The sequence below is a fragment of the Chaetodon trifascialis genome, chromosome 3 (genome assembly GCF_039877785.1).
Source record: "Chaetodon trifascialis isolate fChaTrf1 chromosome 3, fChaTrf1.hap1, whole genome shotgun sequence".
Taxonomy (NCBI): domain Eukaryota; kingdom Metazoa; phylum Chordata; class Actinopteri; order Chaetodontiformes; family Chaetodontidae; genus Chaetodon; species Chaetodon trifascialis.
Genome location: NC_092058.1, coordinates 13830158 through 13891105, shown reverse-complemented (window position 1 = coordinate 13891105; position 60948 = coordinate 13830158). Strand labels below are relative to the sequence as shown.

At 41.6% G+C, this 60948-nt stretch overlaps 2 protein-coding genes across 6 annotated transcripts; one reads left to right on the top strand and one right to left on the bottom strand.

Annotated features, from left to right (window-relative positions):
• Positions 1–533: 533 nt before the first annotated feature.
• On the bottom strand, positions 534–9775 carry ptgis (prostaglandin I2 (prostacyclin) synthase). Of its 3 annotated transcripts, none has more exons than XM_070958720.1 (10): positions 8863–9772; positions 7063–7186; positions 6537–6712; positions 6288–6434; positions 6066–6178; positions 4677–4858; positions 2513–2675; positions 2016–2197; positions 1457–1608; positions 534–894 (listed from the first exon to the last, which is right to left on the bottom strand). In XM_070958720.1, the coding sequence occupies exons 1-10, from the start codon at positions 8871–8873 to the stop codon at positions 735–737; spliced, it is 1410 nt and encodes a 469-aa protein (XP_070814821.1). In that variant the 5' UTR covers positions 8874–9772; the 3' UTR covers positions 534–734. The 3 variants fall into 3 exon arrangements, with proteins under 3 accessions (XP_070814821.1, XP_070814820.1, XP_070814819.1); XM_070958719.1 differs by having other exon boundaries at positions 569–894; positions 9559–9775; XM_070958718.1 differs by having other exon boundaries at positions 595–894; positions 7921–9348.
• Positions 9776–13048: 3273 nt separating this feature from the next.
• LOC139329299 (SLIT-ROBO Rho GTPase-activating protein 3-like) lies at positions 13049–45905 on the top strand. Of its 3 annotated transcripts, none has more exons than XM_070959512.1 (22): positions 13049–13504; positions 20199–20394; positions 24039–24201; positions 25869–25931; positions 29872–30063; positions 30367–30495; positions 30626–30847; positions 30957–31058; positions 32593–32790; positions 32905–32989; positions 34389–34416; positions 36694–36724; positions 37062–37122; positions 38598–38675; positions 39016–39150; positions 39227–39332; positions 39403–39630; positions 40396–40469; positions 40585–40765; positions 41553–41699; positions 41891–42206; positions 43086–45905. In XM_070959512.1, exons 1-22 carry the CDS (start codon positions 13438–13440, stop codon positions 43551–43553), a joined length of 3270 nt encoding a protein of 1089 aa, XP_070815613.1. In that variant the 5' UTR covers positions 13049–13437; the 3' UTR covers positions 43554–45905. The 3 variants fall into 3 exon arrangements, 2 of the variants coding, with proteins under 2 accessions (XP_070815613.1, XP_070815614.1); XM_070959513.1 differs by lacking the exon at positions 36694–36724 and adding an exon at positions 35523–35625 and having other exon boundaries at positions 43086–44596; XR_011602059.1 differs by lacking the exons at positions 39227–39332; positions 39403–39630; positions 40396–40469; ... (2 more) ...; positions 41891–42206; positions 43086–45905 and adding an exon at positions 35523–35625 and having other exon boundaries at positions 39016–39075.
• The last annotated feature ends 15043 nt before the right edge of the window (positions 45906–60948 follow it).

The following is a 60948-nucleotide window of genomic DNA, read 5'->3' as shown; positions in this document are numbered from 1 at the left end:
TAAAAAGTAAAATAGTTCCATCTGGAGTGTAGTGGATAAGTACAAAGTAGCAAAGCAGAGTGGGAATACTCCAGTAACATACAAGTACTTCAATCCATCCAATATCCAATGTCACATTGCACTCTGTTGCACATTTTGTTAAAGGCCCACTCCAGACCGGTTTTATGACATATAAAAATATTCTGCTTAGAATAAATTGTGCATTTTTTCCCCCCAAAAAAATAAATAAATAAAAATTCTTAAAATGACTTCTTATCCTTTTGCCTCATTGAGAAATCTATTCATCATTTAAAAGTTTAACCACACGAGATTTCTCCCCCTCTGGAGCTGCAGGTTTCAAGTTTCCACATCGCGTTTCTGTGGGTTGCAAACTCACAGAGACGACGACACATTTAAGGTGAGCGCAAAGAAACTTCCCTCCCTCCTGCGGATAAAAAGCTGAAAACATCCTTCTGGTGTCAAACTCTGCACATACATCATTCTGCACAGTGAAGGTCAAACATCCAAGAGAAGCAAGAACAGGAAACATTTCTGAGTGGAGAAGGACTGTACAACCTACAAATGGTCAAACGTGCTTTGTTTTTCTTTTTTATTGAAAATATTAGTAACAAATAATACATTTAAATATGATACACAGGCACACTGAGTAAATATTACTTAGAATAAATAGTGCTACAGTACATGTGAACAAAAGGTTTATCAATCAACCTTTTTTTTCCAGTTAAATTCTCAAGTCACATTTCATGCCGCATCCTCTTCAGTCTGTATCTGACCTGCAGATCTCCGACTGGCTGGAGCATCCCGAAGCCGTAACGACTGGGATTAACTGGCGGCAATTTAGACTCTGCGTCGCACATCTCCAGATCAAGATGGGTCAAGAGCAGGAACACAAATCTACAGACAAAGACGGGCAGAGCAGTTTAGAAGAGGCGACAAAACCACTCAGTGATAAACAGGATTTATTACACAAGATTAATATGAGGAAATGCAGGTTCCACGCAATCCGGTGAAAGGCAGACAATCAAATCAATAAATCGACCAAATGGAAATAAAAAGAAAAATTCTCCAAAGTAACTGCTTGTAAAGCCCCCCGAGTATTCACATCAACATCAACTAACCTGCTCCCCCTTTTGTGTGTTGAGGATTACAAGGATTGACCTTTAACCTCTGACCGGATATGACGTCTGACAAACACACACTGGCTGTCCTCTGTGGCTCTCAGGTTCATTACAGAGTATAAGCAATTACTACATTAGAGCTTGTTGCTAATGATGATAGAGGATGTGAGAGCAGGACTGAAATCATAACAGGGGGAATATTCTGTGGAGATGGATTGTGCTGGACTGGTCTAGTAATTGGGATGAAATTGCACGAAATGCTTTGATCATGAATGCATCATTTTAAAACTTAATATCCGTCATGGAAAGAAAAAAAGGCTGTGGACTTTAACACTCACTGTTTAATGGTAGTAACAGCAAACTCTTTCCCGACGCAAATGTTTCTCCCTGCACCCCAGGGCATGGTGTGGTACTTCAGCCTTTTGCCATCCTTGTAGAATTCATCCTTCACCGTCAGATCATCATTTAAGAAACGATCATACTTGAAAGTCTGTTTAGAGGAGACAAGGAAAAAAAGCACGTTATAAAATCGTGCAAATGTGTTCGATCATATGTCTCACCTCCAACCACTGACGACAAACAAACAGCATGAACATTGGGAATTCATCTTGCTCTCATGCTATTCAACTAGTTGTTTCAGTTGCTGTCATTTAGCGGCTTATCCCACAGGATGCATTCTGTCGGCGTTTCAAATCACACTGCTTAATCCTGCCTCCTCAAGACTGCTTTATGCGCTATAACATGGCTTAAAAATATCATAATGGATGTAAACAACTATACGTATCATGACGGTGGAGGCTCCCACAAAATGTGACAGCATATCCCGCACAAAAACTGCTGCATTTTCATGTTGGTGCTGTCTGCGCTAGCACACGCTGCGTCTGCAGACAATAGTACCTGTGGTTCTTGATGTATCTCTGGGTCCATCTGAGGGCTGAGGAAGGGGAACAGACACACTCTGTCCCCCTGTCTGAGGTGGTACTCCTGTCCACTGGCCATGCGCAGGATCTTGTCCCGCACCACCTCCCTGCCGATCATTACGGCAGCAGTGAGCCGCAGGGTCTCACTCAGAATGCTATCTGCAGAATGAAAAGGACAGCAGAGCGGATGATGTCAGAGGGGTGTCGGCGTGAGTTAAATCAGCGGTGACCTCGGGCGTAATTTGGAGTGCCACAAATATTAGCACGATATGATTATATGAAAGGTAATCAGTATTTAATTGAATCAAAGGCCAAACTTTTATTGTAACTGTCACTGTCTTAATGCGCTGCATGTATCTTGTTATTTCCAACAAGTCACAAGAGCCTTTGTTTCCATCTCACTGGAGAGGCTAAACCCCAAGGTGGTAGAGCTCAAGTGAATAAATGAAAAGGCTGCTAGCAGCTGTTACGTACCAAACACAGGTGTGCTGTGTGCTTCCAGCGGGTTAATGGGGGGATGCTGTAAGGAAGTGTCCTGCAGAGTAAGGTCTCTGATCTCTGACTGAAGAGCCTCCATGGCCTCAGGGTGAGTGAGCAGGAAGCCAAGCAGCCAAAAGGCAGCAGGTCCAGCATTACACTGAAAGGAAAAACACAAAAGCACAAAATATAAGCTTCTAGTATGAACTAGCATTACTGACTAACAGCACAAAAGTCAGTGAATATTTTCTATATGTGGACATACAATCCATATAAAAAAGAGAGAGTACTGCTCCTTATTTCACCTAATATTTCCATTCTGTAAGGATGCTGTCTCAATATGACTGACATGAAGAGAAGCCGGTAAATCCGTCCACACTTTGTAGAGACTGCTGTCAGCCTCTCTGGGAGAGACACATGAGCCTGTCAGACAGTAATTGCTGTGGGTTAAGGGAGCTGTTCTTTTTACCTCCACACATCTCAGGTCAGCTCTCCATTGACAGCAAGGGCAAATATCCAAAAAGCAACTAAAGGTGCATTCCGACATCTTTACTGCCCTCTTAGATTGTCAGATCACCAGATGTTTGTGAAGGAGTTGTTTGGCATTTCGGGAAACATGCTTAAAGAGTTATATTAGATAACATTTGCATGCCTGTCGGCAGATACAGTTGTGTTGCATTTACACTTCAGCTTTTGGTCAGATTAAACAAATAAGATATAGCATGTTGATCACTGAGCTTAAGAGGTGTTGGTAGGCAGATTTGTTACCTTTGGACAAGCCAAGATAACCGGCTGCATATTTGGTGTATAACAATGAGAGAGGAAGTTTCAATCTTCTCATCTAAGAACTCTCATATGAGCATATTTCCCAAAATGCTGAGCTATTTAGGGAATGATTCAACTCACTGGCAGCTGTGCACTAGGAAAAGCTGGGAAGGCAAGACTCACAAAACACTCGGTCTATATACACTTCAGTCAATAACTTTGATTTGTTTGTAAATGGAACGAGAACAGCAACCCCCAGCTTGTGCGGGACCCTTGATGAAGTGGTAGGTGGCTTCAGTGAAAGCCTAGCTAAAATACCTCAGCCTGCCTGTAGCACGCACACATTCACTGTGGCACGTCTCACTACTCTCACATCTAATCCCTGTATTCTCTGCAGTGGTGCTCCAGTTTCCCTCCCAGACTGAGACTGTGTGCTCCAATATCCCCAGCAGACGCGATAAAGCACAAACAAACATGCTGGAGGAAGAGAGGTCCTTCTCAGACCAGCAGAGCATCTGAAAAAGAGGTCGCACTGGGTGGCCTGGCAAAGGTTTCTCCTCTCTTAAATACCATACACTGGTGTTACTGGGTGAACAATTGCTGTTCCAGTGTGGCTGGCAGGTTAAAAGAGGGCTGAAGCTTTTACAGCTAAAATGCAGCATATGAGGGCAGACAATCAAACAGCTTGCTATCTCCCCCACCTGGCAGCAGAGAGCAATGACACCTTGTTGGTCTGAACTTGACTGGACTGGTGAGGTCGAGGAACAATTCTGTATTCACACCTATGTCAATATCATTCATATTGCCAACTTTGTACACTGAATAAGTAATATTTGACAAGGCAATTTATTTATGGGTGAGGTTAAGGAGAAGTCTTGCACAAGACAAAGCAAAGCTTTATACATTGTATTTAAACAATGGCTGTATTCATGCTCACAGGTTAGACACCATTTTTAGTGGAACTGCACTGTAGTCAGCTGTGGAAAACCTGATAGATGGCACAAGTTCGTCATAAGAGTGCCTGAAACTGTGTTTACAAGGAAAAAGAGTAAACAGCTGACTAACACGGTTGTCTTACACACTGTATTGATGTGCGATTACTTAACCTCAAACAAGAAAAAGATGTCATGGAAGTTGACTCACATGATCAAACCTGGCAAAACTCTGCTCCGAGTTACAAGTTGAGGCAGGTAGCTTTGAGTGAACTGGCAGCGAAGAATCCATTGCCTCTCACTTGTGTGTTGCTGGCAGGCTGAGCACCTTGGCGAGGTATTCAAGCATGCACTGTGTGGGTGTGGAGAGTTTGCATGCTTTGTTGCCACTGTGTGGCCCTGTGTCTGTCTGAGGTTTATGTGTTTGTGTGTGGAAGAGAGGCAGACAATAAACCAGCTCTCACCTGTGTGGTCCACAGCTGCAAGAGTAAAGCTCTCTTCTGCATTTCCGCATCTACTCCCTCCTCCTGCAGGAAGTGATGGTAGCTCTGCTGCCAGGAATTCGACTCTGACCCTCCACTCAACCAGTTTGGAGACAGCATGTCCCACAGTCGCTCCCTAGATAAGTTGGCTGTCTTGCTTTCCCCTGTTAAAAGATCCGACATCAGTTCATACATGCCCTGTTGCAGAATTACAACAATTTTTGTTATCCCCAAAAAAAGACTTTTTTTTGGGTTCAACCACATTAACATATTCATTTGGTCCTATTGTTCAGTCTCAGAATGGTATTGGGTTATACATTTGTATATAGGGCCTGGCCTCAGGTCAAGAAGTCACACAACCTCCAGATTTTTTGAGAAAGCATAATCCTCTCAATTTACTGGATTTGATTTATCTGATTTAAGTAAGTAAAATGCTTTAAAAAATTTTTGTGTTTATTACAGTGTCTAGAACGTGTCCATATGTAGTCATTGTGGAAAATGTGACTTACATTTTATTTAGAGCTTGTTTTGTAATTGTTGCAATATTACAGCGTTGGGTGAATGTGGTAGTCAGAACAACCCTGTTTTGAGAGGAATGCCTTGAGAGGAATAATATAAATTTTCCCAATGTAACTTAAACTTCACATGATTTACACATTCTAGCCTCATATTAGATTATATGTTATTGTATTAGAAACTAATGTGCAAAGATATATTGCCATATCTAATCATTTTCATTTATTTATAATGATTTCTAACCACCTTCAACACTCAGTATTTTCCCCTCATCACAGAAAGCAGGACTTTCTTGTCTGCCCTTTGTCTTGGCTATTGATAAGAAAATGTTCCTATCAATTCATAGTCAAAGCAGTTGTGGGGGATGCTTGGGGGAAGGCATTTTTTCCATTGTTCTGAAATACGTGTTGATGTTCAGGAATGTAAGGTGTTGTTGGAGGCTACCTGCATACCTATTAGTATGATAATCATAGTTTACAATTGGTCAGCCATACACTATTGTGTGACCAGTTAAATGTGTGAATAGGTTACTTCAGTGCAATGTGTAAACACTTCATATTGAAATAGGATTTTATCAGTCCCAATACTGATTTTTCAGGTCCAGCTGTCAGAGATGATGCAACTTTCCTCCACACACCGCTGCAATACTTCGAAAAGCTCTGTCAACCAATATCATAACATTTCTGTAAAAACATCCAAAAACATATTTTTAAAAAAAAACACACATCTCATTTTCAGCCTCAAATGCATCCTACAACAACATCTTAATGGTTGAATTTTTATTTTATTTTATTTTTTTTTAGTGTTTTTCTATATTTGGGTTTTACAGGGTTAATTTGCTTTCGTGCAGCTTACCTCGTTTGAGTGAGCAGCGGGCCAGTTTGGTGAGAAGCTCGTCAAACTTGCGGAACTCCTTATAGACTGCAGTGGCATTGTCCCTCCTCTCAAACAATGTAAGATATCCAGCCCTGGGCATAGCAATAAAGTTTAAAATATTCATGTCTGCCACTCCTGGTAGTATAGTCACTGACATCATTTGAATAGTATCTTGCTTAAGTTTAAGGTGCCGTGTGATACCTGAAGAGCAGGCTGTAACAAAGGCTGAAGAGCCCATCCTGTCTCCACTCTGAGGAGCTGCAGCCTTTCTGGTCACTCAGCAGCAGGCTCCGAAGGTGAGACCTCATACATCTGCTGAGCTTGGACAGACTGAGACCTTGAAAATGCCTGAGGAAACAATCAATCGATATTGAGATCTGCAGCACTCATTTGTCACATTTCTCTTATCATTTTGTGAACCAGAGTCTGTTTAAAAGATTGATTTATTACTGTTCCATCCACTTCCTCTCTGCTGTAGGTTTGATGCTTGGCAGCTGCAGACTGAAGATCCTTTTCAGGAGCTGGTTCCTGTTGCGGGTGAAGTCCAGGAGGACTGTGTCATTCAGCACAGCATCGAAAGAGTTTGCATCCAACAGCACAGTCACGTAACGTCCAGCGACACGGACCTGGAAGGACACTATTTTAGATCTAATACAGCTCATCTTTTAATTTGAAGCTACATGGAATGGCCCTTTCCTGTCTTTTCAATTGGTAGAAGCCTTATTCAGGGAAACATTTTGCTCCACATCAGAAGAAATAATGGTTTGCAGCGACTAATTAACTTGCTGCCACCAAACATGCATGCTGTAGTTCAAATTTCAGATAATAAATTTCGTCATATCAGCTGACAGACTTCTTGCTCCTGCATGCAGAAAGAATCTTTGGCCATCAAATTTTCATCAGTTTCATAACAGCTTAAACATTTCCATTTTTGGAGATGAAAATACGACGTCATGCAGTCTTTATGAGAACTCACTGTGAAGATGTCCCCATGCTTTTCTTTCATCCGAGCCAAAAACTTTGTGGCATCTTTTCCAAACTCAAGCGCGTGCCCCAACCATGGAATCCAACCTTTGTCCAGAGGTGGCTCATTTTTTTTCCTGTTCGGGTAAAAGGAAACTCATTAAAATCACAGCAGTGTGACAGAGTATCTTTATGTACCTTTCATTCATTCATTCATTCATGAATCTTGACCAACCGGTTTGGAGTCAACATGGAGTTATGTCAAAAGAGCTTTCAGTGGTGTGGTTGAAAGGCCATGCAGCACGCAGGCTGCGGCATAAGCCATGAGAATTATTGTGAGCTTTATTCTCTATGTTGTTTAGAGATAAAAATAATAATACTCATAGTTAGTAGTCAGCGTGGTTCAGACATTCAAATTTTTTTTCAGTCAACATTTGAATAAAGAGGTATTCTAATATAATTACAGCTATTTATTCACATCTTTGATTCATATCAAATGTGCTTAAAATAATAGAAAAGCTTTTCTAAATGGTGGTACAAAAACACACTTTTGGAATGTTTTACAGACCTTCAGACTCAGTCTATTATAAACTATGAAATTTTGCTTTGCTAATCATTTGATTATCTGCAAATTAAATTAATTCCAGTTCAATTGAAAATACTTTATGCATCCTTCAACGGGCAATTCAAGGCAAGTGTTCCTGCAAACAGGAGTATGTTTGCCATTCATTTACACACATAACGCAAAACAACCCCAAAATACAAATATGACAATGTCAGTGTTTAAATGTTAGTAGTGATCTATAGGAGTGGCCAGTCCAGAGCTGACCAACTATCAAGTAAACATCAGCATATTAATGAATGGCTTTACCTTATGCGAGTGGAATAAAGGAGAAGTAGTATAAGCAGTCCATTAAGTAGCAAGAATATTGTCCATAACATGTTTCCGTAAAGTCCGATACTTGTCCTGTCCTGCAGATGATTTACTCCATAGCTGCTGGCAACTCACTTATATCTTTGAGCTCGGCTCAGAGGTGACTACTATTTGTTAGGAGGTTTGGAAAGGTGTGGCTTGCTCAACCAAGTGTTACACAATACTCTCCAGTAGACGGAGTCAGAGACCACAAAACCCCCACATCCAGAGCAAGTAACACAAACTGAAATTATTCCAAACACCACGTAACTATTTAGAGCTTAGTTCACATTAAGTAACACGTTTCAGGCGGCTGTTAACCAGCCTGCACAGTATCTTTCCTTTCTGCTTCGTGGATAAACCACCTGCCATAGCATTTCCGAGCAGTGACATCATCCAGGTAAAGGAACTCATGTGTCACTCAGAGAGGGGTGATGTCAAGGCAGACATATTTCATGACGGGCGTCATACGGTCCACTTCTCAGACACGAATATTTCTCCGTCAACACTCTGCTTCCCATGAACATTGTGAAATGTCTATTTTTACCTCCCGCAAAATGACATGAAGACAGTCAGAGGCACAAGTATCTACTGATGATGCTGTCTGCCACACTGAAACCAATGATTAATCTAACCTACCTCTGACTCTGAATTCTAGATGTGAGTTTTGTTTATGCCCATATACAGTATGATACTGTGGTTGTGAATGAAAACCTTGCTAGAGTAAGTTATACAACCAATTATATGTTTGCAAATCAGAATTATAACAGTGAGCATGAAAGTGGTAATGGTATTAAATATACAATTCTTATTTTATAATTTTATTTTTATTTTATTTGTTTCTTAGAAAAGAAAAAGTTACTTGGTGTGTGCACCAGCAGAGGGTAGTCATGCACTTACAGTAGCCTCATATTTCAGCAGCTGGACTGAAGCTCAGAAGTGGACGCTGACGTGAAACTCGTACAGCTGAACGGCCCAAAAGAAACTCATCTTTCCACCTGAAATTGACTAATAACTTGGTCAATACGGCTGAGCAGCTGGATCGGTAACTTACATGGCAGATGTAGTCACATTGTTTTTATAAGCAATTCACATGAATTGAGGGTTCGAACGAAGAAAAGACATATTGAAGGAATGTAAAAGAAGGACGCAAAGCCATAGTAACTTAGGTCAACATTTAAGTTAGCTAAACTAATAAATCCATATGGGCTATTTAAGTTGTCTTCAGGTTTTGATGGTAAATGAGAGCGTCAGAGAACACGGACAAGTAATAAATGAAAATGGAGACTTTGCGATATTACTTCGCATTAAATTAGTAATTACAGGGTTTCAGTGCAGTCGTTAGCTTGAAGCTAGTTAACGCTACCGTTCTGTGTGCTCCTCGCTAATTGACTGGACTAGCTACAACAGCCTGAAACTTCAGTTCCTACATTAAACATTTACACTGCAATGTAAATGAATGAAAACAATGAAAATTATTGGTTATCAGGTTTTTTTAATTAACATTATTTATTTGTTTTTATCATGCGGCTAATGTACGGTTTACACTAGGTATGCGGACAATGAATAGAAAACACAAACATACCTGTGACCTACCATTGCACAAGACATGATTCCGGGCGCAACATTCAGCATCTTATTATCATTCTGATCCCAAGCCGAATGACGTATTTTACACTATTGAACCTTCAACCTAATATTGATTGAACGATATAATCTATAAAAGACAAACAAATATGTGATAATGACAGCGATGCAGATGAGAGGTGCCTTCAGCGTGTAAAAGATGACGCCCATGTTATTTACAGATGCCGTGGTAACATAGGAGTAAAAGCTTAAAGCTGTCTCTACTCATTTTGCATATAGGCAGTTAATTTCATTGTGTTATAGGAGTTTTGACAGAGCTGTTATGACCAGTATTAAAAATTACCATATTATCAGACATCCAAATATCACAGATCACCACAGTTGCTTTTCATGTAAACAGAAAGTAGAAACACATGTGTTTGCATGGCTTTGCAGACAGAAGAGATCTCATCAGTTCATCTCAGCATTTTGCCATAAATTTGGAACTTGTCAACTGGCAGTGTGGTTACACTGAAAACAGTAACAGCAAAACCATTTTAAGAGCTCTCTAAATTACACATAATAAGGTGGATCTAATGTCAAAATTGTATGAGAATTACTGACAGTATAAAGCCAAAAAAAATGACCTCACAAAGAAAGTGTTTCAAGACAATTCTGGAGCTTTGAGTGAATGTTATAACACGGTTTATCTTTTTCCAGTAGCAGAATGAATTGCAAACCACATTCAAACTTACTGAATTAGTTAAAGAATAATTTAAATGACAAAGCAATTAATTCCTGGACAGTTAAAGGCAAACTGTACACCCAATTACAGTATGAATGGGTTCTCCATGTTCTGCTGACTTTGCTATATGATAATTTTGGTTCCATTTGAATGAACTGTTACACCTGAAAAACCAGGATATATTCACTGGCTTTTGTTTTCTCTTCAAGTCTGAATGGGGTTCATATCTCCCAAAGGAAGGGAAGGAACCAGCAGCACTGCCAGCCAATAGGTGCAGCGTCTCAGGAATAATGGTGTTATTATGTTAATGACCCTAAACTGCCTGTTTCATAAAAGGTGGGTGTGGTGCACTGGAAACCAAATGACTTTAAACAAACAGCCCCTGGAATAAACAAACATCACATTCAATGTCTCAACAGCATAACTCTCAAATTCACTGTCGGATTGTTTAAAATATATATATATTTTACTTCAAAGTCAGTGTGAAACTACAAATTATGTCATCAATCATGTCCAGGGGGTCAGATATAGATATTTACATACATCTACCATCTAACATTAAGCTCCATCAGCACTTTTAAAATGCATATGAAGAATGAGCAATGTCAAATCTAATACTGTATTTATAATATTTGCTTGTTAAACTCTTAGATGCACAGTTCATGAAGGACAGATGCATCATCTGATCCAGTGCAATAACCCTGCAGTGTGAATGAGGTTATATAAAACATTAGCTTTAATTAAACGTAAATAATAATTTGGTAAATGGCACAGTGAACATTAGATATAATCCTGAATAACTCCACCATAAAGAGTGCTGTATACTTCTTACGTTCACACAGTGAGTGATCTTTATTAGCCTCCTGAAGGAACCTAATGTTTTGTACGTGGACCATGTGATGATCATTCCTCCTGTAAAGGCCTTTAAGTGGATGGTGTTAAAGTTTCCGTGGCCTAGTTCGACACAGCTTTTTCACATTATTTTCAAACCCACCCCGACTTTTATCAGGCTCACTCTGCGGCCAAAGGATTGGTGAGTTACATTTGCTCAGGAAATTAGAAGCTGAAGTGGAGATTGTGTGGTGAGAAGCGAACGGCTCCCCCTGCAGATTTCTCCTGGGCTCTGTCCCAGCTTGACAGTAGCCCGCAGATTTCCTGAGAACTGGGTGCAAAGGCCGAGCGAGCGGGCTCTCCTGGCACAGCTCAAAATGCAATCTTCGCACAGATAGGCTCAACAAGAGAAAGGCGCTCCGTTATCTCTGTCACCTACATCCGTCTAAATTGCTCTGACACAAAAACACAATTTGGGTAGCTGTCAAAAGCGTAGCTTGCAGTTGCACTTGAGAAAGTTATTTGACAGTATTTTTCAGAAAGCTGTGCCAAAGTGAAGAGCGCTGAGGGGGAGAGAGCAGGACAGAGTGACTCACTGAGCCATTCTGACTTTCTCTGGGGAGATTCTCCATCTTTGTCAAAATGTTGCAACTATGGAGTGGGGGACGGGTTCAGCGGTAACACAGGTCATTTGTGACACCCCAGTCGCTTCCACTCAGAAATAAGTTTCTGTCACTGGCAATTGGTTGTCTGGCTCAGACCTGAGACAAAAGCCACAACAGCAGGCAACATTTCTTTGCCTACTTTAGAAACCAAATTGATGCTTTAGGTTATGTTTAGGAAACATTTTAATTTCCCGTATAATCTAGATAATTTGGTGAATTTGTGAAAGTGATGACAAACTGATCTATAGCCTATCTGATGTGGCTGCACGCTAACATCAGACACACTGAGCTTAGAGCTCAACGTTGGCCCTGCATGGGCCGGCAGAACGGCACATCTTTACTGGGTCTCTTGGTTTGTTTTATCCACAAATGCAATAAATTAATCGATCATCACAAGATTAATCCACATCTATTTTGATTTCTTTTTTTTCCTGTGAGGATTTAAGGCTTTCCTTTGTCATACATGTAACTAAGATGAGTATCTTTAGTTTAGCTTAGTTGAATATCTTTAAACTGCTTTGGGAATTTACCACAACATTTTTCACTATTGTCTCACACGTTAGAGACAAAACTGATAATGGATGAATTCAAAAAAATTGGTGTCAGATCAATAGCTTTATCGGCTTGATACTGAGCTCATCTGGAAGGTCAGGTGACAACTTACTTACTTACTTACTTAAACGTCTCATAATTACAAGACTAGATGTTGTGTTTTTCGTATTTATACAATAACCTAAATTTGAGATGTAAGAACATACATAGTTCAGATAATGAGTTATCCAGCCACAATGAGGAAAGATTTCTCACTATAATGCATGCATTTTTATTTGAATTTGCAGTATGATGACACCTGTATTTCATCCATGTTCAAACCGTTTTATGTTTTGTCTCACAGATCTGTCTGACTGGGCGCATGCTGTCAAAATGTAACACAAGCCAAACACTGGAATTTGAATTGTACATAAAAAAAAAAAAAAAAAAAGCCAGAGATTGCTGGATAATTGCCCCGGTATTCTGCAGTCAGCCTCAGCCTCATGTCACTGCCGCTGTCCTAGAGACAGAGCCGTCAAATCCTGGTCACCAACGAAGCATCCCTGAACTCCGTCAGCTGCGGATCACCGCATGCACGCTATCGGCGAAGATTTGCGTATCAGTTCACTCAGACAAATCTTAAATCATCCATGAGGAGAAAAGTGGTGAGGAAGGGAGGGGGATGGGGGAGGAGTCTCACATTGACTTTCACGTCCATTCAGCCTTTTCTGCGGCAGCATTGAACTTGGAGAGAGAGAGAGAGAGAGAGAGAGAGAGAGACTGGACAGTGTTGTGCAGAAGGGGCTCGGCGCTGTAATCGCAGAGGCTGCCATAGCTGTTCCTCAGTGAAATGTACATCAAACGTGAGTTGTTTTCCGATCCACTGAGGAGTGCTGCTGAAGAGGAGTGGTCAGGGACGGAGATCTTCACGCACTTTTAGCTTCGACGCCGCCGTGAACGCAGCGCCGCAGAGCCTCAAGTGCGTTTGATCACCGAAGTTGAGTCAAGCGGGCGATGATTCGCGTCTGATTGTTGCTCAACTATCCGGAGAGGACTGCGGACAGGGCAGACGCTGCATTGTGGCCACCGAGACGCTGATTCGTGCCCGAGGATTGCACAATCCGGTCCCCCTCCAAAATGTCATCTCAGGCCAAAGTCAAGAAGGACAAAGAGATTATTGCCGAGTATGAGACCCAAGTGAAAGGTTGGTAACGTGCAGGCCTGCTCGGATTGTTATTCTCTGTGTGTGAAGCCACTATTGCGTAACTTAACCACACTGCTTTATATGGCTTTCAGTGCGCGCTGCTGTGGGGTGGGACACGTTCATAGTTGGGGATGACAGTCATTTATTCTGAACATATCTCATCCATTTTTGTCATTTTGACTCAGGCATTAACTCTGACTGGTTGTGATAAGGCTATCACTTGAATCCAGAGATACAGCCATGAAGATGTAACTTGACTGAACCGGTTTCTCTGTAGGCTACTACTGAAGATGAGTGCCAGCTCTCTGACGTGCCTAGCCCTGCATGTGTGGCCATGTAAGCTTCTGGAGCTGGATGGTTTGATTCAAAGTGCAGCTGGTGTTTGTATCAGACTGTCCTAATGCTGCACACCCAACAAGGGAATTCACCTTGGACAGTGTTTCCAACAGACTGGAGGTCATGCACCTCAGGTACAGGATACCTCTGCAGGAGACCTCTGGGTGCATTTTACAGCCCCTTCCTGAAAGAAAGGTTAAAATGTGCATTAAGTAATGTGGGTCATTTTAAAAAACCAACATGGTGAGCGATGAGTATTTCCTGACACTCCAGGACAAAGTGTAGTACGGAGGGAGAGGGGAATGCTTGAAAAGATCACAAGGCAAACAGTTCAGAAAGTGCATAAATAATGTATGATGTCTGTATGAATTATGAACCATGAAAGGATTTTACTGTCTGCCGCTAAATATGTGACTGGATAAACCACCCAGAGAGGGAGGCACACTGAGCTGTGCTGCTGCAGACTGTACAGGATGTATGGGCTGTCTTATCAGGTTTTTTTTTTACACACAACTTCGGCTCCAACACTTCTGTGCATCACCCTCACACGGTTGTGGTTTTTGCTCAGTGTTACATATCAGGTTTTATTGACGGAGTCAGAGCAAAGGCTTTTTATAATAAGTTGCCTTTTTAAAACAGGATAGCTCAGCACTGTGCATAGGCTATTTATACTTGGGCTTCATGGACTATAATAATTTTTTTGTGCAATGAAGCTAATTGGTTCAGTGTAAAACAGGCCAACTCAGTTGATCCTTGCACAGTATATTGTTACAGGGTGCAGCAACTCTGCTCAGACCTCTAAAATCATCCATCAGAGCTGCAGAGCTCTAAACCACCAAGCAGGAGAGTTGAGTTAGAGAAAACACAAGTTAATGCCTCAAAGTGGAAACTGCATTTTAAATTTCACTTTGTTGTACAACTAGACAGTAGTTAGTTCTGTTAAAGGAATCGTTTGACATTGTACGCCTATTCGCCTTACAGGTAAAGGTATCATAATGCAGCATTTAATGATAATCAATAAAACTTTCATACATTACATGGTCCATGAACATCTCTACCTGAGTCCCATCAGACAGATTTTCATTGGCAATGGTGTTAATACTGACAACAAGACAACAACTCCCATGATTCCACACAACTTCACAACATCGTCAAACTACATCCTTTGTTTTCATTGTTCAGGTTGAGAGACCCCTAGTGGCAGAAATGATATACTATGCCTTTAAAGACTTAAAGACATTAAAATGATAACAGTAAAAATTTATGAAATAAAAAAAGCTAAATGAGAAGATCAACTCCATTCTCATATATGTCTGTTAAATATGGAGCTACAGTTAGCAGCCAGTCCTGAAGGCTGGAGAAAAACAGCTAGCGCACTTCTTGGCCGGATGCAGCGACTTCCTGAAGTCAAGAAGAAAAGAGGGATAAAAGAACAACTTGGGTTTTTACACATTTTTGTACAGACTAAAAAAAAAAAAGATATAAATCCTCTCACCAAACTTGGCAAGAAAGCAATCTTTAGTTCCCTAAAGATTCTGCTTTTATTTGTTAATTTGATGGCCGTTCTTTGCAATTTCATTTTCACTTTGATATGAGGAGAGAGAGTATGCCGTGTGACCTTGGCACTTAAGATTTTCTCATTAATTTGATATCACACCCAAAATACACAATACACAAATGAAGATAATATTAGCGTTTATGAAGTCAGTATGTGGAAATATTTCACCGAAGTCAAACCGTCCTCTCACAGACTCCAGTCAGACCTCTCTGCTGTTGTGCAGTGGAAATGACCAAAGCTTGTCAGCACGTGTGTGGAATGAACAGTTTGATTAGTGTTTTGCAGACAGATGTGTGCTTTACTTTCTCCCCGTCTCACCCTCTTTGTCTGTCTGTTTATTTGTTTAAGTCCTTCACTCCCTCACTCTCACCCTCTCATCCTCTCCCTCTGGTCTCCACACCAGCTTTGTGGCTGTGAGAGAGCCATCACAGCTCAGTCTCTCGTCTCAGTTTCAGGAAAAGCTTTTAAGCTGACATCTTAAGCTCATTTGCAAACTGGGCTCAGATCAGTTCGGAGCTGTGGGGTCTTTACTCTGACACTGACACTGGCCTCCAATAATGCAGAGTTGCTGACTGCACAGCAGTTCAATCAGCCGCTAACCTAATGCACTTTGCAGTGTTTTTCAACATGCAGCATTTGAGCAAACAGTGTGTTCTCGGCCACATTTGAACGATGATTGTTGGTGTGCTGGTGTATATTTTAGGCTCAAAGCTTTACAGGTCTGGGCCTGTATTTTGCAATTATTGTCACATGCCATCCCTGATTCATTGCTGACTGGATAGTCACTCACTGACAGGAGATACTGCTGAGTATAATAACATTAATCCACCATTTAGTCATTATCGGCAGTTGTCTTCTGAATTAATGCGGTTTCTTTCGACAGTGTACTTCGTGTTTGAGTTAAACTAATATTTTTCCTTCTGGAGAGTGTGGTTGAGCAGCCTGAGGGATCTCAGCTTCTTGCAGAACACAAGGAATCGAGGGGATGCCCTTCATCGTGCATCATACTGTACTCCTAGCTGTAGGCCACATTATCTTTAATGCCATTTGATCTGTTTGGAGCCGAGCTGCTTTAGTCTCATGCTCAAATTGCTCTAATAGAGTACACCATAAACTGTTTATTGTAAGATTTGCTATTGCTAAGGAAACATATGTGGCCCTAGAACATTTTAGGAATAATTGAAATTTAAAAAAGCCTGTGATAATTGAACATTGGTAATATTTTTGAGATTTAATTTGCTCATATTGTCAGGCAGTAACATCTCGCTATAGGCACTCGTACTGCCACCATATTCAGACACATAGACACACCCCTCTGTGTGTGTGTGTGTGTGTGTGTGTGTTCGTCATAAAGAAAGAATGCATAGGCTGATACTGTCCTGAAATGTCATGGTAGTGTTACGACAGTGAAACAATATCTTTGTTTCGAGTGTCTTGGAAACAAAGTACATGAGACACTGTGGCTGTGTTGACATACCCACAGTTGAGAGATTCAAAGAGAAAACTGCTTGGAATTCTGCCCACTACGTCCTGGATTTTCCTGTCCTGTGGTTGCACAAATAGCGATGCCTTTGCTTGTCAGAGATATTTGGATGGCGAGAGGGAGAGAAGGAAACGTGAACTCAGGCAAATAGACTGTAAAGGCATACCATAGCCATTACTGCATTCAGAAGACAAGTGTTCACAGAACACAGCCTTGATTTGTACCAAATTATGTCAACGTGTCAGTCTGGCTTAGGCCTCATGTGACTAGCCACGCATGGCTAACTGCAGACACAGCCCCAGAGACTGCTACGGGCCATTGCAATAGCTGTGCTAGGCTAATTTGAGGAGGCTACTGTGGTGACAAGGAGTCTTGACTATGTGATATTTGGTGCTTTCTGTCGCAGCCTAACTGGCAACCCTCCAAGGCAACAGTGACCAATATTTTCCCCCCATTTCATTACATTATCTGTTAGAGATCCAGGCATGTAGCAGACGTACTGGGTTTGAACTTCCGGGTGAAAGAGGAGGTCAAGGCTTCATAGCAGCTGAGCTCAGGCAGGTGCCGTCAGACAGTAATCATACGTGACTAAAGGACATGGATGATGTCAATTCTGTGTTTGTTGTGCATCGCTATCCCAAATGCACAATCACAACCAGATTGGTGACTTAAGCAGCAAGACAAGTTCTTTTCTTCGCTTTATTCTGCATCGTGTCTCTGGAAGCAATTCGTTTATGCTCAAAATGCTTGTTAAAGTCACCAAAACATACCAGGATGTTAACCATATGAGTTAGGAGTTAGATCAACATTACAAATGGGTAAAGTCCTATTAGTGAAAATTCCACAAGCCTCTGAGTGTGGAACATTTTGTTCATGTTGGATACGCTCTGTTCCCAGGCAGAGAACCTGGTGTAGCACATGCCTCTGCATTTCATTTAAAGACATCTGTACTATTGTGCCATCAATCAAAAGACGGAGAAGAGACTGCGTTTAGCTTTTCAGGCTTACTTCTCCGTATATTATTCACTTGAATTCCTTGCCAGCTTCCTCGTAATTATGCATCACTCTGCAAAGGCTTGAATCATTCATTGAATGTAGTGCAGTGTTGCACAGTCCCTAGTAACAGTTTAAGTTCTAAAAATAACGTGCTCACAGGAGAGCGAATGCAAATATCACGAGTCTATTTGGTGTCTGACTGATAAAATTATGCAGTTAAATCAACTTAGATTCGCTCGCTGTATTGTCTGCTCCGCTCTTTTGCAGCGTCACTGCAGGATTAAAAGTGATTAAAGTCACACAGGCAAACACATTGTGTTGTTCGGGGATCTGTTTTCGCACAGGAGCGCATCACAGCGACTATTTTGAACATGACTGCTGCCTCGTTCATCAGCGCTTTCTGTTTATTGAGTATTTCTAAGCGGAGAAAGTTGCCCTTGTCCTTGGCCATTATGCTAAGCAGACCGACTGCTGCGACCGTCAGAACAGGGAACCGGCCTGCTCTCATTGAGATGCCTCCAGAGGCATGTAACCAGGCAACTGGGCAACTGTGGGGACCATGAGGGGTACATTTCCAAACAGCAAGGGACTACGTATTTACTCAGTCCTTCTCCCTCTTTCGCGTTCATTCACAGTTTTACTCACAGACGACGGGGGAGGCATTTCTTAAAAATCCTTTATTCTACATACAGAAACAGCATTTAGATGTGAACAAAAGGGCCTTTCTTCCGCCGGGCCGTCTTTTCCATTGATAAATTTCGACACAGTCCCTTTCTGTGCACAGCAATCGTGTGCATGGTTGAGGCGGTTTGTCATAATGGAATCTTCAGCCATCTCAATGTTGCTCAACTGCCGCGTATTGTCTTGAAGAGAGAGACGGCCTTGTGTGTGTGTGTGTGTGTGTGAGTGTGTATGATCCACAGATGTGAGCTCACCAGTGTATTAGCTTAGCACAGTACAGTGTGTCTGCGCTAACTTCAGTTGCTCTTTGTGAGATCTGTCATGTTGTTGTTGTGGTTTTTGACAGTCATTTAAAATGCTTGTTTATTGATGTGATGGATGAGCTTATGGTGTTCTGTCATCCAAACTGATGATTTTAGGCAAGCTATAATTAAAAACAAATAAGTTATTGAAGCTTTTGCACAAATTAAGATTGGGAATGGCGGGAATAACAGTCATTTAATTTATTCTCTTCTGCACCCGTTTCCTTATTGTGATAAACGCAGATATTTGGAAAACATCCATATCAATATCCTGATCGTGATGTCAGCCGTGTCGCTCAGCCTCGCGGGCTCTGACATGATTGATGGTCTGTCTGCAGCCACACATTCAGCAGCCTCTTAGCCACTGGATTTATGGCAGCCTCGCAGTAAACAGTATATGGATGAAATAAAATGTTATTTGTATTCCTTTTCGGCGTTACTGTAAGACCATAAAAGTGATGTTATTACTCTGGTGGACGTTTTTATCACCTGAAATCCCAGAGGTGTTAAGGTGCAGCCAAACGCCAGGACGAGCTGCCCAACGGGGAGTGTGTGGATATTAATTCCTGGACATTTTGAAAAGCCTAAATGAATTAACTATACTCTGAACGCGCAAGCAACAACAGTGAAACTTTCAGCACAGGAGGTAAATGAGCGTTAAACCAACTTTTCCCAAAGAGATTTTTTTTTTGTAAATTTGCCTCGCAGTGCTTTATTACCATGTAAAACATTTAGTTAAGAAAAGTATTTTTAAATACCAGATTTTGATAATTCAGCCCAAAACATATTTTTTCCTCATTCTTAGACGATGAATAAGAGCGGCGAGTTTCCAAACCTCATGAGCAGAAAACCACAGCAATCTTGTAATCGAAAGAATGCCTGCAATTTGTTTTTTCAAGACAAACTTCTCTGAAGGCTCGCTCAGCACAATGCATTTTGAGAAGCTGACCTATTTTATATTTTTCCGTGCTGTCTGCTGCAATCATCAGACATGCATCTCATGTGCACGTGTGCTACCCCAGCATTTAGACACCCCCACGCTCCCTCCCTCCCTCCCACTGCACACACACACACACACACACACACACACACATCAGACAAATGCACTTTGACATCCAGTTTTATCCAATTATGATGACTTTGTTGTTTTATTAGCGCATATTTGTGTTTACTGTGTTATGTGCCGTGTCCAATCCGCTGCTGAGGGACTGTGGGTTAAATGCTGACCTCCAGCATTGTTTGGCACGCAGAAGTGAGGCCCAGCTTGTAAGCCCACTTCCCCAGAGAGGCACTATGTGTTCTGAAGGTGGTCTCCCCTTTTTTGTTTTTGATTCGCAGAGATCCGTAACCAGCTCGTGGAGCAGTTCCGCTGTCTGGAGCAGCAGTCTGAGTCTCGGCTGCAGCTGCTGCAGGACCTGCAGGAGTTCTTTCGTCGAAAGGCCGAACTCCAGCTCGAGTACTCCAGAGGCCTGGACAAACTGGCTGAGCGCTACTCTGCCAAGATCCGCACCTCCAGAGAGCACCAGCACTTCAAGTGAGTCTCCCCACTGCCTGTCTGCCGAGCACAGTATCAGAAAGCCTTGACTGATAAATAGCGGTTAGATATTTCATATGATCACTGGCACGCCGCAGAGAGGTGGAAAAAGAGGAAGACGGAGGAGGGATAAGCAACAAAAAGGAGAGGAGGGATAAAAGCAGAAGAAATGACCTGAAATGAAGCCAGGGCCAGGGAAGCTTGTGGCCTAAGGCTGCTGTGTTTCTCCCAACTAGGTCAGACTCTTTATCCCCCCCCCCCCCCCCCCCACCACCACCACCACCCCAGCTTTTTTTCAACGTGGCTGTCGTTTCATTTCCATTCTCAAGCAACGTCACGCTAGACTGCTACCCAAACACTCATATTTTCTGAATGGACACAGAAAATTAGGAGCCTGAAGAAAGAAACATTATGGGCTGGTTTACTCAGATTCACTTGAACTGCTCTAAATCTTCGTGTGAGGGAAATCTGTGGTCATGAAGCAAACACACCCCGCAGCATGTTGAGGAATTCCTGCTTCGATGCTCTGACCAGCCCGCAGCTGGCTGTGACTTTTAGATCGTTTTCGAGCTGTATATGCGAGCACGTTCATTTGAAATCTTTAATCGAGAAGTTGTCTCTTCACCTTGGAAAACAGACCAGTAAAGGCTGCCAGATGCGGTTGAAAGCTCCTGAAAAAGTGGACAAATTTGTCGAATTAGAGTCAATTTGAAGAATCTGCTCTTTTTTTAATAGTGTCATAGTTTTGAATTAACAGCCAAGGGAATTGAACTCACCTTATAAAGCACTACAGTATAGATGGTGTAATTGATTTGCAGCCAGGCGCACACCCTTTCTTTGACCTGGCTGTGTCAGTCATGTGTAACAAACCCATTGGTTTATTCAGGAGAGGTCTCTCCGTCTCTCTTTCAGTCTCTCCGGCCAATTGGACGTGAAGCGTAATCATGGCGGAGAGCTCCCGTCACTGGGACATTGACAAATGGAGCGTTTCCTCAAAGGGAGACCCCTGCGAGAGAGTCACATTGCATGACTTCTCTCTACACCCTACTGTCCCAGATTCTCCACCGTCACATTAAATGGTCATCATTATATCTCTCTGTCAAAGGCTAGATTCATACTCAGACTACAATGGACCGGCTAAGTCTCTATCATTAATAATCCCACGCGGTCCTCTCTTCGGATGCTTCAGAGCTGGCTCTGCACTCTGTCGTTTAATTTTTCTTTTTTTCCAGTGAGCGGTGCCCTTCTTTCTTATCCGTGAACCCAACAGATTTTCATTTCTGGTGTCATATCTAATAAAGGGGCTGGCAGGAGATTGTCAAACCCTCCTGCAATAGACTGGCAGCAGCAAAAACGTCATTATGAGAGAACATGACTCTGTGTGCCTTTTTTAAAAGACTGTTTGTATCCAACAGTAGTTAATAGAAACATCATATTTTCAGGAACAGCCGGCTGGTGCATTCTACTTGACGCCTTGTCGTGAAACGGGTATTGCTGTACTTTTTTGTAGGCCGCCGGGTTCAAAAACCTCCTTCTGTCATCTTCCATGAGTTGGTTTGCATCAACTCCTTTGTGTCGTGAATACTACAGTCTCGTCCTTATTCAAGAGCAGCCAACCACCAAAGAGTTACAGTCAGGTTCCTGATCCCGGGTACGCGATCAAACACCTGCTCCTCTTGAAAGGAGGCCCTATAGGGAAAGTGTGTTCGTGTTTTTTATCAAAGTGTTAAAGGATGAAAGGCAAAGCAGAAAGAAGATGCTGATGTCCAGTATTCCTTTAGCATCAAGAGCGCAGCTCTTTGAACTCACCGCCAACGCACAACTTTTCAGATTGCTGCTCTGTTGTACGAAGTTTGTGCTACTTTTTCAACATTCCTCCAGACAGAAGGATAGAGCCATAAACTAAACTATAGTGTCAACAGTCAGCAGGAGAAGCCGAGTGAGAAGCCAGCAGTAATTTCGTAGAATATGAAATTACAGATGTGGAATTTAGACCTGGATCAGAGACAGATAATGTCCATTTAAGAATGATAGCTCGGATCTGGACTGACAGAATGTGGTTTGAACTTCTGAAAAGAGTCATGCAACTCGACATATTTTGGTCTAAAGGCCAGTTTCTGATTAAATTTCAGCATTGTTTTGGACGCACGGAGGGAGCTAGAGTGGGGCCCATATGATCTCTCTTCTTTGTCATAGAGCGGAAGCCAGCATTAGCTGAAGATTAGAGTGAGCTGCACCGAGACAGGAAAACAGCCCTATTTCACTTCAAAAGGAGAAATGAAAGCGTGAAAAAGTCTCCGCTCGGATGAAAATGATCAAAGTTTTGGAGCGGTTGACAGGAAACAAGTCAGGGCTACTCTTTTTAACGTGATCTTCAAAAATGAGATTAGAGTCAAAAATAACCGCTGCATGTCTGACTCGAGCTTCAGTCTGAGATGCTGCTGTGGATCAGCGCTCCGTCACATGATCTGCAGAGAGACCGACAAATAATTTGCAATTTATTTAGATTGTTTAGAAATTGCTGCATGGCTGCTTTAAATGCTTCCTCAATAGGAAGCAGAAGGAAAGAAATCTGAAAAGGCAGCTGTCAGTGTGGCAGATTGCTAGAGAATAGCTAGTGATGTGTTAATGGAGGTAATAGCTCGCCCGCTAACCATTCATGAGAATCACAAAGCCACATCGTAATAACTGCATCACCTTCTTTATGAGTTGAGCTGCTTGAGGTTTCTGGGTGCTGCAGGTGGAGCTCTGCGCTGTGTTCCGGCAGCTACTGTCACTGTTTGCAACACTTTCTTGTCTAAACACAGAGGAGTGGGCAGCCTGTTATTTCAAAGTCCCAAGCAACATCATGTGACGCGTAAAAGAAGATTATTTTTTTAAACGTCAAGTTCTCAGCAAAAGAGATAATCGTGGCAGATTTGTTCTATGAACGAAAAACAGTTCGTTACTCTTCCTCTGTCCTGCTGACAGCTCGTGTGATATGATAAATGTTTCTGCGGGGGCAAATCGGCAGAGATGGCTATCAGGGCGTGAACTTCCTTCTGAGCATCTTCTTCCCGATCAACAAAGACATGCAAAGTGTTCGAATCATTCATCTTCATCCGGCCGTTAAAGGAGGAATCGAGTCGGGGTTGGATCAGGTCCTGGTATAGGTCAGCTATCAGCCAATGGCAAGATATGATACAGCATTTTTATATTGAAGTCACAGTCGTTAGAGGTCAGAAAAAAACAGTCGAATGCTCTCCAAAGACAAAAGATGAAGACAAACTCTTTGGTGTGAGGATAATTGAACTCACATGCTCCCTCGAGCAAGGAGGCAAGTGCAGTCAGCATGCTTTCTGTGTATGTGTGTGTGTGTGTGTGTGTGTGTGTGTGTGTGTGTGTGTGTGTGTGTGTGTGTGTGTGTGTGTGTGCAGCTGCCCCCTTTTTTGCTGATTCCTCACCACACGTGCAGTGACCCCTCCATCTCTAATATGTAATGCCTAAGAGCTGCTACCAATGGTTCAAATGTAGGATCTGTGCAGTCTTTAGGAAGGTCTTCATTCATACAACGTTTAGTATGATTAGCACTTCAGCTGCACATGGGCACAAGTCTGAATTTTGCACTGGTGTTGGTTTTCATCGTCTTTCCTCTGCTGTTTCAGAAAGGACCAGAATCTCGTGTCCACTGTGAACTGCTGGTATTTGGTCTTGGACCAGACCAGGCGGGAGAGCAGAGACCACGCCACTCTCAGCGACATCTACAACAACAACGTCATTGTCCGTCTGGCACACGTGGGCGAGGATGTCATCAGACTTTTCAAAAAGGTCAGAATGGGAATGAAATGGATGAGGGCACGCAACCCCAACCGTTACTAACGCACACAGTCGCAGGTCTTATCTGCTCCGACCGCATGACTGAGGCCCACAGCTGGGAGCTCGACACCACACCAACATAAATATGTAAAAATATGTTTATATGTGCCAGAACAGGCAGTATATTTCATGCTGTATGCGTCTCATGCGGTTAGATGTGCTATGTCATGGTCTCAGTGACATTTAATCAGTGCTTCAGTTGCAACACACTTTTTGCATGCCAGGTTTTTGCAGCCACTTTATTGTCTGCTTTCAAACAATGGCCATTAGGTTGATGCCTAGCAGACTATTCCCGGCCATCAGTGAGGTTTTAGCTACCGAAAATTGCACCACTTTAGCCTTTCAGTACATGCCAGCTATTGTGAGAGTGTCTACAGTAAAGCTAAACATGGTTGGTGAGAGATTACATTTCTCTGCCTGACCCCCCCCCCCCAACATCATGCTGAGTTTGCTGAGATCGCTAACCTTTTTTTGACCGTCTTCACACCTCACCACCCTTGTAGCCCATACTCCTACTCATTTCATGTCACACCAGATTCACATTAAATAGGACTCATTCAGTAACTAGCAGAGAGAGGTAGGTGTAATTTATTTATTTTGTTCAAAGTCTTACATCATAGAAAACATTTGTGTGACGCTCTTGCTCTCACATCTCACACACAAGGCATATGCTTAATGTATGGTACGCATGGGAGTAGCAGAGCGCCTGTGTTTCGGGGTTTATGATGAACAATCCGCCCCAGGGATCTTAGCTCAGTATCGTTTGACAGCAGCAGGAGTCTGCAGTAATTTATGTCCTCTAGGGGGCTCTGCACTGTCACGATGGGAGCCGCGATGAGAACGGGGTGGCTTGCGGCCAGCACGAAGAGGAGGGCTTAAAGCTCCTAGCGGAAAAACTGTCTGCCTCTGCAAGAAGTTAGCTCACATTGTGACAAAGTTCTCCAAAACAATAATCCTGTTATGCTGTAGCATCCTGGTTCAGCTGCAGTGCAGTCTCACTGCTAATGAATTACACATGTGGGGAAGGGAATGAATCAACGCTGGCGTTTGTTAAGTCAAAGTTTAAACGCACTGAATGTGCTGTAATTTAATTGTTGTCACATGTGAAAATGCGAAGGTCGCTGTTTTGACAAGTGGCCCCGGAGCGGTGGCAAAAGAAACAGGATTGATTGGGCTAAGTGTCGCTCCATATCCCCTCAACAGGATTTCCAAAGTCACTCTCCACTGGCCACATTCCTCCTCTTGGGCTATAAGCCCCTTCATGGGACATGTCCAATTCATCATAGGCTCTTAGCCCCTGTAACTGAGCTGAAGCTGTGACACAGCACCTTGGGAAATGTTCTACAGTTACTGCACTGTTCTATTTCTGTCTGCATGTGCACTTTGGGCATTGTATTAGATCTTTTCTGGTGCAGTGTAATGACAGCATTTCAACGCCTGCTGATATCCCTCACATACAAAATATAAGCAGCACACAGCCTTCAAGTTTTTCATTTGTGGGGAGGAGGTTCTCTCAAAAAACCCAGTTGTTAGTCTCAGATGTTTCAATACCTGCCTTCACATGGCCTTTAAATATGCCATTATGCTTATGAAACCCTCACCTGTTCTCTCTTTTACAGAGCAAAGATATCGGGGTGCAGATGCACGAGGAGTTAGTGAAAGTGACCAATGAGCTCTACACAGTGAGTGAAACAAATATCACTGCCCTTTCATGCCTAACCTTTCTTTGTCTATACCAGCCTGCCCGTTCTGCCTTTCCCCCTATGTTAGCCGCCTCTGGCTCGTCAGTGCCGAGCCCGAGCTTTTTTCGGACCTGAACCTGTAACCTGTGAAGCAGCTGGCCTGACACTGCACACAGCAGATATGCCTTATCAGCAGTGCTCCCTCTAACAGGTCATTTCTTCCATCTCCTGAGGTTGTGAAAGGAGAAAATTAGCATTCTTCCTCCCTCTGTGAGCTCCTACATCAGCTTGAAGGGGAGAGCGTTCTTGCCCCCGGCTGTGCTTCGAGCAGACTCAGCAGTCTGTGCTGCAGTGGTGCACTGTGCTCACAGCAAACATGAGCTGCTGTATTACTTTCAGCTAATGCTACATGCAATCACACGCATCTGTTTATGTCTTGGTAACAGCTGTCAATCCATCTATTCTTATATATGTTGTGCTGCACATAATACTCGGGACACCCCGCGTGGAAACACATGCGCACATATGACATGAAGCGTACAGGATGATAACAGAAACAGCTGTGACTCATTTGGCTGATGAAAATGAACCAATGCAGTGATATCATCTGCTCTGTGTGGTACAACAAACACACCAGACTGCTTCCTTCCGGGCCTTATTGCTCAGTTATTGTTGAGCAGCAAATCTGTAATAGGAATCAGTTAATATGAATCAAAACATGCAGCAAGTTAACAAACTCATTTAAAAAGCTTCTTGAAATTGGACTGACTTGAGGTAACTAAAGCAAGTTTAGGCAAGCCGGGTTGTGAAATGATGTGAAACACAATTTCCAAAATCAGTCAGTCAGAATCTGAATTGGCCAAGTATGTGTGCACATATGAGGAATGTGACTCCAGTTTAAACATTGCACTCAGTGTACTTAAACCTGACTTAAGTTATGCTTTGGATAGCTGTCGCCGCAGTTGAGTATAGCATATGAAGTCTGAAGATTATTTTTCATAGGCCTTAACAACTTGCTATTACAGTCACACCTAATACTCCAGTGGGTTTGCAGTATTTTCAGATGCATCGCTCGTACAGCTCTGACCACTAGCTTTGGTGTTATGTTGATAAAATTTAATTTCCTGCCAGGTAAAAAATTCATGTCCAAAACACACTTATTTTCAGATAGTCATTATACACTCCCATTCTGCTTAATTAATCATTTTATTTCATTTTTTACTGACGTGTAAAACTCCACCTTTGGCTACTTGCCACACACTTAATCATCCGCATTATGTCTTGAACGTTACTGGGTAAATACTGTCAGTGATCGATCAAAGGTAATTAAAAAACTTTAGGGAAAGTTTCGGCCCTTTGCTTAAGACACATTTATCACGGTGCTGTAAAATTGATTGTGACCCCAAACTACAATTGCGCCAAAGTTGCGCAGTCTCCAAAATCCTTTCAAGTGAAATGAGTTGTGATTTGATTCCCTTTCAAAAGAACAGGGAGTGAAGACAAACGGGAGGAAGGAGTCTGTAACGTGGTTTGTTCGTTTACACTAACAGTTAATGGAAGAGCTCAAAACATAGTATCACAGAACACTGTTTAATTGCAGTGCAATTTCAGTGATTATTGACAACCTCTCACACTCATTTCAAATGGATGTTTGGATCAAGTGAAAACAGATGAAGAAGAAACTCGCATTATATAAACTGCATAAAATACATACTCACATGTAACATTATACAGCACTTTCCTGCTTTACTAATATTGATTTTTCCTCCCTATTCATGCATTATTAAATGCCTGACGGCAGCTCCCACACATGGCATAAGGAAACACAGTATTTCAAGCAGTTTATATAGCTTAAAGCGAACAGATATGCTTACATGTAGAATATATTTATGTTACCAGTGATGAATCTGAAATGAAGTATGGATTTGTCTTTGCGAGCCTGCTGGTCTCTGCTATTGATCTGCTGCTGGCTTTTTGTGGAAATCAGGTAGTTTCTTGTTTTGTGGGTAGCAGGGAAGGTTGCATACTGTCACTCTGTAACCTCCTTCCACCCCTGCTGATCGATCTCACTGTCCTCTGCATGCCCATTTCAGACAGGGTTGCTAGGAAACCAGAACTTGAGAGTGAGTGATGGAGGAGCAGATGTTGTTTAATTGCACTCTTGATTCAGGGAGACTAGTTAAACGCTCACATGTGATCTCCACGAAACATGGATCTGCTCAGATTCCTCCAAAGCAAACCGAACAGGGAGAGGCTGCTTTTGGAGCCGTGATGAATGCTGGTTGAGACATACAGTACTGGTTTAACATTGCTTGGATGTTTTTTTGTTTTTGCCGTGACAATACTGTGGTGAAGACAAGCAAAAAAATGTAGACACATCAGACGGACACACCCAGCGCGACACCTCCAGCTCAGTTAGGTGCCAATCAAAATGTGATGAGCAGGATGAGTAAGCTACCCTCCCTGATGTTTATGAGCAGAATGAAAATAAATATGTTCCAGGGTTACATGAGTTCATATGTATTCATACACTTTGGGCTGCACGCCATTTAATGTCTTTCAGGTAACCATAATGTGATTATGTCATTCTTAAACTGATTCTTAACCTGCAAATTTTATGTATCAGTCACCATGTATAATATGTCTGCTTAAGTTAAACTCAAGCACAAAGATTCATAGCCCTTTCCAACTGTAATGTGTTGTTAACCTCGGCTTTAAAATTATGAGTGAAATAAGTCCTCAGTAAGACACATAAGACCATCAAGGACCCCAAACATGTCTGAAACCTTTGTGAGTCTATTATAAATTAAAACAAACAGAAAGAAGTTTGGTTTTATTCCACAAGCTTTGCATATTTTGTGTATAAATGTGTATGAAAACAAAACACTTTTTGGACAGAGTCTATACATTTTATACTTAGGGTCTTTTTACATCTGCTTTTAATCTCAGTTTAATTACTGACTGTGAGAGTTTTTGCTCGACATGATACTTAAAGCTGCAGTTGGTAAGATCGAGAAGAGAGCAGAATTAGCCTGAAAATTTGAACCAACACAAGTTCCACGTCACGCCCCCTCCCTCTCCGCTGCACTCATGCCCTGCCTCCCAGCCCCTCCTCCCTGCGGCGTCTGCAGTAACGTTAGCCTTAGCATCGGAAACAAGCTAACTCTGCCCAGCCACTACATCACAGTCGCTAACATACCGTACGCGCTGCGAAGTGTTACTGTAACAATCACCATATTAGCTTTGTGGTTATTTGTCGTCTTAGCCGTATATCGTTAGCCTCATAGCATAATTGCCTAAGTCATTTTTTGGCCAAATTGAGATATCTGCCTAACTCTACTCTCCTGACACTGCTGCTTCATCCTGCCTTATATGCTCCTCTGGCTCTGATTGGTTGTTTTGTGTTGGGCACGGTGGATTCTTGCAAAATCACAGTAGGAGCAGTATGTGGGACCTTTTTTTTCATGTACTGCTGTCTGGGCAGAGGGACAGTTTTAGCAAATATGACAAAAAATTTCTTTTATACAAGTTATCTAATGCAGCTTTAATTTAAACTCACAATATATAACATTTCCACAATAAAATGTCAAAAAACGACAAGACCTTTGTAAAATATGCTGTTGAGTCGTCGCATTATCACAAATACTTCCAACAATGTTCACACCCAGAGAGGTTTATAATTTTATTCAAAGTAAAGGTGTGTTTGATTTGGTCGCCTCTGATGGCAACTCAGTGTCATCAAACTACATTCCCTCGCTGCAGTAATTACATCCTGTGCTTTTAAATGTGGCAGATATTAATGGAAATTTCAGCATGTGATTCTGCTCACGTCTTCTATTCCTCCTCAAATTCACATCCTTTTTAACAAACACGTTGATTGGACTGTGGCGCCCCGAGCACCGAGAGGACTTTGACATGAGATGCACATGTGTTGTTCCAGGTGATGAAGACGTACCACATGTACCACACTGAGAGCCTCAGTGCTGAGAGCAAGCTGAAGGAGGCAGAGAAACAGGAAGAGAAGCACATCGGCAAGGCCAATGACATTAGTTCCAGCCTCCTGCGGTACGGTCATGATGAACGTCCACAGCGACGGAGCTCTGTGAAGAAGATGGAGAAAATGAAGGAGAAGGTCTGTTTGGGTCAAGTGTGTTGTACATTACAGGCATTGCACCCACACTCAAATACAAAAAACCGACAAATGCATTCGTAATGATCATCTTGAGTTGTCCTTGAAAGCTGCTATTTGCACAAATGACACTTGGAAATGTAGTTAAAGCTCCAAAGAGCCCATCTCTACGTTGTGCAAAGTACTACATTTATTGACAGATTATAAGATAAAGCTACATTTACGCAACAATGCATTCTTTCAGTACATTAGCGAACCATTTTACATCCTGTGTTGATGGGACTCTTTCTCCCTCTTTCTCCCTAGAGACAAGCCAAGTACTCTGAAAACAAGCTGAAGTGCACAAAGGCCCGGAACGACTATCTTCTGAATCTGGCAGCTGCCAATGCACTGGTGGCCAAATACTACATCCATGATGTTTCAGACATGATAGATGTAAGTTATTACTGTCAGAACCAAAAATGCAAACGTTGAAAGAACCACCTTTTAGTCTTGATGCTGTTTTTGCAAGTTCGAGGCCTTTTGATGGCTCGTAATGAATATATGTTTTATTTCTTCTCTTCAGTGTTGCGACTTAGGTTACCATGCAAGCCTGGCACGCACCTTGAGAACCTACCTGTCTGCAGAGTATAGCCTGGAGACTTCTCGCCACGAGGGTCTGGACTTGCTGGAGGGAGCAGTAGATGCCATGGACATCAGAGGAGACAAGCTAAGGTTTATGGACACACACAGCCAGATCTTCTGTCCCCCGGCATGCTTTGACTATCAGCCCCACATGGGGGATGAGGTGAGTCACCAGAGTTCAGGGCTGCAGGAATGCTTTGTTTTCAGGTCTTCACTCTTGGTACTAAGTGCATCTCATCGTGTTAAGTCCTCCCTTTCTGTCTTAATCCCAGGTGTGTCAGGTGAGTGCACAGCAGCCTGTTCAGACAGAGCTCTTGATGCGCCACCACCAGCTGCAGTCTCGCCTGGCAACGCTGAAGATAGAAAATGAAGAGGTGAGAGTGCACATAAGTCTCAGAGGGCCGAAGGTAGCCAGTGTCAGCCTTTCATCTCAAAACGAAGCCAGCGCGCAGCACACAGCGATGTTCTTTTCTGCAGACTCAGAAGAGGGCATATGGTTCAGTATATTGAGTCAGATAATAATATAATTCTCATTTAATTAGGCTGTTGGGTCTTTCATAATCTCTGGACTCCTTTGGTGGATAATCATTCATACACAGTAAACGCAGGGTTTCTTCCTTGTTTAGCCAAAGTTGTAAGCCATCAAGATCTTGACACGTCATCTCGGGATCCATTTAGGTGCCACTAAGTGTAATGCAGACATCATTAAATATGATCTGCACGCAATAGCCGCTGAGTCGCTGGGTGACATTTCAAGTTTCAGAAGCCATTGCAAAATACCGGAGCAGGAAATGAACCTTATCGTTCAAAAGATCGATCAAGTGTGACCACACGTAGACGAACAGGAAGATGTCTTAAAGATGCATATCTGCTGCTCCGTTTGCAGGGTGGTCTGCAACAGGGCACGATGTTAGCAGGAACAGAGAGAGTTTTTAAAGTTTTGAGCTCTCTATGATCCAGAATGTAACCGTTTTATAGGAAAGGTTTGACATTTAAGGTATTTTTTTCTAGAGATTTAGATGAAGAGATGAACGCAACTGTCATATCTTTCCGTTAAATATCAAGCTGGTTAGCTAGAGACAGGTAGCCTGGCTCTGTCAATGCCTCCAAAGCTCAATAATTAATATATTTTATCTTGAACAAGTCTGTTATTTATGCTAAGCTAAGCTAAGTGGCTGCGTGCCAGTGGCTTCATCTCTCTGTAAAAGAGAGAATAATCACAGTTTCCAAAATGTCAGAATATTCCTTTAATGAAAATGGGACACAAAAACTCTTAATTTGAAAAGCTGGCTCTATATCACTCGTCAGGCGTTCTCGTACCTCCTTTGGTGTTTACGATTTTAAACTGAGATTGGCAGCCGCACATAACAAAAACTACCAGTCTACAGGGCTGTCAGCCTGCATTTGTGTTCACCTCTAATCTGACGCTGACCTGTGGGGTCATCTCCTGCCTCCACTGGGGGGCCACCCCAGCATGCGGAGTCACGGAGGCCACCGTGACTCACACAGACCTGTTTAAAGGTCACAGAGTGTGTATATGTGTCAGAGCCTGTCTGTTATGAATATGGAAATGCACACTGCCTTCCTGGCTGCCTCACATAGAAGGAACATAGTTAATCTTTCATGTCATGATGCTTCATGCAAGGAGGCTAATTACTCTGTTGTTTACGGTGTGTCAGTCAAGGAGCTGTGAAAATGGCCTGCAGTGGTATAATCTCACACTGCGCTGGCCTGTTTGCACCATGCATGTGACACTGAGAGGATGTATTTGGAAATTCATATTCGTCAGGTAGAATTACAATATTCTTCGTTGTTTTTATGTGTACAACTCGCCTAATTTATTGTACTTAACAAACATATTGTAATCTTGGATATAGCTCAAATTAAACTTTCTGCTGTGTGTGTCAGGTGAGGAAGACTCTCGACGCGACCATGCAGACCCTTCAGGACATGCTTACCGTGGAGGACTTTGATGTGTCAGAGGCCTTCCAGCACAGCCAATCCACAGAGTCGGTCAAATCGGCTTCCTCTGACTCCTACATGAGCAAGGCAAACATCACTAAGAGACGAGCCAATCAGCAGGAGACCGAGGGCTTCTACTTCACTGTGAGTTCTCAGGCAAAATAAGAGCACAAAGGCGCTGCAGCACAGACCTGCACACACTATAATTAGAACTAATCCTGTCGGCAAAATTTGTCTTTTTATCCGTTTCATCTGCAGAAATACAAGGAGTACTTGAATGGCAGCAATCTCATTGTCAAACTGCAGGCCAAGCATGACCTTCTGAAGCAGACGCTCGGAGAAGGTAAGATGCATTGTGTTATACATTGTTATTTTTATACAATTCTTTACATTAAGTGAGTAAAGTAACAATAATTAGAAACAGAACAGAACAGAACAGAACAGAAACACATCCAGCAGTAGAATAAGAGGTCACTAGCTTTTTGGGATCCCTTGATATACAGATGGTGTTACAAGGAATTTCCAACAAATCTATGTTTTCAACAAAAGTCAGTCACTTATGTCTAAATAATATACATGAGTTCAGTTCTACATTGTCTGTCTGGTGTTTCTTGCAGATAAGTGCATGCTGAATTTATACTGAATTTGTCATTTACTTGACAACTTGACCCTTTTTGGACCTAAAAGACAACATGCTTTTCATAATGAGAAGTACGCTGCTTGCAGGCTATTGCATCCTATAGTCTGTTGATATGATTCATACATATTTACCTGAGCCAAACGTGTGTGCATATGGTGGAATTTGTTTCTTAATATCCATGAAAAAGTATCAGTTTTGGGCAACAAAGATGAAAAGTGCTATTTTTTGCATTTCATTTTGAGTTCTATGCAGTACATAATTGTGCTATACTGAAATTGTCATTCACTTGACAGCTTGACAATATTTGGACCTAAAATAGGGTCACAGGGTAGAAAATACAGAAAAAAAAACAGGGCTACTTGTGCTTGAAGGGTATTTCTTGCCAATACTTTGATCACACATTTCTCATATTTAATATGCATTCATCTCAGCCATAAGAGTGAATAAAAATGTGCATTCCATGTCGCCGCGTTTGCACTTCAGACTCATGCAAGCGTCCTCTTTAGGGCTGGAATTCTGCGTGTTTGACATAAAGTCGGATTGTGCTGGAAGCTGCTTTCCACGTGACGTGTTCCTTGAACAAACATTTCTGATTGACTGATCAAAGTGAGGCCTTAATTTGTTTGTGTACAGTGAGGTGTGTGTGTATGTGTGTGTGTGTGTGTGTGTGTGTGTGTGTGTGTGTGTGTGTGTGTGTGTGTGTGTGTGTGTGTGTGTGTGTGTGTGTGTGTGTGTGGTGCACATATCACGGAATCATCACACTGTACAGTTCAGCTCCCACAGCCTCCTGCTCTCGTTGCCCCTGGATGCATTTTGTACTCTGCAGAGCGAGTAGACAGGCTATCCCCTTCTGGGGCTCTTGTGCTGTTTCTAGGGCGACCGCTGAATGACCGCTGCCTGGCGGTGAGTCAAAGGCAGCCATGGCGCTCACCCCATTGAGCCTGGCTGAATAGATGCCTGTTTTCTCATAACACCCCTTTCCGTCTCCATCTGCCAGCCTTGTATAGTCGGCCAGCACTCAACCGTACAGCTAACTTCTGTGATTGCAAAACTAGCGTATACTAATTTAGTCTCTTTATGTCTCTGCTGTTTTTCCTTTTAGGGGAGAGGGCTGAATATGGAACGACAAGGTAAGATGTCCAGTGACAAGAGGGTGAATAAAGTAGGCGATGGTGTGTAAAATCCTTCCTGTGTCCCTGGATGTGGCAGGAATGAGATCACACTGTGGGAATAGGCTCAACTTCTCCCTTTTTTATTGAACAAAGGCTTCGATCCTGATTAGAGAAGGTGGTGCTCAGAGTTGTCCGTCCTCGTCTCTACCTATTCAGATGTGTCAGGACTGTAAATGAAACGAGAATGATGTTCGGCTGCTGCTCTATTTAAAAACAATTCAGTGAGCAGATAATGAACAAATATTGACGAGGCAGGCTCATGACTAATTGAATACAAGGGTTTGGCTTTTACCTATTTTCATCTATGGCACATTTCAGTGAGTGCTGTGAGTCTTTATTGGATTTTGTGTGATAATTCCCTGCAGTCATTATTACTGACTATGATAAAGTTTGCTACAGCAGCTCAGGGTCATTTTAAAGGATTTGGTTTGTCAGCTTGTGAAATCACTTACTCACTTTCTTGCTGAGAGTTAGATTAGATGATTGAATTGTGATTTTTTTTCCGGGGGGGGGTTTGCCTTTATTGATAGTGACAGAGCAGAAAGGGGGTAGAGAGGGGACAACATGCAGCAAAGGGCCACAGGCTGGAATCAAACACAGGCCGTAGAAGTAACTAGTCTTAGTACATGGGGCGTGTGCTCAACCAGGTGAGCTATCCAGGCACTAAATATGAAGCTAACAGACTCTTGTCTAAACTGGCTAAACTGGTCAAAACAAAATGTTGAGGGCCCCAGGCTAGCTGTTTTCCTGTTTCCAAAGTGCTAAGCTAAGCTAACTGATTGTTAGTGGTAGCTTCACATTCACTGCACAGATACGAGAATGGTATCAATCTTCTCATCAAACTCTTGGCAAGAAAACAAATAAGTGTATATCCCAACTATTAATTTAAGTTTTAGACCAGTTTTTTGTCAGAGTTGCAAATTACTGCCACAGCAATGAATGCATTTTAGAAAAAATCTAAAACAAATGTCAATGTCAAACTGTCTTTTGATGTATATGTATACCTATTGCATTATTATTCATATTTACCATGTACCAACCATACACCCCCACCATCTCCCCAGGCCCCCCACTCTTCCCCCTAAACCCCAGAGAATGCGGAAGTCTAGACCTCGCTCCATTTTTAACCGTAAGCTGTTTAACGGCAATATGGAGGCCTTCATTCAGGTATTAGCCCATCTGTGCTCTTTGTCTCTCCATGAGCTCAGCTGTCTCGCTAGCAGTCCTTGGGGGTTCTCTTGCCTTTGCCCACTCTTTTACCCAAATTTTGGCTCACCCATGCGCTGACTTTCCTCTTGCTCATTGCCTTGTCTTCGCAGTCTTGCAATTCAGGAAGGGCAGGGTGAGGTGAAAACCAATCAAGTTCTGGAGGTGGTTTGAGTTCATAAGCGCTGCACTGGTGCAGGGTTTTCTTTTGACATTCTTTCTGCTGTGAGCCCCGGCCCCCAGACACCGAATTAATTTGGCTCCATGAATGTCAGCTGGCCGTGCACCAGCCATGTTAGGTTATGCAAATAAACACATGGCCACGTCCACTCTAATGCTCAATCAAACAGGGACAGGCAGACAGTGTGTGCATCAATAGAAAGTGAGATAAAAATCAGGATTCAGTCGAGCTAAAATGATCAACTGACTGGCAGAAAAACAATTGATACGCGATTAAAAAACAGTCCAAATGTTCCAACTTCTGATCATTTCCTCCTTTCATTTGTCTCATATGATAATTAACTGAATATCTTTAGCTTTTAGAGTGTTGGGCGAAGAAAGAAGCAATGTAGTGACACCTTGGGCTTTAAGGGATTGTGATGGGCATTCGTCACTTTATTCTGACATTTAATTAACACAATGAATAATGCAGTCAATTAATCCTGAAAATCATGGGCGGATTAATGGAAGATGAAAATAATGAGTTCGCTGCAGCCCTAGAATCCAGCCTTTAGTTTCCTCTCCATCAAAGAGTCTTTTCTGTCTGAAAAAAAAAACAAAAAAAACGCTTTACTGTTTGTAGCCTCCACCCCCATCCTCTCGGGTAGCACCCTTCCTCCCACACACTCCCCCTCCCCTCGCCGAGCCATGTCCTCATGTCTCACACCCCACAAGGCACTGATGCTTTGGCTATTCTCTCAGGCAAGGCCTCCTCTTTTTCTCTCTGTACAATCTGTCTCTCTCACTAACCTGTTGTGGTTGTTGTTGCCTCTCTTCCTCTGTCTACGTGCCTTACTGCTCTCTGCCCAGGGGAAGACGGAATGTCCGTGCCAGGAGTCAGGTACTCTGTCTTATAGCAGGGCGGGGATCACCACACTGTGTTCAGTATGCTAACCAACATTTCTGTGCCTCTGTCCTGTTGGCATTCCTGTGAAAATACTGCAGTAACAGTAGTATATGGTGGTACACACACCAACATCATTTTGTTCTGCTTATTTATATGTCAGTTTCTTAATCATTAGATGAATTTTTGAACTATGTTCTTTCAACTCTGAAGTTAATTCATTGGAGCCTCTGTAAGCTTCTGATGATGACACCCCTCTGGCATGAATACTGGTTTTCCATTATTTTCCGCTTATCTGCTTCCAATAAAATGATCATTTGAATCTGTCTGGTAGGACTCAGGGCAGCCCATACCGGTGGTGGTTGAGAGCTGCGTTCGATACATCAATCTGTACGGTAGGTTCTTCTAGTGTTCTTATGTTGTCTTCCCACCATTATTACCTCCCCCATAGTTCCTGGTGCCCAAAAAGTCCATATCCAAAAAGTGCATACCCTGGTAGCAGTCATTTCTAATGGCCCAGGTATCACTGGGGCAGAGTTTGCAGTGCTGAAAACCTGCAGTTGCTACTGCTGTACATTATGTTAGCTGCCCTGTCTGCCTGTGCAGACAGCAGCTGCACACACAGCCCCTGAATCAGGTGGTGGGTTGCCAGGCAGCCGTGGATTGAAATTGAATGTAGTGTGTGGATTGTGTTTTTTAGATTGTGTTTCATACACCGTCTGACAACTTCGGTGATAGCAGGCACAGATGCAAAACTCGTGGATCCATTTGTGATGACTGCATATGACGTTTGAGGGCTATGCAAATTACGGGAGTTTCCCGGGAGAAACAGCTCAACGGGAGGGCGCTGGGAGGTGGTCTTGAAATACGGGAGAAACCCAGGATAGACAGAGCGTTGGCAGGTGCCTCTTGTATCGCAATTAGGGAAGGATTAACACAACACAGTGACCCAATTTGTTAAATTAGCAAAAATCTGAAGACAGACGTGATCAGCTTTACATCTAGTAATGACTAAAAACAAATACTTCATTGCCCATAAAAGGACTAAAAAACGGCCAGTTAACCAAAAATGTCCACCTTAACGACCCTTTAGTCTTAGAAATCTTCTTGTGGGGGCCAGCTGCTGCTCTGGTCTGTCAGATCCAGTCTCGCACCACTTTACACCTTTTTTGTCACATGTTTACAGTACATACATACCCACCGTAGACTTTAGAAAATTCCATGTTGTCTTCATGACGTCACCGACAGGTTTCTGAAGAGCCATTGTGAAGCTTGGCAACAGGGACAGTGGCTCCGACTGCTGCCATCTTGGCAGGGCCTGACTCCGCCAAACTCCCAGCTAATCCAAAATGGACAAAGAGGTGGCGCGTGGGTGGAGCTGAGGGGGGCCAAATGAAGCCTGGTTGCTGAAACCTCTTAGCTAGCTGTCACTCAAAGCAGCCATGCCCTTAATTATGCACAACTTTAAACCTTAATACAATTTAAATGAATGAGTCATAGAAAGATTCACTCCCTGTCAAGTTGTCACGACGGGGAAATTAGCTATAGCGAGAAGGCTGTGAACATGTTTATTTCTCTGTAAAGTTGGGCATTTTAATATGGGGGTCTATGGGGACTGAACTCCTTTTGGAGCCAGCCTCAACTGGCCATTCAAGGAACTGTAGCCTAAACTAACATTTGTTGTTGTGTTTTTTCTCTTTTTAAATTCCTTTATGTGCTTTAACCTTCTGGTTTTCAGTGCTGTTCGTGTCCTGTGAGGGCTGGTTGCTATTCTTACACTTCAAATATGCTAAGAAATAGAATGAAAGGACATTTGTATGGAAAGCTTTTTTTATCCCCATTTTACACCAACGGTTCCATCTGTCCACAGGTCTTCAGCAGCAAGGTATATTTCGAGTTCCAGGCTCGCAGGTCGAAGTCAACGATATTAAGAATGCATTTGAAAGAGGTTAGTCCCTGTGTGCTCGGCCATCTTCTCTTGATTGATTTTAAATTGCATTTTGTTCACCTCAAAAGCCACAGTCTCTCCCAGAGGCCTCTAAAGTGCAAATAAAGAGCCCATGTGTCACATTTAACCCCATAATGGACATGTAAACCATTTTAGATGCATAATACATAAGATCAGCGTCTTGGGGTAATAATAAATGAGGAAACATGCTGCACTCTCAATGTCTGTATTAACATCACTACTTGGAAAACACTTCAAAGATTGCCTGGGTGCCATGTTACGAGAACGCTGATAGGAATGAATGATTAATGGGTGAATAACGTATGTGGTGTATCTATAGGAGAGGACCCACTAGTGGATGATCAGTCCGATCATGACATCAACTCTGTGGCGGGCGTTCTTAAGCTCTACTTCAGGGGGCTGGAAAATCCGCTGTTCCCTAAGGAGCGTTTCCTCGACCTCATATCCACAACCAGTGAGTCCCATTCCGGTAAGGTTTTTATTTAGTGACGCTTTCTGGATTTCTTACACTTCCCGTCTTTTTGTTTCAGAGCTTGACTCAGGTGCAGAGAGAGCTCATCACCTTCAGCAGATAATTGTGACTCTTCAGCGGCCTGTGATCATCGTCATGAGATACCTGTTTGCATTTCTAAATCAGTAAGTCCCCTCACAACAGATTTCACCGCGTTGATGCTTATAAGGTTACTAATTGCTTCTATTTTTCTAGTCTTTCACAGTACAGCGATGAGAACATGATGGACCCCTACAACCTAGCTATTTGCTTTGGCCCCACATTGATGCCAATACCTGACGAGCAGGACCCTGTGGCCTGCCAGGCGCATGTTAACGAGGTCATTAAGACCATTATCATCCACCATGAGGCCATCTTCCCGACCCAGCGTGAGTTGGAGGGACCTGTGTATGAAAAGTGCATGGCTGGAGGGGAAGAGTACTGGTAAGTGCCAGACAAGGCTCTCAACATGTGTCACTACATAGATTTTGGGGCAGCTGTGGTTCAGGAAGTAGTCTGCTAATTAGAAATTTGGTGATTCGTCCATTTACTGCCCATTTTTTTCAGTTGTTAACGATAGAAATTAATATAGATTTTCTATTTTTACTCAACACACATGGACAGTATGCACAATTCTATACATTTGGCACAATCTTCAGTACTGTACCACCACTATTTGTGTCTTCATTTTTAGGACACTATCAAGCAGCAGTCTTTTATTATATTTGTTTGTTAATTCCATGTGCCAGTACACCAATAACCATTTTTATCCATTTTATATGTTGAATTGGATCTCACAAAGATGTATCCCGTTGTTGTTCATTGTTCATTTCATTCATCAGATAAACTCCATTCTTTAAATGAATGAACCAACACCGGTACGATTAAGCCAACAGCAGTTTGATTGATGTTCCCTGGATTGCACACACACAAGAAACATGATTTAGGAAAACAGATAAATGGTTTTATTGGTTTCTGCAAATTAACTCTTTATTATTTGTCTCACATTTTGTTTGGTAGGTTTTTGTTTGTTTCTCCATTTTATGTCCTTGGATTTGTGCTCGCACAGAAAATGAGAGGAAATTTTGAAAATTTAGAGTCGACTGAGAGAAAAATCGTATGAGTTAGAAATTTGGTTTGGTTTGTGCACTGAAGGCCTGTCAGTCCTCTGCTGTTTCTGACTGTTTGACTCCATGTTCCTTTATGCAGTGAAAGCCCCCACAGTGAGCCAGGAGCTCTTGATGAGGTAGACAACGGTACCGGACCCAACACAAGTGATGAAGGTGAGTCACCAAACACAGACTACAGCTGTGCCTGCAAGAGCTGAAAAAATCACAAGCCTCAAATTGGATTCTGTCACATTTCTCTGCGCTGTGCTTCCTGTTCTTTGTACTGCAGAGTTGGAGCAGATTGAGGCCATAGCCAAGTTCGACTATGTGGGCCGAAGTCCGAGGGAGCTTTCCTTCAAGAAGGGAGCCTCTCTGTTACTCTACCTGCGAGCCTCTGAGGACTGGTGGGAGGGCCGACATAACGGCGTGGATGGGCTGATTCCACATCAGTACATTGTGGTACAAGACATGTGAGTAAGATACATTTGTAAAGTGCACAAAAAATAACCTCCTTAAGGTTTTAGTTATGCCAAACAGACATTAGTTTGGTATAAAACCGCATCAGAAAAGTGATCCCAAAGTCAAAGTTCTGCTGCAGGACAACAGCTACTTCAGGCTTGGTCATTATTTATGTTGCTCTATTTTCCCAAAATGCATGTTTCTATTCTTATAGCCCTCGCGAGCTGTGTTGTTTTCAAAAAGCTTGGCCTTACAAAACATTTGTGTGGATCAGTGGGAGTAAAATGCTCCTATTTTTCTTTTTTTGTCTCCACATCGCGAGTTGGAAACAAAAAACAAATGCCGCCCCCCCCCCCCCCCCCCCCCCCCCCCAATTAGCAATTAGCTGCAGAGCAGTAAGGAAGAGCTTTCTTTTCACTGGACAGGTGCTTAGGTCACTCCTCAGCCTTTCATTTGTGCTCCAGCCTGATAACCACTCCTGCAGCGCAGAGCAGGTAACAAAATTAAAACCAAATTAAGAAGAGTGATGTACTGTACGTACCACCAACGCTGGCTTCCAGGGACTGAGAAGTGATTTCATTTTGTCTGTGAAAGTAATGAGGCTCACTGTGCTGATGACATTTTTGCTTTCCGTGTTGCTTTTGTGGTAAGAATGTAATTGTTAAGGATTGTTGCGTGCGCTGCGGGAGATTCAACTTTTACAAAGTTCGATACGAGCCAGTATTAACTTGCCCGAGGACTGAAGCAATTAATGGAGATCTGCCTCTTCCGTCTGTCTCTCCCGTCTGTCTCTATCAGGGATGATGCGTTCTCGGATAACATTCAGAGGACTGAGAGCGCAGCCAGCAGTGGACCACACCACGATGAAAGAGCCTCATCCAGGAATGACCGCCAATCTCCTTGCGAGCACACACCTGAGCACCGCTTTGGAGCAGCACTGGGACGGTGGGTTTAGTTCAAACTCTATGGGATAATGCCTTAGGTAGTGAGAGGGCACACACAGTACATGTAGTGTATACTGTACAAATGAGAAATGACAGTTTTTTGATGGACCAAAAAGTCCATCTTTGCATTTTGAAAGTGTTCAGAGGCAAGAAATTCACACCGACCAAGTAAGAAACTGTGATTTTTCTTAGGGTGAGGGTGCGATCAGATGGAGCTGCAGTTCCACGCCACAGGAACGGCGCTGACAGTCACAGCCCCAGCCGAGCTGCAGACCAGCCCCCTAGGGTTATGCCTCGGCCCTGCAGCCCACACAAAGTAGCTGTTAGCAGGGGCCCAACAGACAGTCCAGAGAAACGGCGTCTCACCACTTTTGGCAGCGCTGGCTGCATCAGCCACCCGGACAGAAAGGCCTTCATCGACAGCCACTCTCAACGATCTTCACCCAGCACCACTCGACACGCAAGCTTAGGAGACCACAAAGCCCTCGAGGCTGAAGCGCTCGCTGAGGTGAGGGTTAATACTTGAATAGACCTTGAAATGGACAAATACAGTGGAAGCTGTATTTGGAATTTCCGGAAAAAATGAGGAATATAGATGGATATATCAGGGTTATTTGCTCAGGATGTCTCAATAATGTTGTATGCAGATACAAACAAACCTTTTGCCATGTCAGAAGCAGACACAATTGAAAAACCTTCAAAGAGAAATTAAAAAAATCAAACCTTTAGCTGAGTTGAATGGAGACTGTGTTGACTGATTTAACAAGAACGAATGGAAATAGATTCATTAAAACTCAGTGAAGCTACTGTACATCCCACATGGTAACAGGTGTCTGGCAGATACTTCCAGAAGGTGCTAGTTAACTGAAATATCATAAAAAATCTAAAATATATTCACTCCAGTAATATAATCAAGCCCATCGTCCTTTGGCTCAGACAGTGCTGTTATGTTGGCAGTAGTGTGGCTGCACATGTGCTGGTAGGATACACTGTGCATGCAGATGGTTGTGATTTCACTGAATTCCTAATTAGTAAAATACTGAAAAATTATCCCTATGTGTGATGGAAGAGTGTGCTGCTGAATGCAGTTCATGGTTACAATTCAATTCAATGGGTTCAGTTTTAACCAAAGCATGCCATAAGGCCTAATATTGCTAGTTTATGTGTATTTTACCCCAAATAAGTTCACTATGAAAAAGGATAATTTTTGTATTGAAATTGTGCAATTTTCCCCAAATCCCTTGGAAATGTTCCTGATTTTTTTTTTTTTTTTCAAACTGAAACTGTAAAAGTCGAGAGGGTCCCCATCCCCATTAAGCTTTCAGTCTTGGTTTTAGCTACTCTTTGTTGTTTGATGTTAATTTTTCCTTCTGCTCATGTTCGTCAGGACATAGAGAAAACCATGAATACAGCTCTCCATGAATTGCGTGAGCTGGAGCGACAGAATGTAGCCAAACATGCGCCAGATGTTGTTTTGGACACACTGGAGCCCCTCAAGCACCCTGGCGGTGGAGTCCAGGATCCACCCGGCAGCCCTCTCCACACCATGGTGATCAGGGATCCAGACGCAGCACAGCGACGCACCAGCAGCAGCTCCTCCTCTGAGACCATGACCACTTTCAAACCTGCTCTGTCGGCGCGTAGGCCGAATGCACCGCTAAGGCCCCCGCCTGTCAGACCCGTCCGGCCCGCTCCTGTGATCGGACAGGGCCAGGGACCACACCGCTCCAGCAGCTCTAGTTCCTCCGGTCTTGGCAGCCCAGGCATCACGCCCACTGACAGGGTCTTTCCCAAACCTCCCTCACCATCACCATCCACCTCCTCCTCATCCTCAGACAAACAAGGTAACATGTAGCTCCAGTCAGTCACAGGTCAGGTGGTTGAAGAACATTGTGGATACCGAGTGATTGGCATCACATTGACACCTGGTCTGTTAGATGAATATTTACCACTAATCTTGCATAGTGTAGGATGGCGACTGCTGGTTTCTGACAACTGTGTGCAAACACATTGACTTGTTGGCCAAGTTAATGTGCTGTACTACAATATAACACAGACATAGGATGACAGTGATTATAGAATGCAACCATGCTGAGTAGCCATGCTGGATGAAAAAGGGATGCACTGGATTATACTTCTGTTTACTGAAATCTGACAATGAAACATCTCATATGAGTAGGTTGCAAAAATGCTGTGAGCTTGGACTGTGTATCTGGTTTCATGTTCCATTATGAGGGAACTCTTAATGGAATGTTTCACCACTGCTTATGTAGACATCCAATCTCTGCTGGTGGTCCGTGTAGTCTATTAAAACTATAACTCCTTGGCAACATTTCCATTTACACAAGTTTCCTTAGAGAGCCTTTTCTAAAGTGCCAGCGCATGCGAGCAAGCGTAAGGTTTCCAGCGGCAGGCACACACCGTGGCTGTGTCTGAAATCACTCTCTATTTGCTGTGGAGTGCACTAAAATAACTGCCCGCCATTTTGTTTGTCTTAATTCAGAGTGGGAAATTTACATCTGTGTAAAAAAAATTGTTTGCATGGCATGTAAGCTCTTTTCTTCCGGCAGTCCCACTATGTAAAGCGTTACATTTTCTAGAGGGAGAAGAAGTACAGCTGTGTTTGGCTACACCTGATAGTGATGATGAACAGTGATGATCATTTATAGGTGCCGGAAATCTCAATTTATTGTTCACTGGAGAGCAGGAGATTCCCAAATTTTTCCCTTTGGAGAGCCAAAACTGAGATTTAATGGTGGACCACAGACTAAACAAAACAAAGTTCCCATTGAGTGACTTCCTGTGTAAAGTGTCAGTCTGCCCACTGTGCTCAGATTATGAAAGACAATTAATAATTAGTGATCCTACATAATTAAAGAGCCTATTAAATTGAAATAACAAACAATATAAACAGACATTTATATAATTAAATTCTTTTTTCTTTTTGAAATAAACAGCTGGTGGGCAGCTCTGCTATAGAGTAAACTAGCAAGTGTCTGTTCCGTGGGGGGATGTGTGTATGTGATCGTGAGAGTGATTTCAGGTGCAGCTCCTGGCTGAGAAGTTAAACCAGGGTGGAATTGCATTAAGTTGCAGTTCTTCTTGCGGCCACTAGATGCTGTTTCCAAGGAAAATGCATCTGCATTCGAGCTACTGTTTTAGAAAAGTCAGATTTTGGCACCACCTAGTGACAGTGCAGACAGCAGTGCTTGCTACACCCCCACATTGACTCATCTGAATACAAAAATCCTGCACATAATTGCTTTAAACTGAAATTTTTCCACAAGAAGACATTCTAAAGACTCGGTGCTGGTAAAACTCGCAGCAGCTGTGGCAGCAATGGCCTGGCTTTGACCAGGTTAACTGGTAGCAGTACAGCAGCACAATCAGCAACAACCTGAGACTTTGCCTCTCTTTGTTGCATTTCCTCAGCAGTGGACCAGGACTGTTAGAAACCCACTGTGACTGACAAATTCACACAGTTTACTGCATGTCAGTGCTGGCAAGCTGTTCCTAAATGTGCTTCTGGAGCCTTACAACAGGAAACAAAAGGATGAACGTTATCTCAGCCAAAACTACATTTTTCATTCATTCATTCATGACTCTCAGAATAGGTCGGTGGACGGCAGAAGTAGACCAGGTTGTGGAGCTACAGTTACACAGTTTTAGACCTGCCACCCCAATCCCTAGTACAAGGAAATAAAGATGAAAATCAGTCAAATGTTCTTATAATATAGTCATCTCTCTATATAAAAAGATTAGCTGTGTTACCTCAATAAACAAGTAAAAACGTTCTCCTACAATTCAAGTGACTAATGCACTTACGAACACTACAGGGAACTGTGCCGCATTTGTAGGTTCTGTGTTTTCATTTTGATGAAGTTGTACTAGAAACATGATATAGCACATCAGTATCATTGAAGCTTACATAATGTCTAGATTGCACATGGTCTGTTCAGGCTGTGTGGGTGTTTAGATGAACTTGTTTACTGTCGCTGGTGTTTGTCGTCTGTCTTATAAGGATGATCAATATATCTTCAAAGTGTAATAGGTACATTGGATTGAATATATACATACTGTTAAAGGATACTTGTATAAATAACATTGTATGATAGGAACAGGATATATTATCATGTCTAGTCTGTAGATTTTTGTAACTCTTATCCTTGCACAAACATTAACAAAACAATAAATCAATGAAACCTCACAGGAATGTCTCTTATTGTTTTGTGATGTTCAGTAAAAATGTGAGACGGCTGAGGATGACCGGCGGCTCATGATGATGCACCATGTTTATTTGAAATGCATCAAACACTGACTCTATACAGACAGTAGTGACTCGTCATTATTATTCTTTATTTAGCTTTGATGTAACACTGCTCATCTGTGGTGAAAAGTTGCAGGAACATGAAAGACAGAAGTCTCACTTCAGCAGAGTTCACTCATACATGCACTGACTAAAGTGGTTCTGCACTGCCACCTACTGGTCAGCATAGATATGAGGCTCATCCTGTGAAAATACTGCAGGAAGAAAATACCCACATAAAACCACCATGAGCCATGAGCTACCAGAGAAGCCTACAGATAAGCATATATTTTACAGGCATCTGGATCTTTAACATAGGCTCACAGCTGCCACCAGAAATGTCATTCTTTGCTGTTTTGATGATGGTTTGGCCTTGTGAGGTGACACAACCTCACGCTGAATGAAGATCTGGCACCTGTGACATAATCGCAGTGATCGGTGTTGAAAAGTAAGTACATTTACTTTAAGTGTTGTACTTAAGTACAGTTCTAATGTGCTTTACTTGAGTGTTTCCATTTTATGTACTTAATACTTCTACAATACTGCAGTTCAGATGGAAAAAAAGGTACTTTTCACTCCACGACATTCAGCTTTAGTTACTAATTACTTTGCAGGTTCAGATTTTATTTACATAATATGGTCAAAAATTAAATAAAATGCATCTTTTAGATTAACTGCACATGAAGTTAAAATGAACTAATTCATATCAACAACGTTAAAATGCCGCCTCATGTTAATGCACTGATAAAAATATTGCCATAAAACTCTGAAAGAGGTTGTTTTGAGTACTTTTACTTTCGATACTTTAAATATATTTGCTGGCAATACTAATGTACTTTTACTTAAGTGGTAGTAATAGTGATGTACTGTATTGTTTACATGTCTTACATACTCATCAAGACATTCAGTTACCACTTGTGCCCTGTGGATGGAAGCATTGTCACCCTGAAGCACAGAGAAAAATACTTTAATACACAAAATTCTTTCCACTGTACGAAACATCTGTATGCCAGTGGTGGTAGAAGTACTCAAATGTTTTGTATGAGTAAAACTACTCAATTATAAGTGAAACTTCTGCATTAAAATCCCACTTGAGCAAATGTACAGAAATAGTGTCAGTTAAATATACTTTAAGTATTAAAAGTACAAGTACTTGCTCTACAGAAAAGTGGGACCTGAGAGCGATGCATTATCTTATATTATAAGAGTGTTAATACCAATGCAGGAATGTGTGAGTAGCATTTTACTGTTGCGGCCGGGCGAGGTGGGGGGAGTTTTAATTGCTTGTTTTCATACTGTTAAGTGGTTCAGTCCAGTGGTTCCCAACCTGGGGGATGGGTCCTTTCCAAAGGGTCACAAGATAAATCTGATGGGTCATGAGATGATTGATGGGAGAGGAAAGACGAAGTTGTGTCTACACAAATTAGTTTTCCTTTGCTTTTCTCTTCAAAGGAGTTTTTTTCTTTTCTTTTTTTTTGGTGCACTGATAACAACTCATAAAGATTTGAAGCATGAGGAGGGGCTGCCCTAACTTCACGACCAAAACAGCTGGAAACCACTGGTTTAATCCCTAACAGTTCATTGTTCTTCAATATGCTAATTATATGTCATTAAGTAAAACCTGAATTTGTAAAAAAAAAAAAAAAAGTAGTAACTAATAGCTTTAGTGAGGTAAAAAGTGCAAATACTATATACAGTGCTTGAGTAAATATGCATAATTACTTTCCACCACTGCTCTTTTCTTAGCATCACCTCACATGCAAATAAACTTTGGCTGTAATCAAGACGGCAACAGCGTCCCTCGCAGTCCTCTTACGTTACACCGACATTTTCTCTCAACTGTTACAGCTGCTTGTTTATTTCTGCTTTTATCTTGAACAAATATGTTCATTTATCTGTTTATATGAGAAGGGCAGAGCACATTAATGAAAAGCAGTATGAAAATACAAGATGTAAACATGCTGGATTTTAGCAGGAGTGCGAAATTTCATCTGTGGCCCCTTGGCAGGAAACAACAAAGACTAACATTACAATGAACAATATACAAATACAATTATACAGTACACGAGTAAAAAGACCAAATACATTATGCAACAGGTCCAGTTAGGAGTGATCACAGTTCTGGTTTGCCTTAAGCCACTGTTTGAGTTTTCCAGTATACACAACATGTCAACAGCACCTAAGCCACTGTTCTTTAAACAAGTTCATGCTCGAATGTGCTATTTGAATCTCTAAAGCTTGTGAACACGCACTCGTGTAGCCCTCCATCCTCAAGCTCCACCACACACACTTTGATCGTTTCAAGTGGATGACTTGCCGATGTGGAGGTCAATGTCCTGAGAGAAAACCTGAGCTGAAAGAACTGATTACCGTCTGATTATTACAGATTATCTTCTGCTAAAATACGTAGTTCAGATAAAAAAAAGAGAACATATTAAACAGACATGGATGTGAATAAAACAGACGTGCATGGTCTTCTGTGCATTGTTTTATTTCAAGGTCATTCTGGTTGACTGTTTTATTTCTTCCATGTCCAGCACACAGGTTTAATTCATTTAGTTGTGTTTATCGAGATTAATGTGGTAATATAATCAGATTATGACCTTGCTCTAGGACTGAATGGCTGGGAGCGGACCACCCATAGACTAACACCCAGCTCTCTTGCCTGTGGCTTCCTGCTGTAGTTCAAAAGGCCTTTTCATTCATGTTGTGATATGATTAGTAAGGCCACCAGAGTTGCAGCTAACACAAGGTTAGGGATTGTGGCATCGATGCGCTCAGTATTTCCAAACAATCTCTTGGATCTCAGGGTATTAGGATATAAGTGTTGTAATACAGCGCTTGAGAAAATAAAGAATACTGTACATTGTGGCACCTCTTGACATGTCTGTTTAGCAGTTTAGGGTAATGAGTCTCTGGCTGAAACCTAAATGTTCCAACGGTGTTTTTTATTTTAATTTCTGAGCTTTTAATTACCTACTTAATTTCTGTTTCTGGCATAACTGTCACTACAGAAGCTAGCCAACATTGCTAACAGTCCCTCTGAGGGTGCAGAACTACCTAAGTGTCACAAAACTGTATTTTTGTACAATTTCCAATATATTGTATTTTTAAAAAAAGTGTTTGCTTAACAATGATTCATGTCAATCCCTGTTTTTCTGTGTCGTGCCTGTTGACAGCGATCATCTTCTAAAACAGCCTCAGCCTTCCCTCCATGGTTGCTTGATGTCAATCAAAGAAAAAAATCCTGTTTAAGTTTTGAACTTTGTGTGTGTGTGTGTGTGTGTGTGTGTGTGTGTGTGTGTGTGTGTGTGTGTGTGTGTGTGAGAGAGAGAGAGAGAGAGAGAGAGAGAGAGTGAGAGAGAGAGAGAGAGAGAGAGAGAGAGAGAGAGAGAGATTTATAAAAACTACACTCTAACAGATTTTGGCCACTTGGGGCAGTGAAGCCAAACTCTGACACACTGAGCATCATGAGCACTTAATTGGAGATGTGTTTGTGTCCTTTTAACAAACATAGCAAACTGCTGCTGACTCATTTCCTCCATTTATAGCAGATCTGTTCATCGTTTGATCAGGTCTGTTTGTGTGTCAGTCAGGGAGGTGAGGGTTTGTTGGAGGATCTGTTTAACACAGGCATGCAGCTGCAGATTTCAGCTACAGCTCTATTGACCTGTGTTAAATCAACCAGTTTAACTGTCGGACTCAGTTCTGTGGTCATTTGACATGGAATGAATTGATAAGATGCTTATCCACAGTCCAGTTCACAGCTAAGACTTAAGACTGTAATGTGCACTGAACTGGCTCACAGTTCCACATTACAATTAGTTTTAGGTCTTATTATGCAGTAATACGCTTCAGATATGAAACACAGTGAGAGGGATTTATTTATCTTATGTATTAATATTATGAGTATGAATGTGTGATATCCTTCATGTTGTGGTTTAAACTAAATAGACTGTAAATGATATCTCAGTCACTTATTCCTAAATACCTGTTTTTCAATATTTAAAACATCTGACAAAATATGACTGAAGTATATCTCAAGCAAAGGGAACTATTTTTCTGTTGTATAGATAGGTTTCTGTGAGAAAATGAACCACTCTGCATCATCCTCCCCAGTTTGAATTGCCTCTTACAGTCCACATTTGTTCACTTGCTGGTGCAAATACCCCAGAGTCATCTCAGTGTCATAAATGTGATTAACCTCATGATTCTGTTTGATCAGAACATTTGGAAGAAGTTCGACCTGACAGGAAAAAGTGATTCACACACACACATGGGTTGAAAGTCATTGAAATTAAGACATTCTAGAAATTAAATGGCCAGACTTCGAGACTCTTCCTGTTTTTATTTTCTATTATGTGCTGCCATGTGACATAGTTCACTTAAGTTGTATTCAGGAAATGTGGACCAATGAAACAAACCGCCCTCCCCCCCACCGTCTTCCACACCATTAACTTTCAGCATATAGTTTTAACTGAGCTGAACTAAGTGCTGGCCACAGACAAACCATGTAATGTGACTCATTCACTACAAAACTTTAGCATCAGTCTTTTCCCGCACGCTCCAAATTGACGAAATGCAACATTAGCAGCATATGTTTTGCACGGTTTATGCCTGCTGCATATCAGGATATGACTACGGGAGTAAAGAAACAACAGATCCATCAGATTTTAATTACATAATATTGTGTACATGCGAGTGTGCCACTGCTGTCAAATATTTGGAGATGCTTTTGCCATACACAGATCCTTGCTCCTTGCTCCTGTTTATTTTCCACACTGACTGGTTTGACAACTTGGGGAAATTGGCTAACTTTGTCCACATGTCATAAAACAGTTCATGCGTAGTGTTGTAATGCACCTTCATGACCCCTTTAATTTACTGTAAGAAACATACAGCATGTATTGGTTATCTATTTAAGTAATTTTCCACTTTTTATACCCCCTGTGAGTATTGCAACCTATACTATTTCTAGGAAAGCAGCTGAATATGAGCCACAATTACTAAAATTGGAATGCAAACCTTATATCTATATATCTGTATGTATAGCCACATGCCCTTGTCAAGGCTGTATTTTATACTTTATGGGTGGCCAGAATAACAACATAAAGCAGGATGATTTTCATGGCCAAGAACAGCTGCCAGCAGTTGTCTTGTTACCTTGTCTTTATGCTCTGCAGGTATAGTCCACTCCCTGCAGGAACATGCCTGAATATCATATTTTTTCCTTTCATCTCTGTAACTGGCTGACCGGGTCAGCCTTAACATGAAGCTGCTGTTGGTGGACTGAAAGTCTTCATCTGTTGTCTATCTTTTTGTTTAACTTTGATTCAATCGGGCAAGTCAGCAAAAACAAACAAACAAAAAGTTTATTTTACTGAAATGGTGGTTTGGAAAAAGTCAGGAGGACTCTGAGAGGTGATGATTTGATTAAGCAAACAGCTTTGGACGGCAGAGACAAGATGCAATGTAACAGAGCCAAGATGGTTAAACACAAAGCCATCCTGAAATACTGTCAGATGGCTACATTTTGAATCATTGGGATGCATGTGTGTTATTGAAACATTTATTTAAGCTTCATCTTGTTTAGTTTTAGTGATTATTAAAACTAAAGACCCAATTAGTTCAGCTGTCAATACACGGTCAAATTTAGCAGTGATGTACTTTTAAACATTTGTAATGATAAAAGCTAATATGCCCTGTTTAAAGTAGTACTCTAAATGTCTAAAACATCACATACATATTACATATTCACTTTGTTCTCAAGAGTTAGATGAGAAATAAACACAATATCATCTGCAAGTGTGCAGCTAGAGCCAGGAAGTGGTTAGCCTAGCTTAGCGTAAAGAAGCAGGGAGAAGGGCAGCAACCTACAAAAACTCTATAAAACCATAATTTATTGTTTTTACATTCTGTTTGTGTGTAGAATGAAAAGAGAAAAGGATTAATTAGTGAGCTTCAGAGGTATTGTTAATGTAGGTTATTTTTGAGGCGGGAGCCAGGCTAGCTGTTTCTCCTCTTTATTTAAGCTAGGCTAACTTAATGCTAGCAAGGCTGATAACTGCCTCCTTATGGTCTAGTTGTTTTCATCTAGTTCTTGGAAAGTTCTCATGTAACATACATTTTTGTCTTTCATTAACTGTCGGACATATGAGTATGAAACTAAACCAGTAAATTTAAACCAGTGATGCACACAGGCAGCTAAGGGATGTAGCAACGCCACAGTTTATGTCCTTCCTCAGTCATTTAACATCAAGCTTTTGTGGCAAATGTTAAATGAGGGCTTTTTTCTGGATTCATAACACCACCCAGACAAGTGTTTAAGTGGTGCTTTTACTTCAAATTAGCTGCAGGAGAAGGACAGTTTGTGAAAGCAAATCTAGCCTGTTCAGACTAATTAGAGAAGAAGGCACGCTATCTTCTTAACACTGAGATTTGTGCAAACAGCTTAGGGAACAGAAATGCTTCGCTTTTACTTGTCAAAGGTGAGTGGGGCCAGGGTCAATGGGGGTAATATTGTATCTTTTTTCATCTAATTGAGAAGAGGAACGTTATGAGGACAACTGGAAGCTGAGAAGAGACAAGGCAGAAAAAAAAGTACTATTACTGAACAACTGACAACCAAGAAGAGTGTCTGATAAAATCTCTGCAGAGCGCAGAACTGCTAGAAGTCATGTTGTGAATTGAAAATATTAAATTGCTGTAGCATGCCTGAGTATGAAAGTGGGAAATTAAAATGTAAGTGGAATGAGCCCTGCCATGCAGCCTCTGGCTCTTCTTGACCCTGCTGTGCGAGAGGTGCAAACATCCAGGTGCCTGTTTCCAATCAGAGGGACATGGAGGGCTGAGTCACCCCACCCCATCAGATCCTTGGCTCTGCTAGATACGATCAGCAACAACTGGAAGGTGCTGAGGTAACTGTCAGGAGAGGTAGGGGTCTGATCAACTAAATCTGTCAGTAGACAGGAATTTTGGCCCAAGAGGACATAAGAGAGAAAACAGTCAGATAATAACTGATGACCAGAGGCAGATGTCAAAGTGCCAAAATCCGCCTGGCAGGTCACAGTGATTAATATCTCATTCGGTGAGTCTCAGGATTCATCACCGGTGGAACAGATGCGCTCATGGAAAAATGCAGGTTATCTGTGTCCTGCAGGTGAAGGGGATAGATCTGGATTTCAACAGACAATTCTACTCTCAACATCAAATTAAAACTTTTCAACAGAATTTTTTTAGCCTCATGGGGGCAGTGGAGAGAAGACAGCACTGACATACAGTTTCATCACCTTTAAGGTTTATATGGCGAACGTGTCAGCAAACATTTGCTGCATTTCCTCAGCTGATATGAAAACTAAAATGATCCCCACACCAAAACCTCAAAACTAGAGACAATTGGAATAGAATGGCAATGAAAGTAAAGTCTTGTCACATACAGAGGCTTAGTCAGAACCCCTTAAAGCACCAGGTACCCATTTTGCATCATTTTTTAACATGCAGAATAGTCTGATCTCATTCAGGAGAGAAGGGATCATGTCCAGTGTCAAGCTAAAAGTCAAGTTAAATTTCTTTCTTGAGTGAAGTAACGTACTTATTTTAAGTATTTTTTTTAGAAGTCTTAGTTCCTAAATCTCAGTGTTAACCACATGTTGACTATTGCTCTCAGCTAGCTTCATTAGGAAGTGTAACCAGAAATTGTTAACCGGATGTTGTATATTTATTATTGTTAAATTGACCGTGGCATCCTGCACATTGAAAAATGAAGCTAAAGGGTTTAACAAGGGTTTTAAAGTGCCTTAAAAAGTGATACCAAAGGGTTCTGACCAAGTGTCCATATGTGATGCCAAATGTCTTCTACTTTAGAGGCGTGGATATATTTTCCAGCACTGTTTAAGTGTGAGGTAAAGGTCAAGTGACTCTTAGATGAGTTAAGGTGATACTTCCTTTCTGATCTGTTCAGGGACACACTGTTAGCTCAGAAGCCAGCATGGGGCCAGGGCGAGGAATCAATCTCCATTTCATCATTTATCTTTGCTGCTTTGACACATTTTGAAACTACTGTTATCTCACTGCATGAGAACTCACCCACCTCCATCTGTTAAACATATAACTGGAATTTCTATCCTTCAAGTATAAGGTCCAGTGGGTCAATTATGTAAATAGCCAGCAGCAGCAAAGACTGGGATTTGATACGGATGGAGCTTCGTAATCTCATGAATAGCTTGAAGCCTTGTTACTACAATACACTGCTGAGAGCTCCTCAGTATCGATTTCATGGATATCATCTTTCAGTGTTTCATATGAGATACAGATGTAGGATCGCTTTCCCACATTTGAGATGCAATGTATTGCATATGAAACACTGCAGCAGGGACTTGTTTGTTTGCTTAGCCTCTGCTCTTCCTGTGGACCAGAAGTGGGCAGCCCCAGTGGACAGTGGCATTAAGCTGCAAGAGTCTCATGGGTAAAAAAGCTCTGAGGGATGAAGGACTAAATGTGTTTGGACATCCACACACGCTACCACTGTGTACTCTGCATTCCTGACTTCGCCTAAGGATGCTCCAGGAAAATAACTTCGTAAAACAATTTCTTTTGAATTTCTCAGAAGTCGATTGTGTTTTGTTTCTTCATGCTTTAAGTTTTAGTAAGTGACCTCCGTAAAGCAACTGTATGCACAATGTAAGAAATGTTTGTTGTACACACCATTTGCTGCTTTAGCCGCTTTGAAGAAGAATCCTCAGCTCTACTTTGCGTTAATTTTGTTTGTGCTTATTTGCAAATGTTAGCATGCTAATGCACTAAGGTGATGAACATGGTAAACATTAAAGGCTACCTACTAAAATCCAGCACACTGACATTGTCATTGCGAGCATGTTAGCATGCTGACATTAACATTTTGCACACAGCCTCACAGAGCTGCTAGCCTGCTTTATAATCTTGTTTATTGCTCTATAAACTGCAATGTTACGTACTGTTGTTCTCATTTGAAAAGGATCAGACTGAAGGATTTCATATCCCCTTACCCCCTTGGAAAAGTTTACAGTCCACAAGACTTTGAAAACCTTTTCAAATCAGTTTGGATAAACTCCAAAAGCTTCTGTGGTAAAACTAATCATACATAGATAAATAGATTTTTCTGACAATGTGTGAGTACCCCATGCTTTAATGCCACCCTCGAAAAATATAAAGCAGATCTACATCCACTTTCATGTCTAAATTTCCACAGCTGCATTAAAGCAACTCATGGGCTCAAGCAAGCGTCTCTGCATCGTGCATACAGTAATGACTTCTGAAGCCTAAAAAAGCCTTTTTGATTTCTTTAGGCTCTGCTAATCATGATGGGCTACAGATCATGTCAGACCCCATTCAGCTGGTAAAAAAGAATGTAGAGCAAGATGATCAAATTACAGCTAAATAACCATACAATGGTAATCCTTGCAAACAGTTTGTCCTACGCGGCATGTAAATATTTAGAATATGTAACCAGGAATTGAATTGAACTGCTTCTCCATACACATCCAAAAATGTCATCTTCGGCAGAAACAGAAGATGCAGCTACAAACACTTTCCAGATTCTCTCCCGAAATGTTATGAAGACATAATGTGTCTTATCTTACGTAACAACCAACGCTGCTGCCATGTTGTCTGGGTAAGTGACGCAGTGAATCAACTTCAACGCATTGTGATGGCTGTTAGGTCTTAGATATGTGATGATTTGAAGATACACAAAGTGTCTCGCCACAGTGAACAATTTGTGTTTGTCTTTTCTGGTATAATTATGAGAATTCTTATTAATATAATTCTGCAGCTTGATGCTAAGCAGAGGTTCACAAAACCAACTTTTTTTCATCTCACGTGGTGCCATTTATACATGACTAAATGTTTGTCATGTTAAATATTAATGTACTTTCAGGAAAAAATTTTTCCCTTTTTACCTACAAAAATGTCATATTTTCTTAAGAAAAGGAATGTAAATATTTATATATGCTAAAGGTACATATTCTAAACCAAATGTGCTGTGGAGTGGGACTCTCTTCAAAGCAGATCAAATATGGCAGATTTATCTGATCTCTTTGGCTGTAGTGTGGTTGTGATTAGCCCGAGAGGTTTGGGGTAATGCTTAGTGTCCAAAATTTGTTTGCCCAGACCTAAAGAGGCAGAACTGGAAAAGCTGATTATATTCGTTTACTTATTGCAATGACCACCAGTCTGCAGGGATCTGCTGGGAAGACTCAGTGAAATGCATGACACACCAACTTAAAATATCTTGTGATTTTCTGTTTGGTGGAATGGTTGCATGTTAGCTGAAGGAGGTTATGTGAGTCAGAGACGGCTTTTACTTTGATCTGACTAATGATGTTAGATCAGGGCAAGGTGTCTGGTTGAACAGTTTGCACATGTAAACGGGGGTAAATGGTTATGTGCAGAAAATGTTTATACTAAAAAAGCCGCTCGGAGTAGCATGAAGAATTGGAAACAATCAGAGAAAGGTTCAGCAAGGTTAAATCTCTCTCAGAGGCTACCTCATAGCACAGTCACGCTCCGAGGTCTGTTTGGCATACCACTAAAATATTCAGAAAACATGTCTTGATGAGAAAGTGTACACAATTCGGTCATCTTTCACACTATAAGATTTTGATATAGTGCAGTCTTGACATCCTTGGAATGACTGTATTTCAGTCTCTCACACATATTAAAGTAATGACAAATCTCCAGCCGCTGTGTCTGTGGATAGTAGCTCACGGATCACATCACAGATGCTCTACCACAATCCATTATTGGTAACCTCAGGCAAAGAAGGAGTTAATTGAATTAAAGCCCCTTTAAAAGACAGCATCCTGTGACAGAGGTCCATTATAGATATCACTATCTATGACATTAATCGCGTCACTTGATTCAGGATTTGCCTGTGGTTTTCAAACTTACTCTTGTAAATAAAGAGATGTATGTGAATGCAAAGAAAAGAAAATTGACCTCTTCCCAAGCCTGGCAGATATTAAGGGTCAACACACTTATGCCGGGATCAGACTACACCAATCTAGCCCAATTTTGAGCCTATTTTGTTGTGGCCAACTAAACATACTAAACCAGCTGTGAAACAAGACGTGTCGTGATTGTTCAGGGTTATGCATGTAGCCTTGCCAGTCACCCAACCAAGAGTTTAGACAAAATAGACAAAGGCAAAGACAAATATTATGTAGTCTGTTCCTGGCATTAGAGGTCCAGTGTGGAGGTTTAGTGGCATCTCGGGGTCAGGTTTGTGGATTGAAACCCACTTAACACTGCTAGCGTCACCCTCCCCTACAGTGGATGCTAAAAACATGCAAGGTGCTGTCTATAGCCAGTGTTTGGTTTGTCCGTTCCGGGCTACTGTAGAAACATGGTGCTACAACGCACGCAAAGAGGACCCACTTCCTCTGTAGATACAAAGATCTCATTCTAAGGTAACGAAAACACGACTCTTATTGTCAGGTGATCATACTTTAATGAAAACATAATTATAAGTATTATATTCTATCTCTGCCAAAAGATCCTCCTTAATCCTCCACACTGGTTCTTTAAGACACATTATATGGAGCGCTGTACTGTGGGAGGCAGGAGTTGTTGCTCTATAGGTTGTGATTCAGTTTAACTTTCTAGGCCTAAATGACGTTTTCTTCACTCTATATTTTTGGAACTAACTTGTCTGGATGCCATTTGTGGACATGTCCATTAATGGCCACTCATACCATATCTAAAGAAAATATCCGACTTTGATGTACTTTTGTGGATAATAAAAGCACAAAAACAGATCAGTTGTCACTCTGATAAGTGATAAGTAGATACGTTGTTTATCTTAGTATATGTGTTGACATGTGAGAAAGCATGGGCCTGGTGATAATTTGTCTGTGATTTATTGTTTTACAGCCGGCTGCACCTAAAAACAACAACTTTCAGTCAGCATGAAATGCATTTAATCATTTTTATATAATAATATAGTATATTGTTTCGTTCCATCTAAAACAGTAGTTTTCCATAAAGGCTTTTTAATGCATTAGTTTTTATTGTCATCCACAGTACATCTACATCAGAGGATATAAATCCTACTTATATGATTTGTGGGGCCAATCCAAATGCGTGGTATTAAATAGAAAATAAATCCATGTGTATTTATGTATCTCATGGAAAACAACATTTGTTTGTAGGAACATGCATTTAAATGAATCACAAAGTGTGAAAGGTCTCTCAGAAGATGATAAACGGTGATCTTTGCCATCAATAGGTAAACTGTAATTTCCTCTGTGTGTGTGTGTTGCTATCTTATTTTATTCTATTAACATAACAACAGCCTGGGGCTAACTCTCATTTCCTCCAGTGATGTAGTGATAAGTTACAGGCAGTTGATGAATACATCTTTTTTTTTTCTAACATCATAACGATGCTTGTTCAGAACAAGGTTTTTCATTTCATTTCGGTTCAGCTGACAAAAGGAAAACAAATCTTCCATACCAGCTCTTAAGTTGGCAGACATGATACAAGGCCATGCCTACTATTCCCTGGTGTAAATTGAATTGGATGATGTTTCCATCTGGTATTTATCATGTTTATTGTGTGATTATCACCACATCATGTCTTCAGTAGCCTAGATGAGACAGTGAATTCAGCTGCTACAGTGTATGATTTGTGGTCAATTAAACTGGACTGTATTGGAGAAGAGAAAGATAATACAGGAAGAGGCTGGCTGGCTTGAGCCATAACAGGCTATGTCAGGCTATGTTAGCTCTTTTTATAATTGAATTGCATTGAAATCTCTTTATTGTTATATTGGTCATGTTTGTGAAATATGAAGCTAGTGGGCAGATGGTTAGCTTAGCATAAAGACTGGACACACAGGGAAAAGCTAATGTTTGTCTGGTCTAAAGGTAACACAATCCACCTTCCAGCACCTACGGTAGAAAGCTCATGAATTAATATGTTTGCTGAATCTGTGAAATGTGAAAGCAAAAATTTGTGCATTTATCCAGAGTTAGCTAATCATCTTGTCACGCTAGCTTTATATTTTCAATGCAGATATGAGTATGGTATCAATCTTCTCATCTAATTTTTGGGGACAAAACAAATGAGCATATTTTCCAGAGCTATTCGTCTGATGCGTCGGAAGCATGTCTTTGAACTTGTTGCATCTTTCCATCTTAGATATAGGCTCAAATTTCTCATTGCTCGAATTGAGACAGAAGATAAGAATAATATGAAACAGCCTCACTGAAGGAGAGGAAATGGAAAGGGTAATGTGCACCATATGTAACATGCCTTAAGATTTCACTGAAGATTAACCACTTACTCCTAAAATGTGAGCTGTAAATTGAATTTTCCTGTTAAAACTTAATCAGCCCAGAATGTTAAAGAGGGTGCCACAGATCCCTCAGGATTTCAGTTTCTGAGCTCATATTCTGATAGAAATCTTCTCACTGATGGACCAAAAGTTCAGATCTTGGTGTTAGATCCAAATACTGCTACTGTATTCCTGTTAAAGTTTCAGGCTGTTTTATGAAAATATTGATGTTGGACTTCTGTCTGTCTGCAATGCATTGTGGTTTTAAAACTATCTATATCAAAGCAAACATATTGACTAAATTCATGTTATTTAGAGCAATTTCTAATTTCATGCATGCAATTTATTTATTCATTTGCCTACATGTGTCTTATGTATATGTATGTATATATATACATACATACATATAATACATGTATGTATGTGTGTGTGTGTGTGTGTATGTATGTATGTATGTACATATATACACACATACACACACACACACACACACACACACACACACACACACACACACACACACACACACACATACATATATAGAATCTGTCCATTTGAAGCCATAAAAAGCGTGTCACAGGCAGATACAAATATGTTACACTGTCATGTATTGAAAATATCTTTCAGTGTGAAAAGCTACATATGGGAACTTTAAGGGGAAAATCTGAATTAAAATAGTTCAAAATGTTTGTTTATCAGCCCACCACACTACATGTGCTGTCATCACATGTGTTACAGATAACACTGGCTTATTTTACAGAGCTTTCACACACTCTTGGTCTGGGTCAACCAGCACCCACTCTTTCCGGTTTGGTTGTGGTATGACTCAAAACATCTCAGAATATCTTAGGACAATGTAAATTTAGACTGATGCCCATCAAGCACTGACAAGCACTGATAAAAAGAGAAAAAATAAGATTTTATTTTTAGTGCGGCTAGAGCTATCAGCTGGTTCTAAATAGCTGAAAACCGGGCCAATCATACGAGGCATGAAATAGCATTTCCTCTGAATTATAGCATACATTAAAGATTTTGAGCCCAGAGTTTTGTAGAATGAAATCAAGATTAAACTAAATTAAGTGAAAATGAAAGCTATTGGGTGGCCAGTTTTGCCCTGGGGGCTAAATAAATAAAGCTTAGAAGAGAAAATTAGTCCTCGCAACACTGTCGCCTCACAGCTAGAAGGTCCCGGGTTCGAATCCCGTCTGAGGCGCTGTGGGCGCTGGGGGCGTGTCCTCCACCATGCCTTCGGTGCCTGCTGCTCAAGGAAAGGGGCCTTTCTGTGTGGAATTTGCATGTTCTCCCCGTGTTCACCTGGGGTGTCCTCCATATTAATGTTCTCTTAAATGAGGTGCTGGTGTTGGTGTTTGTTGGTGTTTCAACTGACAACTGTAGTTTTAACTGGGAATGCACCATTAGTGCATGAATGACACGAACCAGAGAGAGCTTATTCATTTTCATATTTAGTGGAAATTACCTGTCGCCCACGGAGGAAGTATTCAGATCCTTCACTTAAGTAAAAGTAACAATACCACACTGTGAAAATGCTCCTGCAAGTAAAAGTCCTGCATTAGGTATTATCAGCAAAATGTCCTCAAAATAGCAAAAGTAAAACTCATGGTGCAGTAAAAT

What these genes read in the sequence shown, in the direction of transcription:
- LOC139329299 (XM_070959513.1), top strand. Translation starts at nt 13,438, where the DNA reads ATGTCATCTCAGGCCAAAGTCAAGAAGGACAAAGAGATTATTGCCGAG. An exon ending in CCGAGGGCTTCTACTTCACT is followed by an intron (nt 32,791 to 32,904) that starts GTGAGTTCTCAG and finishes TTTCATCTGCAG; the next exon opens with AAATACAAGGAGTACTTGAA. An exon ending in TTTGGAGCAGCACTGGGACG is followed by an intron (nt 41,700 to 41,890) that starts GTGGGTTTAGTT and finishes GATTTTTCTTAG; the next exon opens with GGTGAGGGTGCGATCAGATG.
- ptgis (XM_070958718.1), bottom strand. Translation starts at nt 7,991, where the DNA reads ATGTTATGGACAATATTCTTGCTACTTAATGGACTGCTTATACTACTT. An exon ending in AGCATGGGGACATCTTCACA is followed by an intron (nt 6,713 to 7,062) that starts GTGAGTTCTCAT and finishes GTGTCCTTCCAG; the next exon opens with GTCCGTGTCGCTGGACGTTA. An exon ending in TGCAGCTGTGGACCACACAG is followed by an intron (nt 2,676 to 4,676) that starts GTGAGAGCTGGT and finishes TTTTCCTTTCAG; the next exon opens with TGTAATGCTGGACCTGCTGC.